A 53,780-nucleotide genomic window follows, 5' to 3' on the forward strand; every position below is an offset into this window, starting at 1 on the left:
AAGCACCCTGTACCAAAACTACCATCGATTGTCTGCCATGTCAATACAATAAGAGAAGAAGAACTATCCTAAATTTTGTAAATCCCGAAAAACTAAAGTCCTCATCATACAAACATCTCCCGATGTGTATCTTGCATCGAGAGATACATATGCAGATTGATCGATAAAGCACACACGGTCTAAAAGCGAGATCAAACTGACCTGGAACAGAAATGAGCTCCCTAAAGGGGGTCAAGAAAGGCAGCCAACTAGCACTTAAAACTGACGTGTATCTGTAACCTGATACGACTCTTTTTTGCGTAAACCCAAGAGTTTAGAGACAAGTTTATGCTGGGCTTGGGCGTGACCTCTTATCTTTTTCAGTGGAGTGCTAGTACTTCTTCTCGTCTTTACTTGCCCGTTCTTTTCCGTGAACGGTCAATGCAAAAGCAAGATAAAAATTCCAACTCCTTGCATTGGGAGCTGCTTCCACGCACTATCATGCGTGGTGACAGTGCAGTAACTGTTGCTGTTTGCGGTCGCAGCGCCATAGGTATACTTTTGTGCATACTGCAAGCATGACACACCTGCTCTATCTCTAGCCTTCTGCGACGCTGACCATTCCATCTTGTTTTGTTTCTTAATTTTTTACCTGTCCTTCAGTCCTTCTGTGACACTGGCCATTGGGTTGGGGACTTGTTTTACTGTGGCCTTCACCTGCTCTTGGAATGATTGGTTGACACACCTTGCGTTTCAAGGCCCGTCCTATTGCGATAGTGTAGCGTCCTATCCTATGCCAAGAAGGGATGGCGGTAGCGCGGCTAGGAAAGGCGTTCTTGCGCCCTGTGTCGATGCTGATGATTCATGTACTTATGTTCCAAGTGGATTTGTCCCCAAGTGCAAGCGTGGTGGTTAGTGCGTCATTTGGTTTGCCAATTAAATAAAAGAATAGCTCTATGTAGATGCACCTTTTGTGATGTGATGTTGGAGAGCCAACAATTGATCTATATATATAGGAGCCATGGTTGCACATCGCGAGGCGAGGCCAGTGGTCTGCTACTCTGCTGTGAAGGATAAGAAACGTGAACAAGAACAGGAGAGGAACGGAGATGGCGCAGGGCGCCAGTATAGAGCAGATCAGTTTTACTGCTTCCCTTTGCCGATAATGCAATCGATGTTAGAAATCGGGTAGTAGCTAGTAGCATGGAATTATTGGCGACTTTCACCTTCCAAGCGCTTTTTGCCAAGAGCAGTAGAACGCGCGACTTTCCGAGCGCGCAGCGCAAGCCCGCAGGCCTCGCCAGCGGCAAACCATGTGCGTGACCGAAAGAACTGTGCGCCTAGCGACCTAATCCGCCGTATTGCCACTACTGCTGCATTAAGTAATCAGGCACCGGTGCTATGCTATCATCAGGCTGCAGTACTGTTTGTTGTACAGTGACGAGGTTTAAAAAATAGCCATTTCCTTTCTACTAATAGCCAGTAATAAGGTACTATATATGTCTTCCCATGATCTGAAGAGATGAACGTATTGCATTGGCGTGTGTATATATACACACACACACGTATCTGCTGCAAACGTTTTGTAGCGGGTATGACGGTGATCTGATGACTTATTGATAAAGATCTATAGGGTGTTTGGATCAAGTACTAATATGCAAATAAAAGTGCTAAACTTTAGCACTAGCTAATCCAAACAGAAGTGCTAATAAGATAAACTAAATTTTAGCCAAGACTTTAAAACTTTAGCATAGAGGTATACGTGTTAATAGGTGTGTTAAAGTTTAGTACTCAACTTTAGCTTGTCCAAACAGTCGTTTACATTCGGAAGGAACCTGAAATTCCATATTAAAACATCTGATGATCGAGGATCACAAGCTACAACTACAACTGTATGGCAAGAACCAGTGTAGTCCAGCAGCAAGTAAGCTCTGCGTGCAAACAAAATTTCGAACTGGCCGACGGTTAGTTATTGCCTAAGCCTAGCTACTGCTCAAAGTCAACTATTGTGGGAGCGAGACTACAGCGAGGGCGACCCACAGCATTTCATCCGATCCAGCCCTCAGGCAAGCCTGCGTGAAGCTCTCTGCCACTGTTGTTCACCGTTGACGCCCCTGACGACTATCCGAGGTCCTCCTCGGCGCCCCCACAGTCCCACTGGAGGACCATTACGCCGCTGCCGCGTCCTTTTACAGCACAAGCGTACCATCTCTGGTTTCCTTTCCGGTGCGCATCATAATGGCTCGCCGTCGCCGCGCAACATTCTGCGCCAGCGCCAGGGCCACGGAGCCACCAGCTCCGAGCTCGGCCTCGCAGCATCCGTGCACGCACGCATTGAAGCCAAAGGCGCAGGCGGCGGTGTAGCGCTCACGAAATGGTACATGGACCGGCACCGGGGTCGCTGGCCATCGACAGCGCGTAGGGCGGGTTACGGTGTACGCAGTGCAGAGAGGTAAAGCTTGCTGAATTCATTGAGCTGCACACTGCATGCGGCTTTCCCTGAAAAAGCGGTGAAAATTTGTGGTACACTGTTACTATATCTATGGTAGGATTCGTCGTCTCACTGTCGGCGGCAGCCAGCCGTGGTGAAAACTGAGCGTCTGATTCTGAATTCTGAGCCCGTGGCCTGCAAACGTCTCTGCAGACGACAGTTGCGGTGGCTTGGCTGCCTTGGTTTCAGCTATTCGATCGGAGAAGGAGAACGCCGGCGTGTAGCACTGTTGATGCAACGGTTCAAGCTTGTACTGGTTGTTGAAATGTTGATGGCGTAGCGTCGTCCGAAATGATTCGGCGAAGGATCTACGCTGAGCTTTTTGGGCCCGGCGCTTTTGCTCATGCCGTTCAAATCGACAGGCAAGGGGTCTTTCGGTAAAGAGTGGGGAGCGGATGGTTGTATGATCCCTAGGAATTGTTCTGTTGGGTAAAGATTCGTAAAGACGAGCAAAGCACCAAAGCGACAGGCCTCGTCAGGAAGTCTCGGTCTCTCGCGCCAGCACGCGGACCGGTTTGTGATGGGTCATCTCGTCTCGGTCGCGTCTCATCCCAGCTGATTGATGAGCTCTTCTGGGTCCACGGCTGTGTATGGGTGCCGCACTCGCATCGCACCACACGATTTTCGGCCCCCGGAGCAGAAAGCTGGCGCGCGTCCCGATCGGGCGGCAGTTCGGCGGAAAAGAATTGTACGCGGAGAAAATATAAATTTGACGTTTGTGTGACGGTCTGACGGATCAGCCGCAGCTCGTCGGCAATCTTCAGGGTCATCACCACGTCGTCGACGTGATAGCAGCGTCCTGCCTCCCGGAACTCGTCGACTCGCCGGGCGACGCCGACTACGGCTTCAGTGGGCAGCGCGGCGGGGTCCCTATATATCTTCTGGAAGATGATTAAGCTAATCATCCTTAAAGCCCAACAGACTCACCACCAGTAGCGGAGGACGAATTAAATTTGAGATATGACGGGCAACAAATTTAAGCACATATTATCCTTTAAAGTATAAAAAAATAAGGTAGATAGATGAGTGTGTAGTGTATTTATCAAAAAATAAGGTATGGCAATGGCCATACCTTACCATGCTGGACCTCCGCCACTGCCCACCACTACCATGCTCCGCCCCCACCTCTCGTCCTCCTCCCAGGCTGGCGGCTGCCTTGCCGTCGTGCCGTCCGCCTACCCACCACGCGCTGCAGCCCTCCACCTCGCCGCGGCGCCGGCGCGGTCCGCCCTCCCTCCTTCCTCTTCCACATCCTTTTCCTCCCCTCAGCCGTTCGCCCCCGCCACCACCACCGCCCTGCCCGTCTCTGGCGGAAGCCGCCGGAGACGCCACCGCCTCTCAACCGCGCCCTCCGTCCACCCGCCGTTGGCACATCCCCACCCTCCCTAACCTCTCCGACACCACGCCCCTACCTGGGATCTGGCCGGGCAGCCGGCAACCACCACCCCAGCCGGCGGCGCTCCACCGCCTCACCGCCAGCCCCCACACCACCGCCCACCGCCCGTCGATTCCTCCCCTCCTTCCCTCCCCCCCCCCTCACCTTCTCTTCTAACGCCGGCAACCATTGAAGCTCCCGTACCCCAAAACCCTTACCTCGCCCCCGGCCTCGACCACCACCCAGGCCAGTGGCGACCTCGCTGTCGGAAGCTCCCCCTACCTCCCGCGCCGTCCTGTCAGTGTTTTACCACCACGCCCACCGAGGGATACCCCCGAGGTGGTGAATTTGTAGGTAGGGTGTCACCGAGATCAGGAACTCGAAGATGCAAAGGAACACAAGGTTTTAGACAGGTTCAGGCTACCGAGAGCGTAATACCCTACGTCCTTTGTGGTTTGTATTATCTTTGATGATGATTGCGTGATCTCCTGGGTGGTTCCCTGGAGGATCGCTCTGTTTCCCCCTGGAGGGGGTCCTGCCCGCCCTTGTATAGTCCGGGGGAACATGTTTACATAGAAGTTCTAGTCGGATACATATCCTAGAGTCCTATCTCGAGTGGTTTTCTGGTAGTTCCCTACTGTATCCGACTAGTTTTGACTACCGTAGAAGCAGTTCTACGAGGCTACAAGTAATTACACAGATGTAGGCGCGTGGGCCATGTCCCAACCCTTATCCTAGAAAAAGTATGCCACATGTATAGTCCTGTGTATCCGGGTTTGACCCGCCCTTGTGCATAGCCCTGGGCATTCAGGTAATTCGAGAAAATCAAGTCGGGTAATCCGGGTAGTTAAAAATTCAAGTAATGCGAACTGCTACCTGAAAAAAAAAAACCTAAAAATTCGGGTTCGGTATCGGGTAATCCCGGTTACCTGATCTATGGCAAGCGAGTGAAGCGTGGCGTGAGTGGCGGGGTGCTGGATGATGGCCGGCGAGGTGGGCAAGGGTAGCGCGCGGCGCCAGCCGGTGGCGATGGCGACTTGCGACACGAGCGCGGCGGCTGGGAGCCTGCGACGGCGAAGCAGGTGGATGCAGTCAAACCGCCGGCAAGGTACGCGGGGGCGGTAGGTGGCTTGGGGCACGACTTGCGAGCAGCTGGGGTCCACTGCCTGCGACCCGGCCTCGTAGGTCCCTAGGCGGCGAACGGGATGGGAGGCGGGGAACGGGGATGGGAATCGAGCCACATCGGGCATCGCGGGAGCTAGGAGAGGATGGCTTAGTTAGGGTTAAAAAGTTTGTGGGCTGGTAGTGATGGGCTGGGTACTTCTATTCATACCAGATCTCATTCAGATTTCGGATATTTCGAGATATTTGGATACCGGAGCTCTGTACCCGAATTTTCCAAACTAGTTTCGGGTTTCACGATGTCCTACCCGAGATAGCAATAGGGTAATATGGGTTCGGGTATTTCGGGTTCGGATATTTCGGATTCAATTTTCAATTTTGGAAAATCATGCCCAGGCCTATGTGCATCCAACCCGGAACTCTAACCTGGTGATCAAAGCAGCCGACGGCGCGGGAGGCAGCGGCGGCGCGCTGAGAGGAGGAGGAGGAGGGAGGAAGGAGATGTATACCGGAAGATGTATTGGATTGGCTCAGCGCGGCAGCCCACTGCTAAGAAGCCAGCGAATCTCCCAACGGCACTACAGCCCGCTGCCAAGAGGCCCGCGAAACTGTATCCACCGGCCCAGGGCCCCAGAGCCATCATGGGCTGCGGACACCGCCAGCGATCGCGGTCACTCCGTTTCCCGGCTGCGGCGCGGCTGGCGCCAAGCGGCCCGGTCGTTTCATATTTCGGCCCGCTTGCTGACCTCGACGGGCCACGCCAGGAGCTGGAGCGATGGTGTAGCCCATTTCTGATAAAGACAGGCACGGACGTCGAGTGTGCCGAGCAGGAACACCCAATTTTTTTTCCTCCTATCAAACGATGGACTGATATTACCAATACATAACATGAACACCCAATTTTACACTTACCCGTGAAAAGGTATTATTAATGCACAAACACGCTTACGAAAGAGAAGAGGCCCCCCTCCTGTTTCCATTCAAAAAAGAAAAGAAAAGAGAAAAGGTCGTACAGACACACCCACACATACACACAACGTACAAGGCAATAAGCTTACTACTTGCTGAAAATGCAGTCGACGGACGATCAATTTTTACCGGGCAATATACTGCATCAACCACGAGCCAATCGTTATGCAGAAGCACAGCAGAAGCAGCAGAACTTCAAGATCCTCTTCATAACCCCGCCGCGTTTCGGCGCCGGGTTGCTCGGCCTGTCCCTCATGGACTCGTCTTTTCCCACGCGGCCGGATCCCTGAGCTTCCTCCATCGCCGACGAACTAATTGGGCAACCAACGCAAGCAGCTTAGCTTACCTCGCACGGATGCCATACTTATACAGAGTTCCCGTATGCTTTTACCACAAATGTGGAGGCATTTCACGCCTGTTTCGGGGTACGAGCAGGAGAAATGCGTAGCAAATGGGGCGTGCCGACGGCGCGGGAGATCACAGAGCCGTACGGTGCCTTTTTGGAAAGGAAGTGCCGGCCCAATCGAACCAATCAAGGAGCTTTTCACAAATGCACGGTAAATTCTCGTGATTTTGCGTGAGCCTTCGCCACATGTCGCAGCCAAAAAAGCATCCAAACGAAAAGGGCTCTCTGAACATGCATGGAGCATTTGGACGGTTCAGGAGGACTTCACATCTGAACTTCTGATTCTGCGCACGATCTTATTAGAGTACTCCTACATTACGATCGTTGTGCATGGCGAACTGCACGTTCCTCTTCCCAGAAAGTGCCTTGGTGTTAGTTAACTTTCGTACGGCTGCTAAGCTTGCATTAGAATCCTGCTACTGCTTCTACGACGCAATTGTGCGGACGGTGATCTCTGCTTTCCCGGTGGGGCCCACAAAATCTTGACGCTTGGCCAGACCAGACCAGTTTACAGATTCGCTCAACCTCTCTCTCTATATATAGCTGAAAAGATTAACTTACATGCAGTGATTATGATACAGGCTAACAGAGTCTATGCTATACAGAAAGTGAGTCAACCAATGCACTACGAACAGATCTGTTACAGCCACGCTCTTGACGTCTTACTGTTTCCCTCAACATACCATTTTCAATACGAACAAATACAATAGAAACAATAATCACCATCGCCTCATGGGAAATGAAACCTCTACAAGGGCTTGACATACGGATCAAACAAGAGGTTAGCAAATAATATCTTCTGCATAAGGATTTGATCTTCTAGTGCTGCGAGCTTGCGTGGAGTGGTGTGGACCGAACATTATCCAAAGTTTGGTTCGGCAGAAACTGGCCTCGAGAGTCAAATTGCAGCTACAAAATTGCGATGCTGTCGCGAGGAGAGATGAGCTTCAGGCTTCAGCCCCATGATAGCATGCTCATATCCTGCCAAGCGGTGACTCGTGGCTGTGCTCATCTACCAACCACAGCCCATGATCACGGAACCGTTTTATCTTCTTCTCAAACCCTGTGATGTAGTTATTATGTACGATGACATGCTTGACCTTCGTGTCCTTGACCCATGTTTTATTCTTGAAATATAGGCCTCCGGTTGGAAATGCAGACTGAGGCAGGAGGTACACGTCAACCTGCAAGCGTATCTCCTGTTAATAGTTGAAGGCAACGATTCGTATAAGTATGACAAAAAACAGAACAAAATCCTTAGCTATGTGTCATATTCTTGTGTATACATTTCAGTATCTGTACGACATCCATAAATATACTTTCAGAAACAGAAAGAAAACTAGAAACGAGGAATGTAGAATGCAGCAATTTTTTTCCTTTTTTTTTGATGCAAATGCAGCAAGGTTGTTGCCAGAAGACACTATAAAATATAGTACCTTAGAAGTTACTCCCTATGTTCTCTGACACACTGGCAGTCTTCAATAAAGCTTTTGTTGACCTTTATCTTTTCTAATTATGTGCTTGTAAATAATATAAAATATTAAATTAAAGCATTTTATCAAGATTTTTAGAAGCTTGACTACACACATGTGAATGACATCCATATGGAAACACAGGAAGTAGAAGCCTAAAACCAATATCATGATCATTCTTAACATTCTGCCATATCAAATTGTCACATAGTGTTTCTTTTTAAAAGAAAAGAAGGTCAGTGCACTTCTTAACAACGTTCTGGACCAATTTGGCGAGTAGTTTGTTTTTAAAAATTAGGTTCAACAAGTCTTTCACATTAGTTCAAAATGACACTAATGATTTCAATTTCTTTCTGTTCAAATAAATAAAAAAGAAACAACAGAGCAAGGTCATATGCATTTAAAGACTTGATCCGATCAGTTAAGCCCACACATCATACATCCTCTCCAAACGGCACATCCTAATACCAAAGTAGGCTGGTTATGCTAGATCCTGAAACCAGCTCCAAACTTTGACAAAATTGAGGTGCCGAGAAACAAAAATGAATGCCCATGTCGGAGAGGGCTAGAGACATATCCATAAATGTATGTTCTGGGCCTATTAGGCAAGTAGTCAGTATTGTTTAAAAATTAGGTTCAACAAGTCTTCACCTAGTTCAAAATGGCACCAATGATTTCTTTCTTTCTGTTCAAATAAACAAACAAGAAACAACAGTGCAAGACTGCAAGGTCATATGCATTTATGTCCATACGTCCAGTCATCCTCTACCAACAGCACACCCTAATACCAAAGTAGGCTGGTTATGCTAGATCCTAAAACAGTTCACAGGTAAGCCCTGAGCCCCTGACCTGACCTAGTGATGGAGCAGCCCCCATGGTGCTAGTACTCACTCCCATCAAATGCACAGCTTTCCTTATTCAATACACGCTCTTTCATTGAGCATTATGAATATGCTAATTAACCGCAAACCAGTATTTTGTTCAAGCAGATACATGGTATTACCCTAGTATATATGATCAGATCAACCAAGTGCTCCAAACCCATCCAAAGGGGGGGGGGGGGGGGGGGACAGCTCCAAATATCTGTTTAGATTCAAGAATAGAATGTACAACATATGCTTGGACAGCCTTTCCTCTATCGCCTTGCATTGTAAGAGAAGAAAATTGGGAGAAACAAACCTGCCCAGCAGTCTTGTTCAAAGCCCAGTTGAAAGCTGGCTGATCATTTGACTTCCTCTGCTTTGACCATGGCTGCTCCTTCAGCTCCTCGATCCACTTCCTTAACAACAGCTTGGCACCTTCCGTTGGCCGGAGGAAGATCATGCAGCTGCAAATATATGTCCGTCCTTTCTTTCCCGGTGGTGGCAGCTCATGTGAATGGTCGAGTGGTTTCACCTGCAACCCACAATTCCAACCCAATCAGTTATCTTCCAACAAAACCCCCAATTGCTAAATGCTAACGCAGAAACTAGTCACGTACAGGAGTCATATCGTCCATGAAGTACACGTCATGATCCCCGACGAGGTAGGGGAACGGGTCGGCGAGCCACACCATGTCGACATCATTGTACATGACACTGTACCCAAGCTAAAGAATCTGCAGCAGATGCCGCGGCCGGCGCGAGGTGAAGTTGAAGAACCCCTGCAGTCACAGAGAGACAAGATAGCCGCAGTTACGCATGAGGAAATTTCATCGAACAGCTGGGAGGGAGGGATTCCGCCTCACCTGCGATCCAAACTTGTGGACGGCCTGAGCGTCGGGCGCGGGGGGCACGAGGACGGCGTGGCCTGGCCAGGCGGCGTTGATGCGGTCGAGGGTCTCGTAGTCCTCGGCTATGACGAGCACCTGGTCCGCGCGGCCGGCGCGGCGGATGCTGATGAGCCAGTTGGAGAGGAAGGGGAGATAGGGTCCAGAGACTGCGGCGAGGAGCACGGTGCCGTTGCCTGCGGCGGCGGCGAAGGCCGCGGCCTCCTGGAGCGTGTAGGCGCGCCACGGGGAGGCCGGGACTGATGAGGTGCGGATGGGGCCCCAGGGTAGGAGGAGGGCGGCGAAGAGGAGGAGCGCGAGGAGGGAGAAGAGGTAGGGGAGCGGGCGGGATGGGGCGGTGGCGGGGGAGGAGACGGAGAGGGAGTAGCCGGAGGCCGGCTTCTGGTGCGGCCGCTGGTGGAGCGACATTGCGGGTTGCCGGAAATCGGGGCTTTCGGAGGTGGGAGTGGGAGGAGGGGAGTGTGGAGAAGTGGTACTGTAGAGTCACGCGGCGTTGGCCGGTGGTGGTGAACCTGTGATCCGGATCGCGGCCGGGGACGGCAATGGCGTGGATGATTCCAGTGCCCCCCCCCCCCCCCCCCACAAATTGGGCGAGGTAGGTATGCCGACGGTGAGACCCTCCGCCGGCCTTCCCCGGCGGCGAGCATCACCCGCCTTTTGGCGCAGGCGCGCAGCCGAGCAGCTGCGGGAAGATGATGACCCTCAGAAGGGGGTATACGGGCCATTGGGCCTATAGGGCCTCAAGATTCTGAGTTCTGACCCTGAACCACACAATGCTCTCTTTAAGCGAAATGAAGCAAAATTTCGATTTCCTTTTATTTTAAATGGCGATTTACATAACATGCAGTCCACAGAGCGACCGAAACAAAATATTATAATCTAAACAGCACACACCTGCAATATTACAAATCAAATGAGGAGGGCACATGAAAAAACTGCTTGGCAACCGACCAAGGCCAACAATATCCGGTTTACTACTACACATTCTACATTAAACAACAAATGCATCACACTCTGACATGAACACATATATGAACCTAACTACTAATTTCCATGAGGTAGAGCTGAAGACACACCCTTAGATTCAGAGGAGTTCGATCCATCTCAATCTTTGGTCTTGGATGACGAAAAGCAGCCGAATATCAGATCCCACATGCCCTTCTTCACCTTGTTGTGGTCCGCCATCTTTCGCTTCAGAGAAGAACTTGACAGCTGAACACAATGGAAGATGCCTGAAACACTGTTTAACCTGAAGCAGAATTCTGGGTGCCTTCGGTGCAGACAAGCAGCACTCATAAGGTCCTTTTTATAAAGGGTCCCTACCCCTACAGGTTAGTCTCGAAGAGTACGAGAGTTTACTAGGTTTAGGAAAAGAGATGGAAAACCGCAGGACGGTTCGGTGAAGAATGAGGATGCAGTCCGGTCCAGTGAAGATGTGAATTGACAGCCAAGAGCGGGTCCAACAGTGCAAGTATATGAAATTGATCTAAAGAAACGAGCACTCTTTTCTTAGTGGTTCATGCCGCATTGCTCTTTAGGGACAAGCTAGCTCCACATGTCACTGTCCATACTATTGTACCGCACTACCGCCACATGAGTACATGACCAAGGAAACTTGGCATGCGCGTACAAGGAAAAGTGCATGAAAAACACACATGCATGCTACACCATGTCACACTTGAACCCTGCACTGTGTTGTCATAGAATGTTCACTGAAAGACGCGGCGTGCACATTCAAGTAGTTGCATGCCCCTTACTTGAAGATAAACAGTGAGTTGCTTGCTATGCAAGGCTTGCTTACTCTGGACCACGCAGTCTTACTGTGTATAATTCGTCTGAAAACTCATGCATATTCTGCAACTCTGCAACGCTAGATGCATGACTTGAGCAGACGATGTTGAGAGTGCTAGCTTGACTGACTGACTGCTGTGTGGGGTTTGAAATCGATCGTCCGCTAGGTTTGTTGCCTTCAATGGTCGGCATGCATGCAACACGACTGCATCCTGCTACGCGTTAAGGAGTACTCGGCGGTTCAACGGAAAAGAGATGCTCCCTTGAGCGTCGTTGACTGAAGCATAAAAAGTGTAGGGGGGGCGTTTACCTGGCCAGCTTGGAACGGTTCAACCGCTTTTCTGATCGATGATTCTTCCAAACACCAAAGAGATGCCAATAAGCAAATTGTTTTTGCGTGCTGCGTACGTCGCGACGTATACCGGGAGAACATCCTACGCGTCGCGTACATGCATACTGCACCGCGTAGGAGCATTTGGAGCATCGTTTAGCTTCATCAAGAGAGAGAACCAGAAAACAGAGTACTGCATGCATGTGCAGAGAAAATGGCACGAAACATCTCTCATGAACTCTCATGAATAAAGTACTTCCGGTTCTCTTGCAACTTTTCAGAGAATTTGATGGTGAAGAAAAATACCTCTTCAGAGTTCAGAAAAATTAAAGGGAGTAATTAATAATGCTATCGATTTGGGGTGTGTTTACCGCATCTAGAACAGATTTTCTGAACCTGCAGCTGCGGCCCTCCAGAGCTCATCCGATATAGTACTAGTTAACATCACATAGTAATATTTCAACCCCTTTGGCTGACACGACATTACAAGATTTATCATATGAAACGATGCCTTATTCTTAGGACACACTCATGATGCACCAAACATGGAAGACTTTATTCCAGGATATATATTTTACATGACACTTGCAGAGATGTCCTCACGAGCACAACTAAATTACAGAACCAGACACAAATCGAATTAAGCAACGAAGTAAACAGGCTCGCTACATGCATCGTCTTCCATGAAACAGATCCTGACGACCTATATACAAAAGAATTTGGTAGCTATCGTCCTCTCGTGCACTTAACTCTGAATCAATCACTTCGTCCTGGGCGATGAGCAGCCGCAGAGAAAATCCCAAATGCTTTTCTTCACACCGTTACGCTTTGCCATCCTTCTCCCAAGAGATCGCGCTGAGCTCAACAAGTTCAAAGCTCTCCAATAAGATGTTCCTGAAAATAACATGTCTCATCTTTACTTTCTTCACACAACATTAGCTCAGAAAACTTTGCTCATCTCATCTCCAAGTACTGCAACTAAACGAGTAAAACCAGCTGCGACGAGAAAAGAAGCATGCATATGCTTAGTGCATCTCCAGAAAAAGACGATACCTGAAATAGAAGCTCCTCTGAAACTGATCGAGCAGTTAGCAAGGTGTGCCTTTGCTGCAAGCTTGCTGCTCCTTTTATAGGCGTCCCACATGTAGCAAGTTCGCTGAAGAGTATCTCCGTCTACCTTGTCTTAGTACTGTACGGCATTTTACTTGGTTAAAGTTCGCGAGTACCGAATGAATATTCACCGAAGAACGAGTCCAGCTTCCTGCACTTGAACTGGAAATGAGCGGGCCCTCTTACAGAAAGTTCGGTGACAATTGCTCGCCACTATCTTAACTGAACCCTTGTGCATTCCACGCCCTGAAACTGAATTCATACAGCGAGTCTTGGACGCCCAAAAATGTTTAGCGCTGCAGGTTTGAATGAAATCGTAAACTGATGGCGACTGGTTCATATTATCGTTTAAAATTCAAACATAATACAATGGGCTTCAGTTAATACTTCATCTCGTTATCCTTGCCGCGTGCATACGTGTTAGAAAAAAAAGGAACGTCGCGCGTAGAGCGGGTGTTGATTATGTTGTTATGGAAAGTGCTGAGCAACTGATTGAAAAAAATCAGCTCAGGAATTACTAAGCAGAGAACGTTCAACAGGTCGACGTGCTCGGCGAGGGTGGCGGTCGAGCGCGCGGCTCGTCCCGTCGTCCGGCGGTGACTCCAACGGGGTGGCGTAGGATTGCAGCCCGGAGAGTTCGCATTGACCCGGAGAACCTCGTGGTGAGGTCAGGTTTGAGATGTGGGACGGAGAGGCGACGAATTTTGGCGCGCTGCCGGCGGGTGAACTGCGAAGACGGCGGGTCCGCCATGGCCGTGGACGAGGACGACAGAGCAGCGGATGTGGGGTTGGGGTGGCCCCGTGGAGCGCAAGAGTCGGCGGAGATGGTGGTGGCAGCCGCTCCAGGGGTGGACGGTAAACGAAATACCGTGGTGGACGGTATTTCATTTACCGTCCACCCTGTGGGTCGATTCTCCCGCGGCGTTTCGGCTCGTTTCCTGACCCCGCCGGCCTTGTTCGCTGTTCACGACGCCGGCGTCATAGAAGGTGGAGAAGGCGGCGCGGTGGAGAGGGCGGCGGGGGCGGGCACGTCTGCATCTGCTGCGCGGCCAAGGCGGTCAACGCCGTGAGGTAGTACCGGCGGTCGTGGTCGTGGGTTCGTTTCTGCCGTCCAGCGCATGCTTCTCTCTACTGGAGCCCCGCGAGCTTGTCTCTGGTTCACGACGCCGGTGTCGTGGGAGGATGTGGAGTTGTGGACAAGGCCACGGGTAGGGAACGGGAATGGGAGCGCCGGCGTCTCCGCCCGGCGCGACCAAGACGGTAGGCGACTCGGAGATGGAGAGAACGTTGGACGGGTCAACGAGCTCGGTGAGGGTGGCGGCTGAGCGCGCGGCTCGTCCGGCGGTGACCCCAGCGGGGTGTCGTAGGATTGCAGCTAGATGAGTTCGCATTGTCCCGGAGAACCTCACGATGAGGTCAGGTTTGAGATGTGGGACGGAGAGGCAACGAATTTTGGCGCACCCGGTGCGGCGATGGCGAGAGTTCGCCACGGCCGTGGACGAGGACGGAACAGTAGAGGATATGAGATTGGGGTGGCCTCGGGGAGCCCAAGGAGTGGGCGGAGAGGGTGGTGGCTGCCTGTCCAGCTTGCAGTCGGCAAGGCGCGAGGTCGACGGCGGCGGGCCTCAACAAACAGGGTGGACGACGGTATTTCATTTACCGTCCACCCCGTGGATCGGTACTCCTACTCCCACGACGTTCCTACCGTTTCCTGTCTCCGCTGGGCTTGTTGACGAAGCCGGCGTCCTGGAAGGTGGAGGAGGCCATGCGGTGGAGAGCGACATGCTCACATGTATGGCCGTCGCGCTGGCCGAGCCGCTGGAAGGTGCCTGCATCTGCGGCGCGGCCAAGGCGGTCAGCGGCTCAGGCGCTGTGAGGCAATACTGGAGCTCGTGGGCTCGTTTCTACCGTCCAGCGGCCGATGATTCCCTCTACTGGAGCCCCGCGAGCTTGGCTGGTTCACGACGCCGGCGTCGTGGGAGGAGGTGGACGAGGCCACGGTTACTGAACGGGATGGGAGCGCCTGCGTCCGCGCGCTTGCGCGACCAAGGCGGTCGGCGATTCGGCGTCGTGAGGCAGTAGGTACCAGGCCTACCGGCGGTACTGATGAGGCCAAACAGTAACACCTCGTCGGGCGGCACCGCGGCGGCGCGGCCGTGTCTTGGTGAATGGAATTCCGACGATTCGAGCCGGAATGTTCGTTTAATTAGTTGTGCAGCGGGATGGGAAGCGTGCAAGTAGTAGAGAGTGAGAGATTACAGAGTAGTTTTTGTTAGATAATCCAGGCTCGGCTTGTTCTTTGCATGGCTTAGCTAGAATAAAGGAGCTCATTCCTTGCCAGTTTGAGCGCGTCAATGTACAGGTCATTTGCATGTGTTCATGCAGTGACTTTGCGTAGTTTCAGTTAAGTAGTTGCAGTAGTGGAGGCGGTGACCGAGTCTCTAGTCGTGGGATGGCACGGCTGAATCAGAGGCGAGAAGATCGCAGCGTCGTGGCCTTGTTTAGCCACTTGTTTTTGCATGTAATTAGAAGTATAAGTTTGCATCAATACAACAGAAAAGACCGGTTGGTTTTAGCGGCACCAAAAGACTTTGTCTTCCAGGCGTTCTCGCGTGCGTGTGTGTGTGTTCCGGGTTGTCTTCCTCGTCTCCGGCGACGGGCACCGGGAGTTGAAGGCTAACAAGTGGTATCAGAGCGACGGTTGCGGTACAAGGAGGATGTCTTCGCTGCCCAACGTCGGTGGGCACTCGAGGACGCCAGCGGGGAACCGGCGAGGATCGCCATCGCCGCCACGGCGCAGGGGGCGCCCGAAGTGGCGCGAAGGCACTTTCGTCATCGAGCGCACGGTGGAGAAGCGCGCGAAGAAGGTTGGCGGTTCCGGGTGGCCGATGCTGACGAAGACGAACTACGGCGCGTGGTCAGCGATGATGCGAGTCATGCTCAAGGCGCGCCGTCTCTGGGACACCGTGAACGTCCACGACGCCGACGAAGATGACGACCAGATGGCGCTGGAAGCCATCTGCAAGTCCGTCCCTCCGGAGATGTTGGAGACAATCGCCAACAAGTCCAGCGCTAGAGCGGCCTGGGAGGACCTCAAGACTGCCAACCTCGGCGTCGAGCGGGTGCGGCTCGCCAAGGCGTCGACGCTCCGTAAGACGTTCGATTCGTTGTCGTTCAAGGACGGCGAGTCTGTCGATGACTTTGCCGTGCGCATCAATGGCGTGGTGCAGCAGCTGAGGACTCTGGGCGACGACATCGAAGAGGCGGCGGTGGTGCGCAGGTTCCTCCAGGCGCTGCCCAAGAGCTTCCATCAGATCGCGATGGCGATCGAGACGCTCCTGGAGTTGGGGGAGGTTCCGGTCGAGGAATTAATTGGGCGCTTGAAGGCAGCGGAGGAGCGGTACGGCCTCACCGGCGGCGGCGCTGGGATCGCGCAGCTCAACCTCACTGAGGACGAGCTGGTGGCGAGGCTGTCCCGGCGTCTCCATGTCAGCGACGACAAGGGGCAGTCGTCGGGAAGCTCGAGCGCCGCCCGCGGCCGTGGCGGAGGACGTTGGAAGCCGGGTCGTGGTGGCGGCCAGAAGAAGAGAGGCGAAGCCTTGCACGAGCGGCGTGGGGACGGCGGCACGCGCAACGGTGGCGCGCGAGACAGGGACGGCGACGTCGCCCGCGATAAGTGCCGCTACTGCGGCCGGCGGGGACATTGGGCCCGTGAATGCCCAAAGCGGCGGCGTGATGCGGCCCATATAGCCCAAGCAGAAGAAGAGAAGGAGCCCACTTTGTTGGTCGCTACTGTGACGGTCCAGGTGGTAACCTCACCTATCCCCTCTGTCACGCCGGCGGCGGCGACGGCCGTCCACCTCAACGAAGACAATCTCTTCGTGCAGCTCGGGGAGGAGGGCGAAGGCGACACCACCCGATGGATCCTCGACACAGGGGCGACGAACCACATGACCGGACTCAGATCGGCGTTCGCGGAGCTCGACTCGAGTGTCCGCGGAACCGTGCGATTTGGGGATTCGTCGACGGTCGGCATCGAAGGGCGCGGCACGGTGCTGTTCAGGTGCAAGACGGGGGAGCACCAGAAGCTCGCCGGCGTCTACCACATCCCCAGGCTGACGGCCAATATCATCAGCCTGGGCCAGCTGGAGGAAGAAGGTTTCAAGATCCTACTGGAGAAGGGGGCGCTGAAGATATGGGACACGGAGCGCCGGCTTGTGGCGGCGGTGCCGCGCGGACCGAGCCGGCTCTATGTCCTCAAGGTCGCCGTCGACAAACCTGTGTGCCTCGCGGCGCACACCGAGGAGGCGTCATGGCGTTGGCATGCCCGCTACGGGCACCTCGGGTTCCAGGGCCTGCAGAAACTGTCGAAGGGGGAGATGGTGCGCGGCCTCCCAAGGATCGAGCAGGTGGACCAGGTGTGTGACGGCTGCTTGATTGGCAAGCAGCGCCGTCTCCCGTTCCCGGCGGCGAGCAAGTACAGGGCAGAGCGCCCATTGCAGCTGGTCCACGCCGATCTGTGTGGGCAAATCACGCCGCCGACGCCCGGAGGGAAGAAATTGTTCCTGCTCACCGTCGACGACATGAGCAGGTACATGTGGGTAGTGCTGTTGGCCACGAAGGACGAGGCGGCGACAGCGCTCGTGAACCTGCAGGCAAGAGCAGAAGCTGAATCTGGGCACAAGCTGGGCACGCTTCGTACCGACCGCGGCGGGGAGTTCACGGCGCGCACGTTCGCGGAGCACTGCGCCATGGAGGGGATACACCGGCACTTCACCGCGCCATATACGCCTCAGCAAAACGGCGTGGTGGAGCGCCGGAACCAGACCGTGCTCGGGATGGCTCGATGCATGCTGAAGACCATGGGTGTTCCTGGGCGTTTCTGGGGGGAGGCAGTGGCGACGGCCGTCTTCGTGCTCAACCGAGCGCCGACGAGGAGTCTGAAGAACAAGACACCGTATGAAGCTTGGTATGGTTCCAGACCTGCCGTTAATTTCTTTAGAACTTTTGGCTGTGTTGGTCATGTCAAGAACGCCGGCGGCCACCTGCGGAAGCTGGATGACAGGAGCACCCCAATGGTGTTCCTTGGTTACGAGCCGGGCACCAAGGCTTACAGACTCTACAATCCAGTCTCTGATCGGGTTGTAGTGTCCCGGGACGTGGTGTTTGAGGAAGGACGGGCGTGGAACTGGGCTGTGGAAGGGCCGAAGACGTGGACGAGCAACGACAACGACGACCCTTTCATCGTTGAGTACTCCTACACACCGGGCGCCGCGGGCGCGCCTGCAACGTCGCCTGGAGAAGCATCTGCATCACGCGCGACATCAGGCACGTCAGGCCTGCACCGGGGAGCGCCACGCGCGTTCCAGAGCGCGCCACCAGGCGCACGTGGTGGAGCGGGCTCATCTGTGCAGCAGGGAGATGGCGGAGTGCCTGAACCAGCTGCACCTGGAGGGGTGGAGTTCGTCTCTCCACCAAGCAGCGACCCCGACCTCGACATCGACCATGAAGATGGTAATCCTCTACGCTTCAGAAAGCTGGATGATATCTATGCTCGTGGGGCTGCACCTCTGGGGGAAGAGGAGCAGCAGAGGAGGAATTGCTGGTGGAGTTGCTTGTTGCTGTTGGTGATGGGGAGCCGGCCACATTTGAAGAAGCAAAGGGCAGTGAGTGCTGGATCAAGGCCATGAAGGAGGAGATGGCATCCATTGAACAGAACAACACCTGGAAGCTGGTGAACTTGCCACCAGGACACAAGGCAATTGGCCTAAAATGGGTTTATAAGGTCAAGCGGGATGAAGGAGGTGCCATTGTCAAGTACAAAGCACGTCTTGTTGCCAAAGGGTATGTGCAGAAGCAGGGAATTGATTTTGATGAAGTATATGCACCTGTTGCAAGAATGGAATCAATTAGAATGTTACTTGCTGTTGCTGCGCAAGAAGGCTGGGCTGTACATCACATGGATGTTAAATCAGCGTTTCTGAATGGTGAGCTTGAGGAGGAGGTGTATGTCGAACAGCCACCAGGTTTTGTTGCAGCTGGACATGAGGCAAAGGTGCTGAAGTTGAACAAAGCTCTGTATGGACTCCGGCAGGCTCCTCGGGCATGGAACATGAAGCTTGACAGTAGCCTGCGCAGAATTGGTTTCACAAGGTGCACTAGTGAGTATGGGGTGTATACAAAGGGAGCAGGAGCATCTCGAGTGGTGGTGGGTGTCTATGTGGATGACCTCATCATCACAGGAGCTAGTGTGGTGAACATTGAAGCTTTTAAGGAGGCGATGCGGAGGGCATTCCGCATGAGTGATCTTGGGCTGCTGTCATTTTACTTGGGGGTTGAAGTGAAGCAAGGAGACAGAGCTATCACTCTTGGGCAGGCAGCTTATGCAAGGAAGCTGCTTGAGAAGGCAGGGATGACCAGCTGCAATCCTTGCCACACTCCAATGGAGCCTCGACTTAAGTTGTCCACCAGGAGCTCAACAGCAGAGGTTGATCCAACAATGTACCGCAGTTTGGTGGGCAGCCTGCGGTACTTAGTTCACACTCGGCCAAACATTTCTTTTGCTGTGGGATATGTTAGCAGATTCATGGAGAAGCCTCAGCAGGAGCATCTGGCAGCAGTCAAGCATCTGTTGCGCTATATTGCAGGGACAATAGAGTTTGGGATTGTGTACTCCAAGTGTTCAGGAAGCAATAACAAGCTTGTGGGTTACAGTGACAGTGATTTTGGGGGAGATATCGATGATAGAAAGAGTACAACAGGGGTGATGTTTTTCATGGGTGAGATGCCAATCTCCTGGCAATCACACAAGCAAACTGCAGTAGCTCTTTCTACATGTGAAGCTGAGTATATGGCTGGTGCAGTGGGGGCATGCCAAGCCGTGTGGCTCACCAGGTTGCTGGGCGACATTGGAGGTGTCAAGGTCCAGATGCCTGTTCTGAAGATGGATAATCAGTCAGCTATCGCCCTTAGCAAGAATCCTGTACTCCACGACAGAAGCAAGCATATCGATGTTAAGTTCCATTACATTCGCAAATGCGTGGAAGATGGGAGGATCTGCCTGGAGTACGTGAGTACTCAGGAGCAGCTTGCAGATATCCTGACGAAGTCATTGGGGCGAGCGAGGTTCAGTGAACTTCGTGACAGAATTGGCGTCGTCAAACTGAAGTGAACCGAGCATGTATTAGGGGGAGATTGTTAGATAATCCAGGCTCGGCTTGTTCTTTGCATGGCTTAGCTAGAATAAAGGAGCTCATTCCTTGCCAGTTTGAGCGCATCAATGTACAGGTCATTTGCATGTGTTCATGCAGTGACTTTGCGTAGTTTCAGTTAAGTAGTTGCAGTAGTGGAGGCGGTGACCGAGTCTCTAGTCGTGGGATGGCACGGCTGAATCAGAGGCGAGAAGATCGCAGCGTCGTGGCCTTGTTTAGCCACTTGTTTTTGCATGTAATTAGAAGTATAAGTTTGCATCAATACAACAGAAAAGACCGGTTGGTTTTAGCGGCACCAAAAGACTTTGTCTTCCAGGCGTTCTCGCGTGCGCGTGTGTGTGTTCCGGGTTGTCTTCCTCGTCTCCGGCGACGGGCACCGGGAGTTGAAGGCTAACAGTTTTGCAGTAATCTTTTTTTGTTTTTCTCCTTTAACAGAAATACAAATAAAATGGAGGACACACGATCGCTACCAATGCAAGGTACTACCACCCTGACGGCCGGTCAACTACGCCAGCCTTTATTGCAGATCCTACACTATGTTGAACAACACATCATGCACAGTAGCTATCACACTGACATATATGAATTTAGCTAACACTACTTCCATTTGCCTGCGGAAGAGAAGCCTGAACAAGCATCGTCAGATACTACTGTCGGAGTCGATCCATGTCAATCATCCGTCTTGGATGAAGAAAAGCAGCTGCAGAGCAGAGCCAGCATGCTCTTCTTCACACCGTTGTGGTCGGCCTGCATCCTTCCTCCTTCCTCCTTCCCTTGGGTGAACATCCGAACACAATGGAAGGCGAAACCTGAAACTATAGAGCACTTCTACTTCAGCCGAGCAAGACAAAGCTGGATGCTGTCGCCCTTGATGCAATCCAGCAGCGCTCCTGAAGCCTATTTATACCAGAGGGGCTGCAGCTGCAGGGTCGTCTTGGGAATGTGGGAGACTAAGACCACTGACGACTGACGAGGAAAAGAAATGAGAAAACACAAGTAATCTTTGTTCCTTCAACGGCTGATGCTTCTGTAGGGTTGCCTAGCATCTCACTGTTTAGAGCACTTGCAGACTCAGTCAGTCAGACGACCAAGGGAACTTGGCCCGCACGTATATGGGGAGAAAACAAGATCGAATGCAGACCAGGTCATGCTTAAACACTGTACTGTGAGACTGCACCTACGAAGCTCGGTTTGAACTGTCAGAGAATGTTCAGTGAAAGGCATTCGAGTAGGCCCTGAAAGTTGAACGACGAGCTGCTTGCGATGCAAGGCGTTTGCACTGGACAAGCTAGTCACAAAAGTACGTGCAAATTGTTTTCAAGTTTGCATATTCTGGAAGGTTTCAAGCATTTCCTTTCAAAAAGAAAGTGAGAGAGGAAGGCTTCGAGCATGATGTGACCTGACGGCAAGTGAACGAGTGCTAGTGTGAGTGTGAGTGTGTGACTGCTCGGAATCTGACGCTTTGCTGGGCCAAATCGATGCCTTCGTGGTCGTCATGCATGAAGCACAAGCACGAGCACGACTGCATATATTACGCGGAAACAGGGACTTTTTCCCGCGTTCTGAACTTCTGATCAGGTAATAAAGTTCCCTTTGCTGAAGCGTGATAATTGGACCGTTTACTTGGCTTATTTAGGACCGCTTTTACCTTGCTTGGAATGGTTCTGCTGCTTCTTTCATTTTCTTTTTCCTTTTTATTTTGGCGTTAGCCAACTGGTGCTGCTGATACTGAAATGTTTAAAGTAAGAGAATCTTTCACGTATTTAAGTACGTTTTGACGGCCACAAATAGTTGCAAAGGGACATACCACCCCTTGATAACCGAACACGATTTTTTTTCCAATATATGAAACAACACGTGACTGTTGCATCTTTTTTTTTTCAAAACAGAGATGCCCAACGCAAAGTACAACGGAAAGGACCACAAACAAATTGAATCAAATAGATGAGGACCCACTCATTACATTATTACCAACAAGAATACATATAGCAAGACCAGAACACAAAACAGAGTACCTGCCAAGAAACAACTACTGATGGTCTACACAAAAGGACCTTGCAATCTCAAATGATCGAGTTCTCATGCATTTGACTCTGAATTAATCATTAGTCTGGGGTGATGAGCAGCCGCAGAGGAGCTGCCAGATGCTCTTCTTCACCTTGTTACGCTTAGAGTCCCCCATCCTTCCACCAAAGGTCGACGGACAACACAAGCTGAAGTGCTCCAAAAAGGTGTTCCTGTAAACAAACCAGAGCACATGACATGATCTATGATTAAACGCCCAAAGTGGCTCAGTAAACATTGCTGAAGTGCAACTGAACGTGCAGAGAGTATGACAGAGCAAGCAACTGCATCTCCAGGAAAGTCCGGTACCTGAGACTGACGCTTCTGAAAGTGAGCAGGGCAGGCTTGGCTCCTCTTGTGCATGCATGTTTGCTCCTCCTTATAGGTTTCAGTAAATTCGCTCACGAGTATGAAGTATCCCTTGACACTTGGTTTAGTAATCATGCCAGATTTTACTAGGAAAAGTTGGCGAGAATCCACATGAACATTCAGTGAAGAACTAGTCCAGCTTCCAGGATCTTGAACTTGAAACGTGTGGTCCCCAGGGACAATTGCTTGCCACTAGCTTAACAGGAAGAGTCTTGGAAGGACGTCCCAGGAAGTACAAGCACTACATGCGACTCGTTGATTCCGTCGTACAGCACAAAACAAATTAAAGGCATGTATGCGGTTGCAGTGGACTTGAGTGAGATGTTTCGGAGACTTACTGCGTGTGTATGCGTAGAAAACAGAGAACGTTGCGTACAAAGGGGGTTGCTTATAGCCTTGCAGGAGTAACAATAACTCTTGGCTAGTTGGAATATTCCCCATGGACGGACGACGCTTTGTGCGACGAGCACCGGCGAAGCGAAACGGGTGGCCGCGCCGGCGGGAAGCAGCCAGCACTCGAAGCTGCCCGGCGCTGGATGGGTCTTATGTGCAGGCCCATTGTGTCTGCCGGCCCCCGCCAGGTCGTTCGCTTTTGCGGTCCAACGGGCCCGTGGGCCGTGGCGCAACGTCTCGCCGTGGGCAACGTCGCTGCTGCTGATGCCGCCTGGGCCTGGTGGCCGCCGCGCATGGGGGACCGCGGAGACGACGAGCTGACATGGCATGGCTAGAAACCGTACATGGGGCGTCACCTGTTTTTAATTTAATTTGCCAATGAGTCCAGCCACACACGAACGCGGCGTTTACGTTGTGCAGCGGGAGCGTGCAAGCGCAAGGGCCGGCCACACACGAACGCAGAGAGGGAGAGGAGGCGATCACTGTTGATTGCTTGTTCTCGTTGTGCTAGTGCCCTGGTGATTTTCCATCTCGTCCATTAGCCCATTACGCACTGCAAGAGTCTTCCCAAGCATGTTCCGATCGTATATTTATACCGAGACAAATTGGCCAAATCATATTTATATGTCGCCCGACCTTCTTGTAAAAGAACGACACGATTGGGCTAGTGAGCTTTTCCGTGTAGGGGCTAGCTAAAGGGAGGGAAAAGAAGACCGGGTATAGGATTCCCAGCACCAGCAGCTCGCTGCTTGCAAACCCGTCCACCAGCACACGGTTTTGCTTCAGCCAACCTCAGCAGCAGCCAGCGATGAAGTTGCGTCGGATTCCACATGAACGAATGAGGTAAACTATAGCTGTTACGCGAGTGACAGTTTCCAGTTTTGAGGCCTCTTCTTCTAGTCTGGATTCCTTGTGATTTGCCCACCGGAAAGAGACCTCCGTGGTAGTAACTGACAACTCATGAGCGATGGAGCCATGCCTAATTAGCCCCAGCAGCAAATGGCCTTGGGCCAGATCACAGCCGGAGCTTTCACTAATCTTAGACTAGCTACTAGTATTCTTTCTTTGGCTTTCTAGACAAGTAGAGAGCCTTCTGGAGGTTTATTGGCATCATATATGGTTGCCCAGCTGGCACCGATGACCTCTCGACCGTCAGAAACCTACTCGACCAAGGAATAAAGCCAACCTAGGCTACGAGAGCTTGCTGTCAGTAGGGGATATTTGGCTCGAGTCCAGCAACCTTAAAACTGTACTCGGAGCACAAACCGAACTCTTCCCACAAACAGCATTACATATACAGATAGCTCTGCCCCTCTACCGCCCTGCATCAACTTTCTTCCCTCCCAGCTTCACAACCTTCGTTCACAGGCGACTCCACAAGAAACTCATCGGCGTTTAGGCTCGGACTGAGAGAGAGATGGCGGCTGGGAAGCGCACCATTGGCATAGGCATGGACTACTCGCCGTCGAGCAAGGCCGCGGCGAGGTGGGCGGTCGACAACCTGGTGAAGGCCGGCGACCGGATCATCCTCGTCCATGTCCTCCCAAAGGGGGCGGACGCCAGCCACAAGGAGCTCTGGAAGAGCACCGGCTCACGTAAGTAAAAAGATCATTGGATTATCCTTGCTGCTCTCTTAGTTTGGACTTTGGATTCTTCTTGATCGCAAAGATTGTTGCACTGATAGCACCATCACTTCTGGGTTTTTCTTTTTTTTGGGTAAACTGAAGCTTTGATTCCTCTGCCGGAGTTCATGGAGATGAACGTGCAGGCGAGGTACGGGCTGAACCCTGATAAGGAGGTACTGGAGATCCTGCAAGCTGCATCCAAGGCCAAGCAGGTAATAACTCCACAAAGGCTACTGAATTGTTCGCTGAATTATCTGGTATACGTATGTATACGTGATCACTTGCGCTAATGTGGTAGCAGTGCAGCTCTTCAGTTATTTTCAAGGATTTTGCACTTCTGCTTGATAATTAGGCTAGAAAAGGAAAATTATATGGTTGCGTAGTGCTAAATTTATATGACTCCCAAACTTTTTTTTAAAAAAGTACAGTAGCAAAGAGCCTGGCTGTGCCCTTAATCTTTGCTTGAATGGAAGATATTTTTCACACCTAAAGCTGCATAACTGAATCATATAGTTGTGATGTCACTAGAATCACGTTCAAAAAATAAAAAGAATTTCACTCAAATTCTCATATATGTTTATATCACCAGAAGTCTGATCAATCAGCATTGATTTTAGGGTAACTGCTTTATGTGATTTTTTTTATCATAGCTTGCTTAAATCTCAAGATAAAAATGAATCTCTTGAGACATTACTATGCTATGCAAACCAGTCAGGCAAAACCATGGGCTGAACACTTCCCGACCAGAAAACAACCAGCAGAATTAGTAGGGGCGATGAACTGGTTACCTATGAAAACATTATATGCACAACCAATAGCTCTCCCTCACTCTCTTGAGGTTATTCGTGCAGCCTTGTCAACGGCTTCTTTTTTTTTTTTTGAAGGCTAAGGCAAACAATCAAACATTGCAAAACTACTCTTGAAGTTTGCCTATTGGAAGCCTTTCGTAGCTCCAACTATCTACAAAAATATTTTTCTTCAATGCAATAAAAATAGTGTTGAATCCAAATATGCTGTTTCGTGAAAAGTCACCTCCGTGTCGCCTTGATCAGGTGGAAGTGCTAGCAAAAATTTACTGGGGCGATGCAAGGGAGAAACTCTGTGAGGCAGTAGATGATCTCAGGGCGGACTCATTTGTGCTTGGTTGCAGGGGCTTAGGGCCACTGAAAAGGTTAACATCTATCTAAACCTCTCCTCTGTCAACTACAAGTGCCTAGTCTTTGGCTAACACAGCTTCCTCATATGTCACATCTCATTGGATCTCAATGCAGGGCTCTCCTTGGAAGTGTCAGCAACTACGTAGTCAACAATGCAACATGCCCGGTTACAGTGGTGCGTGGACCGACTATGTCAAGTGCCTGATCTTTTTTGCTTAAAGTTGGAGCTTTCGTAATGCGAGGCACATTAGGTATATCTGAGTTGAGGTTGTTTGAAAGGATGGTGATGTTTGGCTCTGGCTATTAGCTTCAGCATTATTACTTGAAATCCGTTGTCCAGTTATGATATCAGCAAATTTCCCTCTGTTACATCGATTTACATTTCTGCTGTTTTTCATGAAAGATATGTAAGCAATTGTCTAGAAACTTATTTAACGTGTCTGTGCCTATGTTGTGAAAATGCTCTTATATAGTGCATGACAACTTGACAAGCAGGGGCGGAGCTACGGCTTGCCGTCGGGGTCAGCCGACCCCGACCCCGACGAAGTTCCGATAATCCTATGTAAAGCTACTGTTCATTACTGTTTTTAGTGTTGATGACCGCATCGTAGAATGATGAAGACCCCGGTGGCCATAATTTCTGGCTTCGCCCCTCTTTTTGCATGACAAGGGAGCAAATAAGGGGAGGCTTATCGGTTGACACTTGGTAGTTATTTTATTGACGGCGCTAAAGAGCAGGTAGGCATAGCAGGTCCTTGTAATACAGTAAAGAAAGGCATTTCCAAACTAGAAGTTCATACAACTAACAACAAGCTCCGATAACAAAAAGAAAAGGCAGAAGAGACGTCCAAACATCAACATCGAAATATTTATTTCCAAATAGCAGAAAGATGTGCTTTATTCTTAAATTGCATCAATATTCTACACCATGCGAACCATTTATTCTGTATTTTCTTGCACAAATTAAGAGTAAATACTCTATGATGAACATAGTGTCCAGAAGACTAAACCACCATGGAAGCTTTTGGACCATATTGATCAGAACATCTTACCAGTGCCATCTTTGCGTGGTATAGAATGTTCAAGATCCATTCTGCGCCAGCTCCCAGCCAAAGGTGACAATTGATCAGCCTTATCATACAACCCAAGGAGACCACCTGTATGGACAAACAAAATTTTCCGCCCTTTCCACTTGGCTGGATTGCCAGCCATGTCTTTTAACAACCCATAAGCCGCCTTCCCACTGCAGTAAAATGAATCATGTAAAAGAATCAAAAGGATTTTTCGGCATTGGCTCGACAGAATAAAACTTGAATACCATTTTATGCCTAATGAAGACTATCAAATGATGCATACCATGCCAAATCTATTTCATTAACTCAGAACAGGGAATGTATTGCACCTGTAGACTGGATCAAGGACAATGCCTGTTGCTGCAGCTATGTCTTTGACAAACTTAAGTTCCTCGGCTGTGTTCATGGCATAACCTAATCCTTTAGCCTGTCAAGTAGAAGTTGAAATTGAGGAAGTTAAATGCTTCACTGGCTCTACCAATTTGTGAAGAAGATGGGTTGATTGATTAAAGATCAACTTTAAAAGTTCAATTATGAAATGAGCAAACGAGTTGCAGACCAATCATGTACAAACGCATGTGAACAAGGTCACAAGTTGGAGGATGTGATGCTGGTGCAACATGACATTGCAGATGACCATTTTTGGAGTTGGCACACCAAGAAGATTACTGATAAACAATGAAAGCTCAAAGTGTACTTACATTTTCGATGCTGACTATATCATGCGAGTCCAAACCAGATTGAAGTCCATCAATCAGGCCTTGAACATAGTCATAGAAGTATTCGGGATCATCACAAACAGAGAATGCATGGACCTATCTTAGAAGTGCATGGTTAGTCTGGGAACTTCAACATGACACACAAAAAGAAGGGTAGATCGTACTTTTGCCTTTAAGCTGCTCAATCTTGATCCTAAAGCAAGACCAGCAATCGTTCCACCACTGCATGAAGATAAATATCATCCAACCATAAAGTGATGCCTTGCAACTTTCAGACTCTAGGCATGACACAATACAAATTGCCATGCACAAAATTACACATAAATGGAACAGACAGTGTGTTAATCAAATACCTGCCGCATGCAACAACAATATCATCAAACTGAGCATCAGCAGATCGCTGAATTTGCTGCTCAATCTCCCTTATCGCTTCAATATATCCCCTGAACATTAAGATTAATAATGATCAAGTTGCACTTTCTAAACTGAATTTATTTGGATGAATTCCTCAGGCAGTATGCTAGACCACTCTGTATAGTGTTTAATTTTGTATTCTTGTTAGCTTGATAGTTGATTCTGGACCCATGAAACATATTATGTTACATATTAATCAACGCAAGGCAATGTCCCACATTTCACTAGCCAGGCATAATATGACATGTTACACAGCCGGTGCCTTATATGATCTCAATACGGTTCAGCACCTAGACATCTCCCTGAGTAGTATAAAGGCCAACAGCTATTTGCAACAAAGGTTCTAATAATGTCCATTTTTCCAAGCATAGCAACAAATACTGTTTTTCAAATGGACAGGACAACTAGCGAAATCCATGAAGGTTATCCCCCTGAGGAAACTTCAAAATATGCTATGAACACCAAGATGTAATCCAATCATGGTTTGCACTTAACATCGAGTATATGATAATACCATGTTCCCAGTGAGTTTGATCCACCAACAGGAATCACATATGGTTTCCTCCCTTCTTCCAACAGCCTTTTCTTCAGCAAGTCAGCTAAAGCCTACCCAAAAAATAAACATGATGTGGTTAGAAATTTCCTAAGCAAACACAGAATAGGATAAGTGCTGGTACATAGTATATAAAAGCAAATTTTTGGTTTACCTAAAGTCATAGAAAAAATAGGCAGTGAAATCAAGATGTTGGAGGGGGAGCCTATTAAATCATGTAGCCGGAAGGGTTATGCTACCACAGAGGTAATCGATCTGTTTCTAGAAACGTGACTACTCAAGCATGGATGACAAGTAGTAACATTTACTGTGGAACAAAGGCATTAGCTACATATGGCCAGGCAGAAATATGAAACAGCTCACAGCAGCAGCGGAATAAAAGAAGGAGAAGAACTTACCACACTGCCAATTTTTCCATACTCTTCTTTTGATACAAGATCAATGTGTGCACCCACCAGTCTCTCGACAAGGAGATTGCCAACCAAACCAGGGTCTTTATCCACGAGAAGCTGAAAATGTCCCAACAAGACCAATTTATGCGACAGCAAATTACAGATTTCACCTCACAGGCACACAGAAATCACCTTGGAGGTACGTAGTATCAGGTAGCAATCAAGATTGAGATACTTAGCAGCCACTGCTGTGGCACGGCAATGGTTGCTTTGGATACCACCAACAGTGATAATGCAGTCTGCGCCTTGCGCTACAGCATCTGCCATCAGAAACTCCAGCTTCCGTACCTTGTTTCCACTCAATTGCATGCCAGATAAATCGTCTCGCTACAAATTCCCCCAAAAGTCCCTTGTGAGAATAAAAAAATGCCACTAACAAATTAAGGTGAATTGCATATTTGCACTGAATTGTAAAGGGGGTGGTTGGCTGTTTGCCCTTTTGTTGCACCTTGATCCATACTTCCGTGCCTTCCGGCAAATTGGGGAGATTCCACATGTGAATCGGTGTTGGAAACTGTTTTGATTAGAAATAATAATCTATGAGTCAGTGAGTCACACGAAATTGATCAACTAGAACACTGAACTCCAATCAATTTGAACTAATCTGAAGTAATGGATAGAGCAGGTAGCCGTCGGTAGTGAGGTAGGATCGATGGGGAAGCTTACATGGCCGAGCGAGAAGGTATGGGAAGGCATGGGGGAGAGGTGCGTAGCCCACGACGGCGGCGCGTAAGGCTTCTTCGAGAGAAAGCCCCCGATCTGAGCGGCGGAGGCGGAGAGGGTGGCGGGGACTCCGGCCATCCCGGCGAAGGCGACCAGACTCCGGTGGCGCACAGCGGCCAAGCGGCTGAGTGGGAGAGTAGAAGTGACAGGGAGGGCCGGCCGAAGGAGCGACCATGGAAAGCGGCGTTTCCGCGAGAGTGCGGGGCCGGCAGAAAGGCGGACGCGGTGACCTGCCCAGCGCACCGAGATCACGGAGGCCTCACTGCCCAGAACCGACTGGTATCCGGCCCAGCTACTCCTACAGAACTGGGCTTTCCCGATATCATTAATGGGCCTACTCGTAAGTGTGGACGTGAGTTTTCCAATAAGAATTTTCCTCGTTCTCACAAAAAGATACAATAATTTCGTCAAGTTTCAGAAGAGAAACAACTCCCCCGGCTCAGTGATAAACAAATTTTCCGTAATTCATGCCATATGCGTGGCTCCATCACATTTTGGATATTTTGTCTTTCAATGGAACTCGAGTCTACCTGCCCCGTAGTACCGTTTATGAAAGTTGACCACTTTTGTAAATGCGATTTTCATCTTAGACTATCTCCAGCGATATCCTCTAAATCTTATCCCCTATTTTCATCCTCCATATCAATTTCATTCTCTATATCAAGCTTAACTCCAACAACGTTCTCTATTTCCATCCTTTATACCCCACAATCTTATTTTTCTATCATTTTGTTCCAACGACCTTCCCCCGAGCGCAACGCCCCGCCGCCCGCGCCCGGCCCCTGCGCCGCCCGCGCCTGCCCCTCCGCCCGCCGCCCCGCCGCCCGCGCCCCGCCCCTCCGCCCGTCCGCCCGCCGCCCGTCCGCCCGCCGCCCCGCGCCGCGCCCCGCCCCTCCGCCCGCCCGCGCCTGCTCCGCCCTGCTCCGCCCCTGCTCCGCCCGCCCGCGCCTGCTCCGCCCCTGCTCCGCCCCGCCCGCCCGCGCCGCTCCTCCGCCTCCGCCCCGCCCGCCCGCGCCGCTCCTCCGCCTCCGCCCGCCTCCGCCCCCGCCCCCCTCCTGCTCCGCCCCCTCCTGCTCCGCCCCCCTCCGCCTCCGCCCGCTCCTGCTCCGCCCCTCCTCCGCGTCCGCCTGCGCCCCTCCGCCTCCGCCCGCTCCTGCTCCGCCCGCGCCGCTCCTCCGCCTCTGCCCCCCTCCGCCTCCGCCCCCCTCCTGCTCCGCCCCCCTCCGCCTCCGCCCCCTTCCGCCTCCGCCCCTTCCGCCTCCGCCCCCCTCCTGCTCCGCCCCCCTCCGCCTCCGCCCCCCTCCTGCTCCGCCCCCCTCCGCCTCCACCCGCGCCGCTCCTCCGCCTCCGCCCCCTTCCGCCTCCGCCCGCGCCCCTCCGCCTCCGCCCCCCTCCGCCTCCGCCCCTGCCGCGCCCCGCCGCCCCTCCTCCCTCCTCCCTCCTCCCGCGCGCCTCCTCCCGCGCCCCGCCGCCGCCTTCCGCCGCCGCCCCTCCTCCCTCCTCCCGCCTCCCGCGCCCCGGCGCCGCCCCTCCTCCGCGCGCCCCTCCGCCCCTCGCCGCTCCTCCGCGCCCCTCCGCCCGCGCCCCGCCGCTCCTCCGCCCGCGCCCCGCCGCCGCTCCTCCGCCGCTCCTCCGCGCCCCTCCGCCCGCGCCCCGCCGCTCCTCCGCCCGCGCCCCGCCGCCGCTCCTCCGCCCCCCCTGTCCGCTCCTCCGCCCGCGCCCCGCCGCCGCTCCTCCGCCCCCCCTGTCCGTTCCTCCGCGCGCGCCCCTCCACCGCTCGTCCGCGCCCCACCGCGCCCTCCCGCGCCCGCCGAATCGCCCACGCGACCGGGATGGAGGACGCCGGTCGTACCCGCGTCTGTGCGGGACGCAGAGCGCGTCCCCCATTTTACCGTATGGCATGGAGGACACCGTTGGAACCATAGAGTCGCTACAGTATCCTCTACAATAGGGAACAGGCCCATTTACAGTGTACCGCTGGAGACAGTCTTAGGCACTTCACATTTGGAGCATCGATACCTGCACCAGGACTTTTCAAGAGACTCTGTGTGTGTGTGTGTGTGTGTGTGTGTGTGTGACCATGAATTGCGAAGGACGCGTGGCTGGGCAGGCACCATAATCCATATCCCCTCGGCAGCGCTCAGAGGTGCATGAGATGCAGCTAGCCAAGCAACCGTGCAACTTCACGGTTTCACTGCAATTTGCTTATTTGCAAACAAGCAGCAAGCTAATGGTAATTTGGCAATCTGCGTTGCAATTTGGTAGCTTGCACAGTGATAGTAAATTTGGTAAAACTTATGCCATTCAGTCAAATATGACTGCTGCAAATTTTTAACTTGTGTCATTGTAATGCATAATTACCGTAAAATATGAAAAATATAAGATTTTTTCTCTTATTGTACCATCCTAACTTTAAATTCTAGATTCGCCGCTACCCGTCTAAGTAGAAAAAGGTCCAGTAGGAAGACATCCGGTAAATTTTGTCAATTGCACTAGTTTTGTCAGATATGTATGCCGCGCGAACACAGCTGGAAGCGGCATTTTTTTCAATCGAGACTCACAAAGGTCTATTTGAGAACATCAGATAAATTGACAACAGGGAATTTGAAGATGGATTCTGAAACGAATCAAACGAAATAAAACTCTTTCCTTATATAATTAAGTCAGATTCAATTAACAAATTCGAATTCATCCAGCACACACAATAAACAAATCCGGCAACTACTGCATTGCATCTAGAAGAAGAAAAATGACACCCGAGACGACCAGCGGTGGACCAGACATCACCGGTCCATCCATCCTCCACCGGCGGCGCGTCGCCGGGGTAGCCGTAGCCCCACCACTTCCCACCAGGTGGCGTCGTGCGATGCGCCATCCGCCGCTAGCGACACTTCCAGCTCACCGCGTTCACACCTCCACCAGAAAACTGACTAGTGGGGCCCACCTATCCACACACCCCTCGTGCCCTGTTGTCAGTGAGAGCAAAAGCCCACGAACCCGGCACGCCTCCTCCTCCCGGCTCCAGTCCTCGTCTCGTTGACTCCTCGCCCCGTCTCCGCTCTGCGCTCTCGCTCTTTCTGTCTGTGCTTAGCGGCGAAGCCACAAAAACGGAGTAAAAAAAATAAAAAGAGCGAGCCTCGCTCTCATCCGCTGTCCGAATCGAACAACTCGAAAGCGATTTGCTGCTCCTGCTGATCCGAGCACTCTCCTCGCCTCGTGAGGAACAGTTCAGGTTAGCCGCTCCGCCACCCTTTCCTATTTCTGCGCGCGTCTCGGAAGATGTGGTAGGAAGAGTTGTTTAATGCCTGCTGTGACGACGGGGGGTTGATTTTCTGCTTATACTTTTGTGCGATTTTGGGGGGTGTTTTGCGGGTTCCGAGGCTCACACCACGCGGGGATGAAGTAACTTTTGGGGTAGTTTCCAGCATTTTCCTGAAGGCGCCGCGGTTTCCGCGTTTTGGATGGATTTCCTGTCCTTTTTCTCGCATTTACCAAATCTCAGCAGGGGAGGTTGAGATGTGGAAGTACGAACGCTGATTCTCCCTTCCGCTGTTGCTTTATTGGGATTTTATTTGCGCGTCTCGCGGCTTTGATTTTCCGTGATATTCTCTTCTGGGGTTTACGGGGACGAGGGTAATCGTTTCCAGTAGGCGTGGATTGGCTCATCTGATTTCATTGATGCGCTCTCTGTTTGCGCGAAGGCATCTCTAAGGCCAACCGCCAACGAGTTGGTTCCGTTCCTGATCCTGTCTCTTAAGTCGGATGTTACGAGTAAGCTAGCACCTGTTAGGTTCTCTTGATCGATAATCTCATGTAGCGGACAAACACTACTCGCAACGAAGATGCTTGCGTCTGTACTAGTTTTGATTGGCAGTGCTTCGAGTAATATTCACATTACGAGCTGCAATTGTTCTCTGTATCTCTTCTTACCTTTTTCTGATTTATTGTGTCTGCAGGGGCAATAGAGATTGAAATGAAGACCCTGATAGTGTGTTCGTGATTCGGTTGTTGTTGCTGTCAGATATACGGGTAGGTTTCAGCACAGCTGAATATTAACGCTAACCTTGTTATCTGTTTGGTTGATATTGTGCAAATTCTGCTATTTAGGGTTCATTTCTTGTTGTTTGAGCAGTTTGTGTTCCATTGCAAGGTAAGAATTCCATGTTCTTATTTCCACCCGATGCGCTGACCCTGGACACAGTACCCATATTCTGTTGTTTTTTCACAGTTTTTCCTGTTTATCCCACTTAATTCAACCAATAAATGTTGGCTAGCCTGAATATCCATTGGAAAACAACCAATGGCATCTTTTGTGTATAAAAGGATACACAAATTGCTTGCTTGCCATGAATTATATTCAAGTTAATTGAAAGTGATGTGCTGATGCAATGCATGTTGGTTGCAGGGTTACAAAATGACTGATCAGGAGAGAGATGATGTTCCTATGTTGCTAAGAAATGTTGAGCTTCCAAGATTTCCTCTAAGAAGTACTTCACTGTGTATACCAGTCAGGGATGATGAATATGAAGAAGACACCTTTGTTCCCCATACTGGTCCTCTATTCATTCAGCCACCAACTCAGACGACATCGGGCATTCCATTTACAAGTAGAGACACACCAGATAGGCTGCCTAGACCTTCACAGGGAAAACCAGTCAGCAAGCCACATGCCATCATGCCAGAAGAAACTGGAGGAAATAGGTGGTCTTACAGTGGACAAGTTCCAAAGAATGAGCACTTACTGATGTCTGGACCTTTGGGGCAATGTGACAATCCTGATTGTGTCAATTGCCCTCCTGCTTGTAAAAACAAAAGACATTTCCACAGAGGCTCGAATGCTTTAGACAATAAGGTATGTCCTTGAAATAGGCCATTTGTTCTAAAGTTGTTATAGTAGCTCTTAAACCTGTTGGCTGTGGTACTAACATGCTTTTCTTTGTTCCTTTGAAGCTTCATAATACTATTTCTGGTCATGTTGGTGGATGGAAGAAAAAGATCGAGAAGATCCTGTCAAACATTCCAATTATGAACCCACATGCAAAAGTTGTTCAGCAGTGGAATCAATTCTTTGTGATATCATGCCTGATTGCCATTTTCATCGATCCACTGTTCTTCTTCCTATTATCAGTAGAGCAGGTAATACTCGCAAGTTTTAAACGAATGATACCTCTGTGTTCATGCTTCTTATATGCATTCGATTTCTGCATTTTCTTAGTCACTCTTGCTGTAAATTTTAATTAGAGATGACCACATATTCCTTCTTTTATTTTCATTGAGTGCAGGATAATAAATGCATAGTTTTAAACGGGAATTTTGCTACGGCACTTGCGGCTGTAAGAAGTGTGACCGATGCTATTTATTTCTTGCACATGCTGCTTCAGGTAAGTGCAACATCCCTTCTGCTCATCCAGATAAGGTTTCTACATTTTGTAAAAAAAAATTCTCTCGTAAACAAGTTGGTACAGGATGGAATGCTCGTGATTTATCAATGATTTGGGATGCAAATTTAACATTGTTATGTTCATTCTTCATTAATCATTCGTTCAACATAATTCTGTGTGAATAAGTTCTGAACTTGGTTTAAAACAAATCTTCTATCAGATAGTTCTGGAAATACCCGCATCGCACTGTCCAGATCAACTTTCTATGGTTGACTTGCATTGAGGGAACTAGTTTTCCTTGCAGGAATGCTGCATACTTATCCTGATCTTAATGTAATGACATCAATGTGCTAGTTGCCTTAAAGGATCGATTGATTTACCAAGTGTTAGCTTAATGTTGATAAACTTCACCTTGTTAGTTGGTTTACCATGCTACTCTTTGTTAGTGTATGATTTTATTTCATACTGTCTTGGAGTTGTCCACTGCAATAGATAATAATGGATTTGTTCGGTTCTACAATCAAATATATGTCTTGTCAACTGAAAAATTGACCAGCATTCTTATGGGACTATTTATAAGTTTATTCATGAATATAATTAGATATTGTCTTTCAGTTCAGATTGGCTTATGTTGCCCCCGAGTCACGAGTGGTGGGAGCTGGAGATTTGGTTGACGAGCCAAAGAAAGTTGCTGTCCATTATCTTCGTGGTTACTTTTTACTTGATTTTTTCGTTGTGCTTCCACTCCCTCAGGTAAGATATACCTCTCCCTCATGCTAATTCTCTTGTTTTAGATATCGAGCTTCATTCTTTGTACTTTATGAATTCAGACATCTTATTTTACTGAAACAGTATTTGAAGTTATACCTATTATGCCCTTTTGGTTTAATTAAGTTGTCTTTTTATGTCTCTAAGGTCATAGCAGTTTACAACATATTTAGGGCCAACAAGAAATATAAATGAAAATAAATTGCTGTTTTGGTACATTGTATATACCAAGGCATGCCATGATTTCTTTCTATTCCTAAGCTTGTGACTTGTGAGCATCCAGGAAGAGTCGATGTCCATTGAGTCGTACTTACATCTAACCATACATTGGCACATGTGACAATAACTTGCTGCGTCCTCACCTTTTGCAGCTTTGCATCCATGAACCTTGTTTGCCTGGGTAGCACTACATCTGTTATTGGCATGACTGCCATTTATCTAATTTTTTCCGAAGCTGCTTGTCTAACTCTAAACTGATGAGTGATGACCTGTTCTTTTTCAATGTAGTTAACGACAACCACATACAGTTAAAAAAATTTGACATTGTCATCTTTGTTGCAGTCTTTATGTTCTTTGCTAATATTTTTGTTTGTTTCTTGATCAAAGGTGATGATACTGCTAGTTATCCCTAAATATGTTGGGTTATCAAGTGCAAACTATGCTAAAAATTTATTGCGTGCCACTGTTCTTCTTCAATATGTGCCCCGTATCATCAGATTTGTACCACTACTTGATGGTCAGTCTGCCAATGGATTCATATTCGAGTCAGCGTGGGCTAATTTTGTGATCAACCTTCTAATGTTTGTTTTGGCGGGACATGTTGTTGGTTCATGTTGGTATCTCTTTGGCTTACAGGTTAGTCAAGTATTTTTTTTTTTATTGAGGTTATGTACAAAGGTTAGTAGTACATTTGATTCAAATGTTCCAATTTGGATAATCATACCAACAATTCTATTCACTATTGAGGAATATGCCTTTTACAAATATTGTTGTGGAACAGTTCTGAAGGCACCTCAAGTTTCTTTTAATTGTACATGATCTGATTAATTTTGAGTTTGAAGGTGGAAAATATTCTGTTCTAAACACCCACTTAAATTAATCTAAACACTCACTTAAGTTAATCTGCAATATGCTTAATTTGTATATTCAAGCACAACTTATTTGGTAATTTTTTGTTGCAAATTTATATAGTTTGACCTACTCAGAAACCACTTAATTTTAACTGATATTGTAGGTCCTGATGAATCGTATTATTTTCTTTTTTTATTCTCTCACAGAGGGTTAACCAATGTCTACGAGATGCTTGCTCTGCATCGACCATTCCTTATTGTGATACTTTTATAGACTGTGGACGTGGCATTGGGAGTGGACTGTACAGACAGCAGTGGTTCAATGACTCGGGTGCAGCAGCTTGTTTTAACACTGGAAATGATGCTACTTTCCAGTATGGAATTTATGGGCAAGCTGTTTTGCTAACTACAGAAGGCAGTGCTGTTAAACGGTATATATATTCATTATTTTGGGGGTTTCAGGTATTCGCCGCCATCTGCTTGTGCTTTTCTACTTCTTGGGTATCTGTTTGTGGCATCCAAAATATGAGACTGTTCTGCATGATCCTTCTAAGTTTTAAGGTCTTATCAGCCATGCTAACTAATGACATTTCACTCTATTTACATGCATTATAATTTTGACTAGTGTATTTTCTCTTACCTTATGGTTTGATTTCAGCAAATAATTGTTTTCTCATACCTTATGGTTTGATTTCAGCAAATAAGTACCTTAGCTGGCAACCTTGTCCCAAGTTATTTTGCATGGGAAGTTCTGTTCACAATGGCTATTATTGGTTTGGGACTGTTGCTTTTCGCATTACTTATCGGAAACATGCAAAACTTTCTCCAAGCTCTTGGAAGACGGTATGTGGTTATACTGCTGGCCTATTTATCATGATAAATGCTTGTACAGTCATGCACTGGTGGAGCTACTTAGAGGCCAAACAGGATTCTGGCACTCCTGGCTCAGGAAATCTACATGTTATGCATGGTAGTTCAATCAGTTTGAAATTGTAACTATCTTGAGGTGTGAACATTTTGCACCTTTTCTCTTCTCACAGGAGATTGGAAATGCAACTTAGGCGCCGTGATGTTGAAAAGTGGATGAGCCATAGGCGGTTGCCTGAAGATTTGAGAAGGTTTCTCTACAGAACTTATAAAAGCAAATCTTTACCACACTATTGCACCCCCTCCCCCAAGGGGAAAAAAACAAAACTTAGCTTGTCGTATTTCTACCTTTGCTATAACCATTTGCTGCTTATCGTCGAGCAATAATACTGATCTGGTTGTGTTTCATGGTTGTCTTTTAAAATTAGAGCCCTTGTGAAAGCAATTATTTGCTTCACAAATCTTATTTTGTATTCAAGAAAAAAAAAAGTGTATGCTATATTGTCAGACATAGTATTAACAAAACAAAACAATTATTTTATTAGTGCACAATTGAAACCAACGATTAAGGTTACATCCGCAGGAGTTATCATCTAATGTGATGTTGTTAAAAAAATCTGAATGTGGTTTGTAATGTTGTGCGAGTATCATAATCATGAGGGCTTGTTTGCATTGAGGTATTTATACACAAATTGTTAGCATTTTTAGTTTAATCAAAATTTGAACTAGATACCAAAATCTTTCAATGAAATAATAAGCAGTTATTTAATTCTTACTGTGGAAGATTGCAGAAGTTGTAATTTTATATATATGTGTGTAGGAGGGTTAGACGAGCAGAAAGGTTCACCTGGGCAGCTACTCAAGGAGTGAACGAAGAGGAGCTTTTGAGTAATTTACCTGAAGATATCCAGAGGGACATACGTCGTCATTTCTTTAGATTCCTTAATAAGGTTGGTGTCTAAGGTGACAAACAATTATTACAACAAGACCTACACCCATCCATTCTTTCATCTACCATGCTTGTATCTAGTTTTGCGCTTATATCACATCCTACTATTCTAGAATCTTGACCACTACTGTTTGGATCTCTTAACTCAAGGAAATTGGTAAATGAAACTGTTATATCAGAGAAAGACTGGAAAAGAACTTGATCTCCAGGGAAGAAGAGTTGGAATTGATGTAGGACCACAGCCAAATTGTAGCTTACGGTTCAGCACTCCCAAATGCTCCCTCCTTTTCTTCATGTAGGGCGTAATAGGATTTGAAAAAGTAACTTTGTAAGTTTGACCAACAATTAGTAAAAGTATGTGCATCAGTGCATGTTTATAGTGTTTAATAGTTGTACCAATAGATTCATATTTCACATATTTTAAATATTCCTTGCATAAGAAAAGGAGGGAGTAAGCAATAGTGACAACAAACTGGAAGAAATAAGAGAAGAAAGATACTAGTATTTTCTCATTCATGATGTAGGCTCACTTCATTCACATGATTTGTGCAGGGTGGTAACGGATCATGGCCCTAGTGGTCTCTTCACAATCCAACTTGGCCCTTATATATTTTTAGCTCAAAATTGTATAAGATTAAAGCCCTGCCCTTTTAGGGCCCGGCCCTTAGATTATCTAAGTAAAATTTTAAGGCCCTTTACCACTTTGTGCTATAGAAATGAATTCAGTAAAGGTAACTCTGACTAGCTTCAATTAAGCATTGATTAACTTTTTATTTGCAGGTCCGGTTGTTCACCTTGATGGATTGGCCTATCTTAGATGCTATCTGTGACAAATTAAGACAAAACTTATATATTAGTGGAAGTGACATTCTTTATCAAGGTGGTACTGTTGACAAGATGGTCTTCATAGTGAGAGGTAAGCTGGAAAGCGTCAGTGCAGATGGAAGCAAGGCCCAGTTACATGATGGAGATGTTTGTGGAGAGGAGCTCCTCACATGGTACTTGGAACACTCATCGGTGAATAGAGGTATGCAACTTCTTCCCAGGCTGTCTGTTGTTGGTTTTCTTTAGATTTTTTAAATTGACTCGTCACATCTACTGCTGTTTCAGATAGTGCGAAAATCAAATTCCATGGCATGCGGTTGGTTGCTATACGTACAGTAAGATGTTCAACAAACGTTGAAGCTTTTGTACTCAGAGCAAGTGATCTTGAAGAAGTCACCTTGCAATTTGCACGATTTTTGCGTAATCCACGAGTGCAGGGAGCAATCAGGTAGCCATATTTTTGTTTACTTTTTTTTTATCATTCCTGCTCACCAGAATAGTTGAGGCACTTCTTAAGGTCTTTTTGGTAATTCATGGCAAAATATTACAAAGTTCAGTAGTATAATCATGCACAATGTGATTTGAGACTCTTTAATCCAACCCCTTTCGAATTATTGTGTCCAATGAGGTTTGAACCTCTGCGTGCAACAGGTATGAATCCCCCTACTGGCGAACCATTGCTGCAACTCGTATTCAGGTTGCATGGAGGTACCGGAAAAGGCGACTGAAGCGAGCTGAGCAGTCAAGGCTGAACGAGGAGTCTTACCCCTCGTATCCGATCACGGCGCATGATTCATTTCCACGCGGACAGTGGGGATGATCTTTACCTCGCTAGGCGCTAACTTTTCAGTGCTCTGCATCTACAGCTTCTAGAGCCCTGAAATTGAGTCTGTCCACTTGGTGGAGTGACACATGGGGCTACTATTTTTGGCTTTGGTGCTCTCTCATATTATAGCTTCGTACTGTAGGCACTTCATAGGATGTAGAACTTTGCTCCTGTATATAATGAGAACAGTTCTTTCGTGCATAATTGTTTCGTTGATGGCATGAAACCTTAGCTGCGCTTCTGCTCGCCTACATGTTGCAAGTGCCATCCTTGATTACTGAGAGGAAGCTCAGATTAAAGAGCCACACAATGCTTCACACCCGTAATTACACGAGATATGCAGGCATGCAGCTAGTTTCAGTTTTCAAAAGCATGATATATCTCAACTTGAAATGTCCAATTTCTATGCTGTGGCATTCAACATATTTACATTTTACATCTTGGCCAAATCAAACTGACCATATATACGCTCTTTATACAGGCATAGAACCAAGGTCAGTCAGTCAGTCACGACTCGAGGCTGATTCCTCCCAGCCCAGGCCCCAGCAAACGCAAATTTTTTTACCCCCTGAATTCTATGGGAACTGAACCAATTCCTGTAATTCTGTAAACTTCCTACGAGATTACTACGGGACGAACTTTGAATAGTTTCGTATGAAATCCAAGTAAGATTCTCTGATCCTGTTCCGATCTGTCCATCTTATCAGGTTGAGGTGTTCGGTGTTCCTACCCGAGCAGCAGTATCTACCTACTTCTTGCTCCGGCTGTGGCCGGCGCCGGCTTGGAGCACGACATGGCGGATGTTCTCGACAAACTCCTCCCACCCCAGCCACGAGCCCTCCACCGCCGGGTCGAAGCTCGCCGAGAACACCCCGTACGGCACGCCGAGGAGGACGCCGAACAGCAGGAACGCCACCCAGATCGGAGGCTGCAGGTCGAGCCCCGTCACCAGTGCCGCCGCGCGCAGCGCCGCCTCGCCCGCCGCGGATGCCGCGAGCGCCGCGGCCGGCACCCTCCGCGCCACCCGCCACAGCACCTCCTCCGACTCGAGGAACGCTAGCTCCCCCTCGCGCTCCCGCCGCCGGGCCCACTCCTCCCACTCCTCGTCGCTCACCGACGCGTCCACGACCAGCAGGGACCCCAGCAGGAACGACGCGAGCGAGTAGACGAGCGGCATCCACGCAGGCACGCGCGCGCCCGCCGCGTCACCGAGGTACCCGAGCAGCGCCGGCACGCCGGCGAAGGAGAGCGCCGCGACGGCCGGGAGCTTCCACAGCACGCTGAGGTCGGGGTCCCCGCCCGGGAGGTCCGCGTCGATGAGCGCCCGGAGGAGGTCGTCGTCATCCGCGCCTCCAAAGACTTCCGATTCGTCGATCACGCCAGCATCAACGAGGTTCTGGAGGAAGGTCCGGAGGTCGTTGTTGCTGCTGCGGTAGGCGTCGAGAACTTCTCCTAGCAGCGCCCCGAGGTCTTCCTTGTTCCTGGCGCTGCCGCGCTCGCCCTCGCCGTCGTCGGTGCCGTTCGAGCCGCCGGGGCTTGAAGCCGAGAGGCAGATGTGACGCGGGTTAGCGCGGAGGCGGAGCGAGGAGCGGGGGAGGTTGGTAGAGAAGTGAGGAGAGGAAGCACGGGCGCGGGTGGGGGTCGGCGTGAACCGAGGGAGTAGAAGGGAGGACAACTCCATCTCGGGGTTGAACAGAAGCATCCATGGCTGATGGCTGCCATGGTCTTATCCCAGGACCCACGACGATGTATTGTTGGGGCCCGGGAAATCGTGGCCCAGCTTCTTCCGAGCCTGTTTCTGCATCTTTTTGCCTTTTGAATTAAGAATTTCCTCTCTTAGCCTATTGAAGTAGGTTTTTTGTTAGGCTTTACCACAATTCCAGTTATGGTTACCAAATCTTGGCTTGAAACCAAATCTCCATCCAACTTTCTTGCCAAACATTAGTTTGTTTTTGGTATGGTTTGTTTTAGTGCAGTTCGTAACCGAGCGGCCGACCTGGTAATGGCACCACGCGATATGTCTGACATTGAAGACGCATCCGAGATTGGCGATGTAGCACAGCGCAGGAAACCACCAACAATGAACCTAGACGTCATTTGCAAGCATTCAGAATGGAGCCTAGGCAATTCACATGTCATGTACTCCTATTGCTAAGATTGGAATCAGATGTTCAGATACCATGTTCCTCAGTTGCATCAGCGAACGTCACCAAGGTAACAGTAGAAACTAATTAAAGTATTCAAAAGTGAAATTGGAACCCTTATGTCCCTAAAGTTATGTAGTATAGCCACATCTGCACCTTAATTAATCGTCATCTTCTTCACACTCTTCCTCGTACTCTTCGTCTTCGTATTCCTCATCGTCGTCGTCGTCCTCCTCCTCCTCCTCCTCCTCCTCCACCGACGAAGAGTGTTCCTTAGCCATAGACAGGACTTCCCAGTGTCGAACGGCGAGGTCCCATCCCAGGACGGATCCCCTTTCCGCTGCGTCCCACCTCGACGACAGGAACCCGTAGTGGACCCCGAGCAGCCCCGCCGCGAACAGCAGGGCCGAGCCCGCGGCGGCGGCCCAGGCCGGCGCGTCCCCGGGCGCCGCGCGGTCGAGCAGCCTCAGGAACGCCGCGTCCGCCGCGACCGCCGTCGCGGGGGGCGCCACCATCCGCCACAACATGCCGCGCCGCATCTCCTCCGACAGCTCCAGCCCGAGCCCGCCCGCCCGCCACTGACTGCCCGGCTTGGACGTCGACGTCGCCGTGGCGTCGATGACCTCGACGTTGCTGGAGCTGGCCGCCGGCCTGGCGGTGCCGGCGCGGCGAAGGGCGCTGGGGCTGGTTGGTGGAAGTAGCGGGCGCGCGCTGGCGGCGCGAGATGGGAGGAGCAGGAGATCCATGGCTAGCTTGGCGTGGTGGTGGCGGTGTCCGCTCCGGGGTGCTGGGCTGCGTGCTGCCGTCGGGGGTCGGCGGGTGGCTGTACGTATGTGAAGACGAGAAGAAAGAGGCTGTGATGCGTTATCCTGAGTTTATTTCTTTTTCTTTTTTTTTCTAGGGGATGGCAACGTGTGAGATATTTTGGGCCGGTGCAAGGCTGGTGCCAATCGGGGCGGTACCACCCCCGTCCGCCCGGGTCAGGCGGGAGCGAGGAGAGAGAAGGCGGGAGCAATCCCGTCGGTCGGGAGCGGGCGCTATCGTCCCGCTCTTGCCCTTGTTGGCGGGTGGAAGCGAGGCGGCGCGCTGGCGTCGGGCGAGAGGAGTAGGGGGGGAGTGACGTGGCGCGTTTTTATTGGTCCACGCGGAGGTTGAAATAATTAAATTTGGAAAAGAAAAGCTGACGTGGAGAAGAGAGAAGTGAGAGCTGGCACTACAGCCTGTGCATTGGAGGGGCAGGGTGAGAGTGGGGTAAGAGTGTGGGTGAGAGGTGACGTGGGGGAGATCTCCCCCACCACTGGACTCAGCCTAATATGTGAATGAGATGCACTGTTCAAAATCACTCAAAATTTGAAATGCTCGATTTCCCCTCTGAGCCCTGCGAAATTCCTATAAATTTCTTATAAAAATTCCTGTGTCCTAAATAAGTCCTCAATCTATTTTTGTCATTAAACTGTTCGGTGTGAGAAAATTCCTTGGTTCCTCATTAAGGTAGGCGCATAGCAACTCTGCTAGGAACAACACACTATCATTTGCTAAGTGAAACTTGTCCTGATTCGAGGACGGTGATTATATTGGTCTTCACACTGATTGGCCACATGGTAGGGATTGAGCCGTGTAGTTTATTGTGCACGAGACGATGCAATGTCCACGGACTGACGGGGTTTGACTTTAAAACCTCTCATCTAATCTAGGCAACAAAACAAAGCGCCGACGGGGCGACGGGCCACATGGTTCTCTGTCTCTCCTCCACCCTGACACTTGCTTTGTCTGCACCAGCGACCCGTCGTGCTCGAGCTCTTTGCCTCCAGCTACAAGCCATGCAGCACAGGGCAAGCTTTTTGCACCGGTACAGCCGCCGCTCACACCCGGCCCACATGCAGCTATGAGATCCGCTAGCTCGGCCGGATCTCCACTACGTGCTACCATCCAAAAGCACCTAACAGACTCATTTTTTTTTTCACCCAACCCTATACTCTCTCTTTTTTTTTCTCCCCTCGTGAAAACGATGCGAGGCACTGGCGATATGTGTATGCATGAGCTGATATGATTATGCCGGGATCCTATGCCATTATACGTTGATGAGCCTAAACATATTGTCAGGAAAAAAAGGTTATTAGGAGCACTAAAGAAAATGTGGCTTGTTGATCTGGGTAGTGTACCTCAGTGGGAGACTTGCCACACTGACACCTTCCTATGTCCGTGGCAGCCTTATGTCGTGTCAGACCTTGTCCGGATCGCTGTTCCAGCTTTTCAGGTGATATGAAGTAATTTGACAGGAGGTAATGTTCTCAATCCACTATTTGATGCACCGTTGCATGACCACTAGCACTTTAAAATTTCCTAGAATATATATTTTTTTAGAGAAAAGTACAGAGCACCGGCGAATGCACAGTGACTGATGCACCAAGAACCGCAGGCGAAAGCTGCACCAGCCACAGTAGCAATGGAGTCGCAGGAGTGCACCTCTACTACTGCAACCGGCGGTGCAATCGCCAATCGCAGACGCATATATGCAAGGAGCATGGAAGAAATTAAGCTCGGTATAAACGACGAACACAATCCGCCGCAAAAACTTTTCCTCACGGGGTACGGCACCACAGCATTTGCAAGATTGGAATGGGAACGCAACGAAGAATTCAGTCGCCACCAGATTATATGTGCAACCCCACCACGATGTCCAAGAATCTTACGGTCCCATCGATCTCCGCCAGCCAGCAGCCATGCGATGCGCGCGCCTAGCAGTGCTGCACGCTCGCCGGCGGCACGTCGGCGGCCTTGGGCGGCGCGGCGGTGGCGGTGATGGTGGCCGTGGCCGCGGCCGCCGCGGCGGGTGCTTTCTTCCCGTTCTCGGTGCGGCCGAGCTGCCCCGCGGCGGCGCGTGCGGCGGCGGCAGCCGCCGCGCTCCGCATCCGGCCCTTGCCGAGGTGGTACTGGCAGAGGGCGTAGCCCACCATCGTCGGCTGGCTGCAGCGCCACCCGCGCCCGTTCTTCCGGCTGCACCGAGACCCCTCCAGCAGCACACCCGGCCCCCGCGGCTTCTTGCTGCTGCCGCCGCCGCCATCCTTCGCGACCATTGTTGTTGTTGTTGTCACTATTGCCAGGGCTAACCTGTCGCCGCCGTTGCTGAGATTGAGACGCTCTCCGGCCTTGATCACCGGCTCCAGCACGCGGTGACGACCATTCTCTAGGCTGCAAGTGCACAATGTAACACATGCTTAGACGGGGTAAAGATGCAATCAAGTTGACCAAAGAAGTAGTACGTCATAAAGTAAGCACAGCTCAAGGATGCTTAGATCACAACATTGCAACACGCCGATCATCGATAATCCTACTGAGACTAAAGTAATGAACGGTATTTAGGAAACTATGGCAACCCAGCCTTGCAGATCAATAGCACTGCACGGTGCAACCCATCATGGTGGAGACAGTGGAGATCCCAGAACCTATTCTTGGCCTTTGAGTAAATGCTACGGGGCAGGTCAGCAGGCCCCTCCTCTTTCACTTCATCTGAGTGCACCGATGCAATCCCAAGCAGGCCCGGATGCGAAGCACTAACGCCGAACAGAAACAAAGCGCGATGTGCAAGTGAGCCGAATTGTTTCATGATGCGCACGCACAACCGCACATGGTCCATGTTTCCCAAAGCACCGAGTTGCACTCATACAGATCGAAAAGAACATGGACGATGCAAGAGGAAAAGGCAAACAACAACCAAATCAAACAAACAAGTATGATCGATCACATCTAGTTACAGGGCGATCAAGCAAGGAATCTTCTGATGATCAGAATGGCGAAAGAGGGAGGGCGCACTGGATCGATGTGGTATGCATGGATATAGGGGTGGCAACAGCAGTGGCTCTATACTACATGGGTACATGAGGGGTTTGTCTGGCAAGGAGGGAGGGGGCGTCCATCGATTGGACTGACGTGTCTCATGTGTCAAGCTGGCATTGCCCACTAGACTGGTATGAAACAGTGAACCCAAGCCCTGCAAATAAAAAAGGGCGTTGGATGCTTTCCCTTTTCCATTTTATAATCCTCCTACCCACAGCCATCGCTCGCTACCCCAAGAAATGGATGGCACGGAACAAGCAGGCAGCGCCTCTTGTTTTTTCTGCTGTTGCGGTTTCAGGCAGCAGTTCATCACATACCTCCTGTGGCCATCTGCAGGACCCTGTTGTTGTGCACCCAGGCCCCTGCCGCGTTCCACCACACCGTCCTGCAGAAGCAGTAATCCAAGAACATGGGGTTAGCTAGATCTGGGCATCCATCCCGAGAGGTGCAACACAAGGCAACTTTCCCAGCAGAAGCCTCCTAACGAATTCCCTCGTGTAGGAATTAATACGCAGATTAGAATCAGGACATGGAGCTATCAGCACCCGTACCTGCGGCAGCAATGGCAGCAATGCCGGGCGCCTCGCCGCCGATGAGCGGTCGCCCCCGAGATCCGCGGCCGCGCTCGGGTGCAAGTGCAACCCCTCCTCCTCTCTCTTGTCCCCGGCAGGGCGGTCCTGGTGATCTCCCGACGCGCCCCGCGGTGGCTGTGGCGCGGGCGGATCTGAGTGCAGCAGGTAGGCGAGAGGCTGGCCCGGAGGCCGCCTCCTGATCCTCATGGACGGGCGGAGGACGAGGGGGAGAGGGAGAGGGGAGAGGAGAGAGAAGAGAGAAGAGAGGGCAATGGAAGATTTGGGGAGGGTGCAAATTAAAGGAGGGGGGCTTTGTGTGTTGGTTCCTTGGTTTTGGTTGGCTTCTCGCTCATGGAGAGGCATTTATTTATGGGAGCCAGTAAATGCAATGGACTGGTGCAGTTTCACTCCGGCTCTCGGCTGCCTTTCTGCGTCGGTTTTGGCATGACAGAGGAGAGGGAGAGGAGAGACGGTGGCCGGCCGGACGCAGTGCAGATGATATCTGGAGGAGAGAGGAGGGGAGGCGGACGGCGTGAGGGGTTCAGTGGTGGGATCCTTTGTTTTTGCATGCAAATACACCATGTGCACCGAACTGTTCTACAGGGGATGGGATGGGTGTCAAGGCAGGTGAGATTTGTCCGAGGGGAAGTATTGCTAGACGTACAAGCAATGTGTATTTAGGCAATCGAGCGGTTCCTGGAGTATATATATGATCCATCAAATATCAAGTTTGAGGTTCGACGGCTCGAGCGAGATTCGAAGCGATACATGATTTTTTAAGATGTTTCGTGTTCGACACGGCATGAATAAGGGGAATGTGGTAAACATAGTATTTAGGCGCGAAATATTAAAATTTTTTATGTTTCGTCTGAAATTGAGGTTTGAGGGTGCAAAATTAGCATGAGATTTAAGGCGGTGCTAAAAAAGGTTATACGTCGATTTCAAGAGGTTTCATGTTCAGCACGGCAAAGTCCTGAGTTATAGAGATACAAAAATGATAGATGTATAGCATTTTGGCGTGAAAACGGAATAACTCGTAGCATGTTTTAATGGTAGTCTAAACATATTTTAACAGTTCAATAGCAATTAAAGAAAATTGTAGAAATACAAAGATGGTTGCACCATGAGGCTATCGTATTAGGCTTATTTTGGAGATAGCGTGTATCGATTAAAAGTCAAGGATGTGCGGTCACAGGCTAATAAATCAAACATTAGCGATGTTGGTTGTGTATGATCAAATGATCAAAACCAACATACAAGTAACAATTGCATGATATCCATTCTTTAGTTTCTTTTGTTCTAATTTTACAAAATTAATGAGGGATGGCTGGTAGACTAGAATAATATCTTGATCTCATTTTCCAAAATTAAACAGTGGGCAGATTAAGCAACTATATAGAAAGATGGGGGTGGCTGGCAAACTAGAAAAATATCTTGATGCTTGACCGCGTAAATAGCATTTTTGGTAAGAATTAACATGGAAACAACGGTTGTGAAAATCTAATGCATTTTGAAATGAAAGATTGGCGTGTGTCCAGCTTTTGACCAGCATGGCGTGCCTAATAATGGTAACGGATGAGTTACCACGAGAAAAGCTAGTTGTGCTCTAGCGGGTTACCAGCTAACTACCAACAGATCTTTGGCCAGATGTGCTAGCGCTACGCGTACCAGCGCCGGTACAAGGCTGTCAACTGAGCGGTAGGACCAATTTTATCGTATCCAGACGTAAGCAAGGCAGTTGTTTTTAAGGAAACGAAAACGAAATTTTTTTTCAGAGAGGAGGAAAAACCACTGCGGGCCCAGGCTGACACCGGGCTACATGGGTCGACCGTCAAAGCCCATTGGGCCCAAGAAGTTGACCTTCAAACCAGGAAGTAGCAGCTCGTCCTCTCAAAAAAAAAGGAAGTAGCAGCTCGTTGATCTGTCGTCTGCTCGCTGCCTTATTATAACAGCGGCGGGCAACACTCGATTGGTCTGCTCCTCAAGGCTGGACACAGTTTCGGATGGGCAAGTGCCTCGTTGGCCTCATGGGTTTCAGAAAATTTTAAGACAGTATCTATACTAGACCACAGATCCATCCATCTGCGGGTCTTGGGGACAATTAGCCGGCATGGGAATGTGAGGCGCGCCTGTATGTGTGGCGGGTACGGTTCCTGTAATTATGTCATGATCCATGGGGTGGCCTACACGCACTCCACATGATGCGTGTCCTATTCCTATCAGAAGAAAATTCAGCAGAGACAGGGTTAATAGCTAAGCTAAACCTGCCGGGATGGCCTTGGAGCATGGACCATCAGATGGATGGTTCGGTGAATGCCCATGGGCAATAGTGGGCAGAACGTACACTATCTAGATTATGATGGACTCTTCTCCCGTCCTCATGTGCCGCGGATATATAAAGCTCCAAGCCCATGCAGCAGCAGTAGCTGCTGAAAGATGTCAAAACGCTGTGCCAGGTCAGAAACCACCATGACAGGGAAGGCGTGTGACCCATGTACAGATCCCAAAATGCAAGCGTCCTTGGTGTAGGATCCTGTGTTTAGGGGGGGGGGGGGGGACAATGTGATGCCACATTGCCACACGACAAGGGAGAGGAAGGACCAGGGAGATGGTCCATGCATTGCAATCGAGTTCAGGGTAAACAATGCAACATACCCGCCCAAGTGGGCGGCGCCTGCTTCCTGATCAATGTTGGCACCAAATGTAAAACCCTGCTCCCGATGGAGGACAACAGCGAGTTGTACTGTGGCAGCTGCCATAATGCGTAGGCCACAGGTACTGGCGGACTGCAGGTTCTAGAGGGTTGGTTGATCCCCTCTGCTCGGCATGCGTAGAGTAGCCGAGTGCGGCCCAGATCGGAACGAGCTCCTGGCACGCACGCAAGTGGCAACACATCGGTCGGCCAAAGCTGGAATGCTGGATCCTACGCATGACACAGTGTTCTGATTTATGAACCTCAAGTTACTGCCCATCTCGATGGAAACTGCATCACAATTTGATAATACTTTGGGTCTGGTGTTCAGGGTTTCCCTTCTGTTTAAAAGAATATAATTGACGTACTCTCTGATTAATACTTAATTTTGCGAAGTACTTACATTTTCTTTCTTCTTATGACTAGGAGAAACAATCCAATACGTGCTGAACCCAATGCACAGCTCCAAAGAGGGGTCATAAAGTTTTCTTGCACAAACGTCGATTACAACCATTTTCCATATATTCAGTAAGTATACCAAAAATGAACTCAGAATACTATGTGGAATGCTATATTACTATACATACAGACAAAGTCTATCAGAACAAGATCCTCCTATGAATATAATGCATTATCTATTCCATTTTTCTTATTGCTTTTGTTAATGACTAGACATGAAGTTTACACCATATAATCCTATTCAGCCTGTACAGATTTCGTGTTGTTATTCAGAGCTAGAGATCTGACTAACTGCCTGCTTTACTCTACGCAAGGATTCCAAAATCCTTGATCTCAGTTATATCAGCTTCCCTTTGATCGATTGTGTGGATCCTATGCACCTCGCCGTCCGACTACAACAGTTCATGTACAAGAACAATCCACACTTGCCTTTATTGTTGCATCGTATGGCGCTGTTTCACCAAAATCTGTGCGTAGAGAAGCTCGTTCCAGGAGTCAGGTACTCCAGGAAGGCACCAGTGGCTGCAGTCCTGGTATAGCTCAGGCGATTTCCTCTCCTCCTCGGTCAACTTCTGCTTGCGATAGACTGAAGGGTGTGCCTCCTTCCTGTAGTCAGTCATCCTTGTTATGTTCAGGTACACAACTGGTGTTTTCATCCCATGCAGCACCTCCTCCAAAATGCTCATCTTTGTTGGGTATGGTGTGAGGTACTTCTCATTCGTTATTGGCTCAGTTTCCTTGTCACAACTACCGCCTGAATTCCATTGACCCCCACTGCATAACAGAAATAGTTAGTAAGCAACAGTTACTCATATAGCACATCATGCTGATTCTGCAAGGATTCAGAAATAGCACCGTGTACCTGAAATGGGATGCTGAGTAGCCTCTGAAAAACACAGTGGTTTTCTTGGGATTTACATTGGAATCAACCCACTTGGCCCAGGTGTTCAGAGCTCTTCGATAGGCATCATGGACATCCAGCTCACTATATACGCGGTTGCCCTCTTGATAGTAATCTTTCCTGTATCAGCACATTTTGACAACACTCAGAACAATAAACTGCAAATGAAATGCAGGATGTATGAACTGTAGATGTTCAGTGAATCAGGCAGGCTTTGTTGTGCTCACCCTAGAGAAGTTTTGTCATGTGTCCACCAGTGACCAGTATTGAAGATAATGATATCTGCATTCTTGTACCTCGGAAACGCTCGATCGATTATGTCAAGCCTGAGAGTTTCCCTGCTACCCTTTCCATTTCTGATTGGCATCTCCCATTCCTGAACAAGGAAAGGGGAGCGGAAGAACTCCACGGTGCAATTGTAGTCCTATAAACAGCAAGATGTTTGCGCATAAGAATTTGTTCTAATTGCTGAGACTAGCAGAGGTAGAGATAACAAAAACTGGAATACGGCATGTCTACCTGGAACAAGAACGAGTAGGAGCCCTCAGCCTTGAATTGGCTCCTGCCGGATACCTCAAAAACCTTGCTCTTGTCTTTGACAGAATTCCTAAGGATACAAATCAAGGATTCCCACATGTTCCTGTTGAGTGAGTCACCGACAAACACCAGTCTCTTTCCCCTCAGCCGGTCCAACATATCAGTTGGGTTCAATCTAACATAAGCAACAGATAACTGTAATTGTCACTCGCCAATAACTAACTACTGAATTCACCAAAAATGCACAGTTGTTCAAGTAAACTTTTTCTCACCTTGGGATTCTGCATGCGCTGGGTTGCCACCGTAGCCGCTGGTAAGCTTTGTCAGACCGGCCGTTGAGATGGCAGTTGAAGGATTCATCGATGTGAGGACATGATCCCGCAGGGTACAGAGGGTACGAGTCATCTCGGACCCAATTCCCGTAGAACATGTCGCAGCTGGCCATGTTCTCAATCCAGTCAACCTTCTTGCGTCGGCCGGCAGTAGCAGCCGCTTTCACCAGCACAGTACTGTTGTTATTGGCTATTGGGGTAACCACTTGTGCAGATTGATCTTTCGCTGGACTAGTGCTTCCCTGAGGACGAGCAGTTGATTCAATCTGCTTATTCTCTGAACTCCTGCTTCCATCTGAAGCAGCAGAACCTCTAGTATGGTTCTTGTTATCTGCAGGAGATTGAATCAGCAGAGTCTGGTTATTGCCTGCAGGAGACGCAGTTCCATTACCATCCATGGCCGCTGCAACTGCACTCGTAGTCTGATTAATGAATGGAACAGCAGTACCATTGCCTAAAGCTGCAGTTCCGCTTCCTAACTGGTGCGTTGAGCCGGCGGCATTCCTTGCACTGGCTTTCATCTCGCTGCCATCTCCGGAATCCACGGAACTCGCGTTCGCGTCGGAGCCGTTGATCCGAACGGGAACGCCTCCCTTCGATGTTGTGCCATCCTGGGCTGAACCGCCGCTCGGAAGTCCAGGTCCAGGCCTACTCTTCGCCTCGGCTGTGGCAGACCCGGTAGAATGTTTGGCCTCGGCACCGTCTTGGCCTTGCACATGATCATCGGGCGGCACGGTGCTCGGCACCGCCGCAGCAGCATCGCCAGGCGCTGGCGCGTGATCCCCGCTGGGAGCTCCGCCCACACTGCTGGACGGAACTCCGCCTCCGCTTCCCAACAGCTCACCCGGCCGAACCGCACTGGAGATACTGCCCCCCGCTTGCGGACCGCTCGGCCCGCCACGCCTCGCTGCGACGCCACTGAGAGGCACCGAGGAGGAGGAATTGGCGGGGAACAGGGAGGAGAGGAAGCCCGAGACCTGCGCACGGTACGGCGACGCGGAGGCGATCAGGCCGTCGAACCACGCCGCGGCCGGCGACGAGGCCGGTGGCGCGGGGAGGGAGGGCGCGACGGCGAGGAAGACCGCGAACCCGGCGAAGGTGAGCGCGAGGCCGTAGAGGCAGAGCCTGGCCGGCCGCGCGCGCCCGACGAACCCTGCTCCCCCGAGGTGGCCGAGGTGGTCGGCCACGGCCGCCACGCCGCCGCTCTGCCTCCACGCGCTCTTCATCCCCGGCGGCACGCGCGGGCAGGCGAGCGGGGGCGCGGCGGGAGTTGGTTAGGGTTTAGAGGAGGCGAGGCGGCCGGGCGGAGTCCGAGCCGCGCAGGCGGTGCCGGGGTGGGGAGGAGGGAGCGCGCCGTGCGTGGCGATCGATCTGCTGCTTGCTACTGCCGTAATGGCTTTTGTAGGGAGGTGGCGTGGTGCGGGTTGGCAGCGAAACTAACTACCTGCGAGATCTTTGGGATTTTAAAACATCACGCCTTTGGCTCATGGGTTTTGTAGCATCAGCCATCAGGTATTCAGGTTGTACACTTGTACCGGCAGGCACCGCACCGCTCAAAAGATAATGCATGAAACTGATTCCTATGTTTACGGAGGCAAGCAGCTTTGTCCGCGAAAAGATTTTTTTTTCAGAGACCTAGTTGCTTGCATAATCTTTGGGGATTTTAAATATCATTATGCGTTTGGTCTCATGGCTTTTGTGAACACCGGGATGTGCCGGGTTGCCAGCTATCAAAAGACACGGGATTGTAAGAACCAGACCGTGTGTGGTAGCAGATGCTGGAACTATTCATTGTTCTAAAAATCAAAAGACATGGGATTTTTAGTGAATTGGTTATTATGTTTAGGGAAAGTGAGCTTATTTGTGAGTCTATAAATAGACATTTTTGCGGAACCTAATGATCTTTAGGAATTTTTAGACATCACGCTTTTGGTTCTATAGGTTTAGGTTTTGGAACCCCAAGTTATACCGTCTGGCAACACTCAAAAGACAAGAACCAAGGCAATTGATTTCATGCTTATCAAGGATGAAAGTAGGTTCTTTGCGAGTTCGT

At 49.9% G+C, this 53,780-nt stretch overlaps 6 protein-coding genes and 1 pseudogene across 11 annotated transcripts; 2 read left to right on the forward strand and 5 right to left on the reverse strand.

The window, feature by feature from the left end:
- Window positions 1–6,879: 6,879 nt before the first annotated feature.
- LOC112874511 lies at window positions 6,880–10,151 on the reverse strand (annotated as a pseudogene).
- A 13,851-nt stretch (window positions 10,152–24,002) lies between these two features.
- On the forward strand, window positions 24,003–26,068 carry LOC112873068 (universal stress protein PHOS32-like). The gene is made up of 4 exons (XM_025936100.1): window positions 24,003–24,446; window positions 24,579–24,688; window positions 25,529–25,647; window positions 25,748–26,068. Exons 1-4 carry the CDS (start codon window positions 24,269–24,271, stop codon window positions 25,836–25,838), a joined length of 498 nt encoding a protein of 165 aa, XP_025791885.1. The 5' UTR covers window positions 24,003–24,268; the 3' UTR covers window positions 25,839–26,068.
- A 419-nt stretch (window positions 26,069–26,487) lies between these two features.
- On the reverse strand, window positions 26,488–32,442 carry LOC112898965 (putative D-cysteine desulfhydrase 1, mitochondrial). The gene is made up of 12 exons (XM_025967296.1): window positions 32,345–32,442; window positions 29,844–29,901; window positions 29,511–29,813; window positions 29,293–29,358; window positions 28,977–29,171; window positions 28,791–28,901; window positions 28,354–28,445; window positions 27,779–27,868; window positions 27,590–27,647; window positions 27,408–27,521; window positions 27,036–27,133; window positions 26,488–26,876 (listed from the first exon to the last, which is right to left on the reverse strand). The coding sequence occupies exons 1-12, from the start codon at window positions 32,440–32,442 to the stop codon at window positions 26,672–26,674; spliced, it is 1,488 nt and encodes a 495-aa protein (XP_025823081.1). The 3' UTR covers window positions 26,488–26,671.
- Window positions 32,443–32,603: 161 nt separating this feature from the next.
- LOC112883799 (probable cyclic nucleotide-gated ion channel 20, chloroplastic) lies at window positions 32,604–40,479 on the forward strand. Of its 4 annotated transcripts, none has more exons than XM_025949032.1 (14): window positions 32,604–32,799; window positions 33,524–33,596; window positions 33,973–34,419; window positions 34,518–34,703; window positions 34,850–34,948; window positions 35,564–35,701; window positions 36,323–36,571; window positions 36,994–37,248; window positions 37,484–37,629; window positions 37,827–37,904; window positions 38,474–38,603; window positions 39,383–39,629; window positions 39,713–39,875; window positions 40,079–40,479. In XM_025949032.1, exons 3-14 carry the CDS (start codon window positions 33,982–33,984, stop codon window positions 40,245–40,247), a joined length of 2,298 nt encoding a protein of 765 aa, XP_025804817.1. In that variant the 5' UTR covers window positions 32,604–32,799; window positions 33,524–33,596; window positions 33,973–33,981; the 3' UTR covers window positions 40,248–40,479. The 4 variants fall into 4 exon arrangements, with proteins under 4 accessions (XP_025804817.1, XP_025804833.1, XP_025804825.1 ...); XM_025949048.1 differs by lacking the exon at window positions 32,604–32,799 and adding an exon at window positions 32,833–32,851; XM_025949040.1 differs by lacking the exon at window positions 32,604–32,799 and adding an exon at window positions 32,861–33,338.
- A 1,722-nt stretch (window positions 40,480–42,201) lies between these two features.
- Window positions 42,202–43,255, reverse strand: LOC112883823. The gene is made up of 2 exons (XM_025949068.1): window positions 42,554–43,255; window positions 42,202–42,339 (listed from the first exon to the last, which is right to left on the reverse strand). Exon 1 carries the CDS (start codon window positions 43,141–43,143, stop codon window positions 42,559–42,561), a length of 585 nt encoding a protein of 194 aa, XP_025804853.1. The 5' UTR covers window positions 43,144–43,255; the 3' UTR covers window positions 42,202–42,339; window positions 42,554–42,558.
- A 1,490-nt stretch (window positions 43,256–44,745) lies between these two features.
- On the reverse strand, window positions 44,746–47,188 carry LOC112877359. Its single transcript, XM_025941657.1, has 3 exons — window positions 46,786–47,188; window positions 46,552–46,619; window positions 44,746–45,589 (listed from the first exon to the last, which is right to left on the reverse strand). The coding sequence occupies exons 1-3, from the start codon at window positions 47,167–47,169 to the stop codon at window positions 45,136–45,138; spliced, it is 906 nt and encodes a 301-aa protein (XP_025797442.1). The 5' UTR covers window positions 47,170–47,188; the 3' UTR covers window positions 44,746–45,135.
- A 2,854-nt stretch (window positions 47,189–50,042) lies between these two features.
- On the reverse strand, window positions 50,043–53,070 carry LOC112878724 (protein trichome birefringence-like 1). Of its 3 annotated transcripts, none has more exons than XM_025942950.1 (6): window positions 52,176–53,070; window positions 51,668–52,058; window positions 51,378–51,570; window positions 51,086–51,282; window positions 50,820–50,978; window positions 50,043–50,731 (listed from the first exon to the last, which is right to left on the reverse strand). In XM_025942950.1, the coding sequence occupies exons 1-6, from the start codon at window positions 52,951–52,953 to the stop codon at window positions 50,389–50,391; spliced, it is 2,061 nt and encodes a 686-aa protein (XP_025798735.1). In that variant the 5' UTR covers window positions 52,954–53,070; the 3' UTR covers window positions 50,043–50,388. The 3 variants fall into 3 exon arrangements, with proteins under 3 accessions (XP_025798735.1, XP_025798730.1, XP_025798723.1); XM_025942945.1 differs by having other exon boundaries at window positions 51,668–52,094; XM_025942938.1 differs by having other exon boundaries at window positions 51,668–53,070.
- Window positions 53,071–53,780: the final 710 nt, after the last annotated feature.

The sequence above is a fragment of the Panicum hallii genome, chromosome 1 (genome assembly GCF_002211085.1).
Source record: "Panicum hallii strain FIL2 chromosome 1, PHallii_v3.1, whole genome shotgun sequence".
NCBI classification, from domain to species: domain Eukaryota; kingdom Viridiplantae; phylum Streptophyta; class Magnoliopsida; order Poales; family Poaceae; genus Panicum; species Panicum hallii.

Coding starts and splice junctions, on each gene's coding strand:
- LOC112873068 (XM_025936100.1), top strand. CDS start 24,269: ATGGCGGCTGGGAAGCGCACCATTGGCATAGGCATGGACTACTCGCCG. Junction 24,447..24,578: donor CTGGAAGAGCACCGGCTCAC/GTAAGTAAAAAG, acceptor GGTAAACTGAAG/CTTTGATTCCTCTGCCGGAG. Junction 24,689..25,528: donor CTGCATCCAAGGCCAAGCAG/GTAATAACTCCA, acceptor CGCCTTGATCAG/GTGGAAGTGCTAGCAAAAAT.
- LOC112898965 (XM_025967296.1), bottom strand. CDS start 32,442: ATGGCGCATCGCACGACGCCACCTGGTGGGAAGTGGTGGGGCTACGGC. Junction 29,902..32,344: donor GGATGGACCGGTGATGTCTG/GTCCACCGCTGG, acceptor ACTTACGAGTAG/GCCCATTAATGATATCGGGA. Junction 29,172..29,292: donor GCACGGAAGTATGGATCAAG/GTGCAACAAAAG, acceptor GGGAATTTGTAG/CGAGACGATTTATCTGGCAT.
- LOC112883799 (XM_025949032.1), top strand. CDS start 33,982: ATGACTGATCAGGAGAGAGATGATGTTCCTATGTTGCTAAGAAATGTT. Junction 34,704..34,849: donor TCCTATTATCAGTAGAGCAG/GTAATACTCGCA, acceptor CATTGAGTGCAG/GATAATAAATGCATAGTTTT. Junction 34,949..35,563: donor TCTTGCACATGCTGCTTCAG/GTAAGTGCAACA, acceptor ATTGTCTTTCAG/TTCAGATTGGCTTATGTTGC.
- LOC112883823 (XM_025949068.1), bottom strand. CDS start 43,143: ATGGATCTCCTGCTCCTCCCATCTCGCGCCGCCAGCGCGCGCCCGCTA.
- LOC112877359 (XM_025941657.1), bottom strand. CDS start 47,169: ATGCCTCTCCATGAGCGAGAAGCCAACCAAAACCAAGGAACCAACACA. Junction 46,620..46,785: donor TGCTGCCATTGCTGCCGCAG/GTACGGGTGCTG, acceptor CTGCTTCTGCAG/GACGGTGTGGTGGAACGCGG. Junction 45,590..46,551: donor CCTGCAGATGGCCACAGGAG/GTATGTGATGAA, acceptor GTGCACTTGCAG/CCTAGAGAATGGTCGTCACC.
- LOC112878724 (XM_025942938.1), bottom strand. CDS start 52,953: ATGAAGAGCGCGTGGAGGCAGAGCGGCGGCGTGGCGGCCGTGGCCGAC. Junction 51,283..51,377: donor CCTACTCGTTCTTGTTCCAG/GTAGACATGCCG, acceptor TGCTGTTTATAG/GACTACAATTGCACCGTGGA. Junction 50,979..51,085: donor CATGACAAAACTTCTCTAGG/GTGAGCACAACA, acceptor GTGCTGATACAG/GAAAGATTACTATCAAGAGG.